Source organism: Chiloscyllium punctatum, chromosome 21, assembly GCF_047496795.1.
Source record: "Chiloscyllium punctatum isolate Juve2018m chromosome 21, sChiPun1.3, whole genome shotgun sequence".
Lineage (NCBI taxonomy): Eukaryota > Metazoa > Chordata > Chondrichthyes > Orectolobiformes > Hemiscylliidae > Chiloscyllium > Chiloscyllium punctatum.
Window position 1 is genome coordinate 74,551,936 of NC_092759.1, and position 72,089 is coordinate 74,624,024.

Genomic DNA, 72,089 nt, shown 5'->3' on the forward strand with positions numbered 1-72,089 from the left:
TGGATAGGCACATGAAGAATAATGCACTTATGTATGTCGATGAGTCTGATCTTAGAGTAAGATAAAAAAAGCAGCACAACATGGTGGACCGAAGGGCCTGTACTGTGCTATACTGTTCTATGTTCTCTGTTCTACGAAAGTATTTAAAGAGGCTTTAGATGGATTTTGACCTGTCAGAGAGTTGAGTGCTCATAAGATTTAGGCATGAAAGAGGACATGAGACCGAGAGAAGATCAGCCATTATCTTACTGAAGGGCAAGTCAATCTTGAAGGGTGGAGGGAGGGAGCGAATGACTTGCTTCTGTTTCTATGTTCTCACATTCTATTATTGGAAAGTTAGTGGGTGTTATTTTCCTGGAAGTTCTGATATTGAATATTATAGTCAGTGAGTCCAGAGGATTTTCTGAGCCATCTCTGGGTGAGGTACCTGAGCTGTATTCACAGTGAAATTGGTCGATAACGTGACCAACAAATGGAACATATTTTGCAGAATGAGGAAGCTCTGGAAAGAGAGATGAGGGGCCTCTTTCATACCCAGCCTGGGTTTTCCGATTACATTTTCCAAATCATTCAAACCGTGTGGGAAAGTATTGAAGGACAGAATGGTCTGCTCTGTTTCTGTGCACGAGGTAATAGCAGTAAGTGGCCTCCAACTGCTCCTGTCTAGCAGGTTTAAGAGGTTGAATGGAACACAGAAACATGGGACTGAGGAGCAGGAATGGGTCATTGGACACTGTGAGCATTATCCACCAGGCACTAAGATTGTGGCTGATCAGTTTGGGGTCTCAGCCCCACAGTCCTGTCCTTATCCCATTATCCATGACTCACTTCACTGTCAAAAATTTAACTCGTTAACATCTTTGAATAAATGTAAACAAAGAAGCACCACAAACATTTGGGGAAGAGAATCTCCACTCTAAAGGCCTTTTGGAACTTTTTCTCATTCCTCTGATCGAATCAGAGTTTGAAACAGCACGGAAACAGACAATTTTGTCCAAATTATCTGCGCCGACCAGACATCCTGATCTGATCTCGTCTCATTTTCCAGCATTTTGCCAATATACCTCTGAAAAATTCTTATTTATGTCCCTATCCAGATATATTTTAAATGCGTGATTATATCCGCTTTCATGGTTGCTGTTATATTCTAAGGTAATCTTCCTCACTGTCCACTGCACCAGATTTTGCTGTTATCAGTAAACGTACTAATCATGCCTCCGATATTCACATCCAAGTCATGTATAGAAATATAATATATATATGATCAAAAGCAGCGATGTCAACACTGATTCTTTCAGCGCACCACTGGCCACAGGCCTCAAGTCTGGAAAATAATCTGTTACCTTCAACACAATTTTTGCATCCAATTGGTTAACTTTTCCTGGATTCCATGGGAGCTAACTGCTTTAAATGTTCATTTATATGTTGGAACTCAATTAGTTTAGCTGAACTAAACATATTTCCATTATCACCTATTTACTTCTGTTTTGTCTCAACTATCTGATGGAACAATATCTCTGCCAATGCCACTTCTGCTTTCTTATTTTTACATTTTTGATCTCTCCTGTTTCAGCTGGTGACATTGTGACCTTGTTGCCCCATAATCAGGAAAGATTCCAGGATGTGGCTCCTGCATTGCTTCAGTTGGCTCTGTCTCCACTGGCTTTTCAACCAGAGCAGGTAGCATTTCTATCGGTGAATCAGTGATATACTTTGCAAAGACAAGTTGTATTCCTGGAGCTGACAATTTGTACAATCCTCCTACCACAACATACCCACACTTTACTGGACATTCCATTCCCGCTTTTCATAATTGTGCGATTTTGTCTCAAATGAATTCAGTTCAGCAGTACCTTTTCTGGAAATAGTCCTTCAGGAGTATATACCTTCTCATCTTTCAGCATCACAGACTGAGCATCCTGTGTCCCTTAATATGGCTTCCTCTTTATCTGCTCCTCCTGAACTTAGTGAATATACTTTCCCTTTGCAGGTATTTTTTATACGCAGATCCGGCACTTCCTCCATAACCAACCTCCAATCAGCTTGTAGACTCTGATGCAGCTTTCTAACCTACACTGTGCTTTCTGTTACCGCTCCAATAAAAATCCCAGGCTTATCCTGTTTTCTGACATCTGTTTTTCTTTTCCATAGCCCGCAAACACAGTGATTTCCTGTGACCTAATTTATTGCAACGAAAACACAGGAGCTTTTTAGCTTCTTTGTCCGCTTCAATGGTTTCCTTTTTACCCTGTGGTAAGTTATCCTTCTGATCTTCGCTGTGATCTGCATATCCTTTCCACGTGAGGATATCTCTTTGCCCCAATTCCTATCCCTCGTGGACAGAAATTGATTCTGGAATCCAAAATGTGTTTTATGGAAAAATTCATAATCATCTGCCTCTTCAGCTGCTAATCTTGCTGTTTTAACTCTCTGCTCTTACACAAGAGTTTGCACTACTTCAGGCAATGAATCTTTCAATTCCTCCAAAATAACTATCTCTCGAAGTGCATCATAGATTTGCTCGATTTTTAAAGTTCTTACCCATTTATCAAAATTACTTTCTTTGACCCTTTCAAACTCAATATAGGTTTGACCAGGGTCACTCCTACGATTCCTGAAATGTTGCCTATAGGGTTCTGGCACAAGCTCATATGCATTTTCTTTACATCCTCATACTCCCCAGATCCCTCCTCTGATATTGTTGCGGATACATCACTAGATCTACCTACAAGTTGCGTTTGGATGAACAAAACCCACATGGCCACTGGCCACTGCAATTGTTTAGCCACTATTCCAAATGAAATTAAAGATTTCCATACCTTACTCATCAAATTTAGGCAAGGCGTGAATATACTTAAAAAGTATCTCACCAGGCTTTTGACTACCATGGGTTTGCTTATCCTCACGCTGTTGCAAACTAAGCTTATCTTCAGCTTTCATCACCATCGTATTCAGCTGACTTTCCATTCTGTGTCCATCTCTGAAGCTCGAACGCTCTCTTCTTTTTGTTTCTCTCCTGCTAAAGCCATTCTTTCTTTCTCTTGCCTGGATAAAACCAATTCATTTTCTTTGTTTCTCTTTTAATTTTAGTCGTAACGCAAATTGCTTCATTTCTGCTTCGAACTCAAGCTGCTTTATTTGTGATTGCAGTTTAGCTATTTCTACAGACCCCAATGGAGTTTCCAGCAATTTGGAAAGCTGAGCTACTGCTGCAATCATCTCATCTTTCCTCACATTAGGAGGTAGCTTCAACTCCAGCTTGTCTACTAATTCCCACAGCTTGGATTTATGTGTATTTTGTAAAACTCCCAAGTTCGAGTCTCCCATCTCCAAAACACCCTTTGTTGACTGCAAGAGCTGCTGTTTTAAACAAATGCTTTATCACAAAAAGTAAATCTGATACAAAAAGCTTACAGGTGATGAGGTCGGAAGAGAAGGAGGGGGAGAGCGTCCAATTTCAACAGTGACCCTAACTCAGCTAACCCACAAACTGAATTGATCTGCCCAGGTAGAGAGCTGGCCACGTCCGCTTGATTATAAAAAGACTTGAAAGTGTTCTGTCTGAGGCATTACCAGTTCGGTATAAACAAAAGGACCCCAAATGAACCTTTCAAAACTCAGACGTATTGGAATCTTGGGTCATTTGGAACCTCACTGAAGAAGAAAATTCAAGGATTATATAACTTTGTAGAAGGACCGGCTTAGTGACAACATATGCCATATTTGGCTTTGGACTGAATACAAACAATGTAAGTCTTTATGCTTTGAAGCCGATAAAGTGTGTTAAGGTGTTTGTGAGTTTATTTTAAGAAAAGGTGCTGAAGCATATTGAGTGCTGAAGATACAAAATTGCCTCATTAGGTCAATGAAAGGAATTGCCAGTCAAATCCACATTTCCTGTGTAAGGGACTGTCAATGTAGCCACTGTAAATATATTGGTTAGTGCATGTTCTAATCGAGGAGCGATCAGCACGTTTACAAAATCTGGATTGTGGTTTTTGAGAGGGGTGGTGGTGGAGGTTCAGGCGGTAACAGTATTGAAAATGAACAACGCCTGTTTGTTCAGTGACAATGATTGATGTCATTCTCCATGGAAAAATAAAGATGTCACTGGACGGTTTCCCTCTCCTATTAGAATTGGGTTTCTTGCAATGCTTTTTGCCATTGTATCAGCAGATACATCACCTCTGCCACTAACAGTGATCATCAGCAGCAGAGACAGGAAGAGGAGAGATATACATCTGACATTAGTCTGGAATGTACCATTAATGGATCAGAATCTGCTAACATTAGACTGGAATGCTGAAACAATGGACAGGAGTTTGTCCTCGGGTCTTTTCTATCTTTCCTGGTATCAGTCGACATTATCAGATCGGATATACGGTGTACTGATGATTATTCAGACAGGTTCCTATCCCATGCTCGCTATTGTTGGTGTTCCTGGTAAGTACCTCCATCTCTATCCATTTACTAAGCCCATAAACCATAGCGAATTTCCTTGCTATTTCTGTTACAATCGACAATGGTATTTGGCAAAGACGGCAAATGTTGTCTTCAGTTTCAAATGCAAATTCCATTCATTATCCACAAATTTCAGAACTGTCCACAATCGCGCCCTCACAAACACCTGAGAGCAAGTTTGTTCACAATCCTGAAGAACATTTTTACCCGGAATTCATTTATGTCTCGGTATTCTGCCCATTATCAAACCTATCCATTATCAGCTCGATAATATCCCCAGTCACCATCTTAGCATCAATTCTGACGCTTAATAAGCCATTATTCATGCCTTTATGATTACAGGTCTCCTCTAAGCATGATTTCAGTTGCAAATATATCGATCACTACCTTGTTCTGGTCTCTAAAGTAAACTCATGATAGGGACGCTGTGTCAGTGTAATACTGTTGCAAGAAATGTAACTCAAGGCAAATGTTATTACAGATAAAGGCACTGTTCACATCTTACAACAAATTATGACAGAACGTAAATACAAATTTCAGGAATTGGAAAGATAATTAATTTTCAATAATTATAACCATAGCATCACCAGCATTTGTCTATAAGTTTATCTATTTCACTGATGTCGTTTGGAAAAGAAATCTCGTATTATTACCTGATCTGGCTTATGACTGACATCAGACCCACAGCAATGTGCTTGGCTCTGTACTACCTTCGGGAATAAGCTCACAGTAAAGTGTCAACAAATACTGCCCCTGTCAGCGATGCAGACATCCCATGTAATAACAACAGTAAAGGTTAAATAAATCAAGGAATGATGCAAGAGATCAGAATCAAAAAGAACGAGGAAGTGCCAGAGACATTGAGCAGATTTGGCAGCCTCAGATCGAGAGAAAAAAAGAATTGGCATTTTGAGTCCAATGACCAGACATCAGAAGTGAACACCGCTGGGAAATAGTGTGATTGATATTGGTGACAGGGACGTCTGTTGTAAAGGCGAGAAGGACTGAGTAGAACAGGTAGAGAAAGGGAACGACAGAGGGAAAGAAGCAAACAAACGGATTTTTGATGATTAGCTGGGATGGAAAACAAACGCGATTAACCTTATTTATTTTTCTCCTGTTACGATATTACTGAAAACTGTGACCATGTAAGGTATATATCAGAGTTACTGTTTAAAGTGAGACATGTCACTTTGTCTCTCTTCCCTGAGTGTAAACATATTCCTTTATTCATTAATGGGATGCTGGGCCAATATTTAATTCCCTTTCACCATTGTCCTTGAGAAGGTGTTTGTGAGCTGCCTTGTTGACCAGTGCAGGCCGTGGGCAATAAGTAGTCAGTGCTTAGTTCTGACCGGTTTCATTTCTTTGAGACTTCATAGTGACTAATATAACTGAATGGCTGGCTTGGCCATTTCAAACTGCAAATGAGAGTTAACCACATTAAGGTGGGTCTGGTGTCACACGTAAGCCTGATCAGGTGAAAATGTTGGATTTCCTTCCCTGAAGGGCATGGAGTTTAAGGTAGGACAATCGACAATGGTTTCATTGTTTTATTTGATTCTTAATTCTTGAATTTTTATTGAATTCAAGTTCCAACATTTGCCGAGGTGGAATTCTAATCCGGTTTCAGTGTCATTACCTGGGTCCCTGAATTAATATTCCAGAGATCATACAGCTAGGCCATTGCCTCCTCAGCATCTCCAAACATCACCAATGTCAATAGTGATGATGCTGTTGGATTGGCTTTGCTTCATAAGGCAAAGACATGATTTGGCAAAACGTACCATCATTTTTAATTTGGTATTTATGAGAAGGCGAGATAATGGGAAGTGCTCCTGTTGAAAATGAGCTGAATGACCTTGGTCATGAGTCACTGACAGTAAGTTCATTGCAAAATGATTAAAGTGTAAGAGTGAAGCCATCTTCTTGCATTTGTAGTGTTCTTTAGATAGTACGTGGGACACTGTGAGCAGATTTTCTCTTCATTATAATGAATGATTTACTTGCTACATAGAGACAGAATAAAGGAGTTTCACCAGACTAATCCCTGTAGTGTGAAGGAAATTAGTGTTTAATCTGTAACGCTACAAAAAGAATAAAAACTGATTGCATTAAAATTTGAGCGTTATGCACTAACACTCATTATTTCCAGAACAAAACATTGATAGCGTGAAATATAGTGTGTTTTCTGCAATACACGACTTCACATTTGGACAAATATATAGATAGGCAACATTGACAACGATATGGGCCAAGTGCAGGGAAATGGACTGAGCATGGATGGACATTTTGGTCAGCATGAACCAGTTTGGGCTAAAGGCCTGTCTCCTTGCTATAGGGCTCTATGACTCCATGATAATGTACTTGGCTCTCTGGACACTTCCCCCCCCCCTCCCCCCCCCCCCACCATGTTGGTTGAGAGAGAGCTCCCGGTTCTGAATGAACTCTCATCATCTCAATGTGCAATTGGTGTGTAAGCCTGCACTGAACGTTATGTTTTTCACAAATCTGTCAGCAGTCGAATTCTGATAGAGTTCGCCATTCCCGCCAACTACTGACCCCCGTACAGAACACTAGCCTATTTTTTTCTGCCATAAAGCTAGTCCTTTTCTGGTTTAAAAGCTGTTCCTTGGCTCAAGGAGACCCTGTCGTTCATGTTTATCCAAAGGACAATAAAACGGGGGGGGGGGGGGGGGGGGTGGGGCTGACTCCGATCACTCTTCTTTGGTACAGAGACGAAAAGGATTTCCAGAGGCCTTTTGCTTATATGTAAACAGATGAGACTTCTGCCCTTCATTTTTAACCTGAAAGCATGTGCTCCATTTATACTGGTCTTTAGATGGAGTTTGCCTATTGTGACTGTTGTATATATTTGGAACAGCATAACTAAGTCTATCTGCATAGGTTAAGTTCAGTAGGGTTTCTTTATTCTGTTCTTTGTATTTCATTGTGTAATTTTTTGTCTTTTTGAATACAGTTTTTATCTGTTTTAAAATCTAGTAGACAACCTCGCTAACATAGTCCGGGTAATTTACATTGTGCACTTACCGAAACAAGTTGCAATGTTATGCTCTGGGAGGCCTACTTAAGAGTGCTTTGAGTGGTCTAGCCCAGTCCTTATCAGACTGGGGGCTCTTTGGGGGAGTTTACACAGCGAGTGTGAGTTGATCGTGTCTTTATTTCGGGTGTTGGGTTTGTTGGGTAGATAAAGCTTTGGATAGCAATGGCTGTTTCAGTCGCCAAACGTTTTCTGGATGTGGATGCAATGACTTTTGAAGGTTTGAAAAAAATGAATAAGACCAAGCTGCAGAAATTAGCAGTGAAGCTGGAATTGGACTTGCCTGTTTCTGTGAGGGAAGGAGAGATACTTACAGCAGTAGCTCGTCAATTATGTTTGCTGGAGAAACCATCAGAATCAACAGAGCTGGCAAGAATTCAATTGCAAATGAGGCAGCTTCAGTTAGCGGCGAGATTTAAGGGAAGGGCAGCAGAAATGAAACAGTTAGAGTTACGTTTAAAAGCAGAAGAGAGGAAAAAAACAGCAGCAGAAGAGATGGAAAAAGAGAGAGCAGCAGAGGAGAAAGAAAGAGAGAGCTTTTGAACGACAAAAACTGACACTTTAAAAAGGAAAGTCAGCGTAAAGGAACTGGAGATAAAGGCTGAGGGTAGGGTTATTAAGGAAATGAGTGAGGATGAGCAAATGCCTGGTAGTCAGAAACCTATTCTCGGTCAAGCATTGCCTAAATTTGATAAGAAGGATACGGAAGGCTTTTTCAACTCATTTGAAAAGGTGGCTAGACAAATGCAATGGCCCGAGTCAATGTAGGTTTTGTAAATCCAAACGGAAATTTTAGGTAGGGCTAGTGAGGCATTCGTATCCCTATCAGAGGACGAATCTGGTTTCTGGAATCTAACGATGGATCCTGGTCAAAACTACATTGAGTTTGAAATGATCAAACAGAGTAATTTTGATAGTTGAATAAGAGCTTGAAAAAAGCGAGCAATCCTATGTTGCACTTCGAGCCGTAAGTAATTTGGAGAAATTCAAATATTCACTGCTTGAAGCAGTGCGACCTCATGTGGATAAAAAGAGAGTTTAACAGCAAAGATATCAGCTAAAGTGGCTGATGATTATCAGTTGGTCCATAAACTCAGTTTGGCTTCCAATATCGATTTCAGTCCATGGGGGATAGAAATTGGAGCAAAGGGATATCCTCACGTGGAAAGGAAAAGGTAGATCTCAGTGAAGACAATAAGGATAATTTACCACAGGTTTATAAACAAACCCTTGAGAGGGATAAAGAAGTGATGGCCTCCATTTCATCATTAAGACATCATTTGTTAAGTAGTAACAGATAGGAATGCATTCACTCTCTTTCTTGCTAAATGCCCTCGGTGTTTTCATTGTAATAAAATGGGCCACACAAAATCACAGTGTTGGTGCACCTAGGAAAACCAGATGTAGGAAAACCAGACAACCCTGGAAGATTTGTTGGTCCAATAACAAGAAGCATAAGGGAAGTTAGACAACTTCCTCAGAGTGTACAAGATGATCAGAAGTTGATCAAGGAATATGTGCCAAATATGCTTAAAATTTACATACAAGGCTAAAGATTATTCACATAGGCCAGGAGTCATAGGTAAGACTGTTACAATATTAAAAGATACATGATCTTCTCAGTCTGCAATACTGAGGGATGAGAAGATATGCACGCCTGAGAGACAAATGCCAGAAAATGTGCTGGTAAGAATAATTCATTGTGAGACAAAAAGTGCTCAGTTATGTAAAGGGAGAACAGTGGATAATGTGTGATAGGAGTACTGGACCCAAAACTCTCACCTCCAGGAATAAAATTTATCCTTGCAAATGATATAGCTGATTCGCTGGTAGGCGTGCTGCCTACTCTAGTTGAAAATCCAGTGGAGATGCAGGCAATGGAAGACGTGGAGAATGTTTATCCAGGAACTTTCCCTGACTGTGTGATCACTGATCACAATGTTCAGGTTGAAGCAGGAGGGATCAAAAGGAAGCTGATGTAGAGTTATCCGGATCTTATTTTGATTAGATAAGTAGAAGGAGCAAGTTGGAGAACATGCAATTACTTTTAGCTCTGCTAATTTGATTGATTTGCAGCAGAAAGATAGATGAGGAATTAAAACAGTTATATCAAAAAGCATTTAGCAAGCAAGGAAGAAAGCATTCCTGTCTGTTATTACTTAACAAATCATGTCTTAATGAAGAAACGGAGACCACCACACTTTCAATCAGATCAGACTTGAGCAGAAATTCATCAAAATGTTTTGCCAGTTGGGTACAGAAAGGAGGTGCCGCGATTGGGACTTGAGCTACCAGTTGGAGGTCATTTTGGGGTGAGGACAACACTAGCTAAAATATAAGGATTTGTTTGCAGGGCTGGACTATACAAAGATGTAGCTGAAGTTTGCCAGAGGTGTCAAACATATCACGTAGACAGTAATAAAACCTGCACCTTTAATATCTATTCCAGCATTTGATGACCCCCTCACAATAGTCTTGATTGATTGCATAGGTCCCCTACCACAAACAAAAGGTGGGAATAAGTACTTATTAACAATAATGGATGTGTAGACTAGATATCCAGAGGCAATCTCATTATGCTGCATCACAGCTGAAAAGGTTGTCGAAAAAAGCTTAATATTTTTTCGAGATACGGACGACCAATAATGATACAGTCAGATCAACGATCAAACTTCGCATCCAAACTATTCAAGGAGGCGATGGATAACTTGGGAATAAATCAATTCAAATCTACTGCTCACTATCCAGAGTCACAGAGAGCATGAGAGAGATGGCATCAAAACCTGAAGACCATGTTCAGCGTTTATCGTCAGGATTATCCAGATGATTGCAATAAGGAAATTTCTTTTGAACTTTTTGCGATCAGAGATGCACCGAATGAATGGACCAAATTCAGTCCATTTGAATTAATTTTGGACAAGAACTAGGAGGACCATTAAAATTGATGAAGGAGAAATTGATAAGTTTGAATTCAGAGACCACCCATTTGGACAATGTGTCAAATTTTAGAGAACGATTAAATAGAGCTGGAGAGTTGGCTAGACAGCATTTAAAAGTACCACAACAAACAATGAAACAGAAAGTGGATAAGAAATCACAAATTTACAATTTTGCAATTGGGAATAAGGCATTGGTGTTCTTTCCAGTAACAGGTGAGCCTTTAAAAACAAGGTTTTGCGTACCTTATCAAATTGATAAGAAATTTAGTGAGATGAACTATTTGCTAATGACTCCAGACAGGAAGATATCTCACAAAGTGTGTCATGTGAATGTGCTCAAAAGATAGTTTGATAGTGAAAGAAAGCAAGGGGAGAAGGTGTTCATGATTACAGCACAGAAGGAAGAACAAAGTTCAGAGGATTCTGAATGGGACATTCCTCAAACCAAATTGAACAATGAGAAAGTTTTGAAAAATTAGCATAAATTATTGAGTTACCTTCCACACAAAAATCGAAATGACCTAAAAGATTGATTATTATCACTTTGGGATATATACGGAAGTAAACTTGGATGTTCTAGCATAATTGTGCATGATGTAGATATAGGAGATGCTGTTCCGATTAAGCAACATCCTTATAGGCATAACCCTCCAAAGTTGGCACAGGTTCAGAAAGAGATAGAACGAATGCTTGAAGATGGCACAATCGAAGTGAGTTGCAGTGACTGGAACTCACCCATAGTCATGATGTCAAAGCTAGATGGTACCCGACAGTCATGTGGGGGCGATGACAAAGTCAAAACTGGAACAAATCTAGCTAAAAGTGAATTTGTGAAAGCCCAAGTCACGTTCCTAGGCCATGATATTGGACATGGACCAATAGCCCCATGAGACACAAAAACGTAAGTAGTGGGAAAATTCCCACATAATCTACAAAAAGTAATATTACGGTTCCTGGGATTGACTAGATTTTACTGAATGTTTGTGCCAAACTTTAGCAGTGTGGCTGCTCCACTCACCAAATTATTAAAAAAGGGCAAGAACTCTCAGTGGATTGCAAACTGTCAAAAGGCATTTGCCAGCCTAAAAACTGTTTTAACCACTGCCCCCAGTATCAGCCCTACTGTATTACACGAAGCCTTTCAAGGTGGCTATCGATGCCCGTGATGTGGGGGTCGGTGTGGTGCTCCTGCAGGAAGAAGACAAGGGAGTCAAAAGAACAATCGGATATTTTTCCAGGAAGTTGAACTTCATCAACAGATATATTCAACAGTGGATAAAGAGAATTTAAGCTTGGTGTTGGCATGACAGCATTTCGGTGCTATATCACCAGCGATGCACCTGAGACAATTTTATACGCTGATCACAACCCATTGATATTTGTGGAAAAAATTAAGGACAAACATTCCAGACTGTTTCGATGGACCTTGTTGTTGTTGCCATTCATTATGACAATTGAGCATGTGGCATGTTGTGAAAACGTGATTGCTGATGCGATACTGAAACTTGAATGAGATATGGAGGCGTTTGGTTGTGGGTGTACCGCGGCCTGAATTTGCATGGGGTTGTGCATGTTTGCATGTTTACAGTTGCTATAGTGTATATGTGCGTTTTTTTTTACTACCAACTGGGTTTGAATGGTTAAAAATGCAGCCATATTTTGGTATTGATGGTTTATTTTTTAAGGGGGGAGGCGTCACAAAGCCAGTCCCTTTTTTGTCAAGAAGCTTATTCTTGGCTCAGGTGGAATCTGTCCTTCATTTTTTTCAGAGGGACAATAAAACGGGGCCTGATTCTGATCACTCTGGTTTGGTAAAGGGACTAAAAGGATTTTCAGTGGCCTTTTGTTTATCAGTAAACTGTTGAGATTTCAGGCTAAAGTAGTCGTGATTTAGAAGTGACCTGTACAATGAAAGGGGAGTAGTGAGCTCATTTAGCTGAATTAGCTGAGCTGAACTGAGCTGAGCAGCTTTCAGTTGAGTCTTGAACTGGGAAGTTCAACAGGGAGCTGTGTGGAAACTCTCTCTCTTTTCTGCCCTTCAACTTCAAACTGTAAGCTTGTGTTCCATTTATACTGGTTTTCAAAGCGAGTTTGCTTATTGGAACTGTTATGTGCATTCGGAACAGCATAATTAAGTCTAGCTGGATTGGGTGAGTTCTGTAGGGGTACTTTATTCTGTTCTTTGTGTTTCATTGTGAACTTTTGAGAATAAAGTTTTTGTCTGTTTTAAAATCCAGTAGTCAACATAGCTAAACTACACCACGTAATTTTCATTGTACACTTAATGAAGCAAATTGCAAAGTTATGCTCTGGGCTGTTTGCTTAAGAATGTTTTGAGTAATCTAAACTCGTCCATAACATCTCAGTGATGGAATAGGCCTCTTCGGAACTTGGTACAAATCATTCACTTTCCCTCCACACAGCCAACAAACCATGTTAACTTTGCACGTGTGTACCATGAGCAATGGAGTCAGGAAGAACAACATGGAGCAGTAGGTCTGTGCAGTCTCTGTTTCATGTTGCAGCATCAAAGACATCCTCCTGTTTCGGTATCACCGTTTGGAGGGGCAGAATGGTCTCTTTGTTTTGATGTGTCAGTGTCTCGAGAAAACTGAGTTCTCCAATTTCAAATAACTTCTCTTCCAATCTGCTGACTCCCTTCCCAATCCCTCCCACTCTCTTCCCATCACCTCCCCCTCACTTCCCAGCCCGTCCATCTCCCTTCCATTCCTCTGATCCACCCTTCTTCCAGCTTCCAACTGTATTAATTCCTCCAATCAACTAACCTGGTGGTAGCCTTTACCAGTGTTGATCCATCCCCACCTCACCACACCACCTCCTCCTCCCCACGCCGCTTCTTTATTGTTTAACCTCCTTACGTCCATTCCCACTCCTGAAGAACTGTTACACCCAAGGAGTTGACTACTCCACCTCCTGATGCTGCTTTGCTGAGTGTGGTCTTCCAGCCGGCTGCTTTTCAATATTTACGTTTTTAAAAAAATCTCTTCAGGTGTAATAGGCAGGAAAGAGTGAATTGGCTTTGAGGCTGCTTGTCCAATTGTTTCAATGGGCTGAATGGCTTTCTCACATCCCTGTGAAACCAGCTTGAGATGCTGAAAGAGCTCCTCTTGTTATCCTGTGAAAATGTTCAGGGTCTAGCAATGCTGTTACATGAACGTTAACAACTACCTTGAATGTTGTTCAGGTTTTGAAGTTCTATGTGATTTCTACAGAACATCTTCACTTCTGATCGAATGATGGAGGCAAAGACATTGATGAAGTGCCTGAAGGTGTTTGTGGCGAAGAAGCTACCCTGATGTTTGCCCACAGAGATATCCAGGGACGAATAGGATAGCTGTCCACCAATCACATTGTTTTCTGAATGACCCAGTGGGGAGTCTACACCTGATCCCATTCAGTTCAACCTTATTCAGACTCCTTGACACCTTGCTCTGTCAGATCCTGCTGGAATGTCAGGGCCATCCACTCTGACACTGAGTTCGTATCTTTTGTTTATGTCAATAGGCCAAGGTATATGTTTGGGGAGTATTTCCTTCTCCCAGAAGGTAGAGACGGTTGGGGACTCTCTGTCCCGGACAGCTGTATTATAGAAATGATTGGGAAGGGGGTGGGGTGGGTGTCAATGGATTTTGACACGTCAGAGATTCAAGGGCTACAAGGAATTGAGCATGAAAGAGAAATTGCAGGCGAGACCAGATCAGCCCTGACGTTATTGAAGGGAAGGGCAGGCTTGAGGAGCTTAATGGCCTCGTGTTATTCCAGTGTACCTGAGTCCAGTCAGTTTGTGGTCACTTCGATTTCCTGTGTTACGGACTTGAAGTAACTGAATAGACTGATCCTGTTGCTGCGTAATACTGATACTGATTAGCCTCCTCCTGTAACTGTATATCAGTGTCCTGGGGCTGAAAACATTCATCCTGTTCTGTTGTAACTGAAATCCATACAGACGAATTCTAAGAGGAGAAAGTGATCGCTGCAGATGCTGGAGATCAGAGCGGAAACAAATGTGGCACTGGAAAAGCACGACAGGTCAGGCAGCATCCGAGAAGCAGGAGTGTCGATGTTTGGACACTCCTGATGAAGGGCTGATACTTGAAATATCGATTCCCCTGTTCCTTGAATGCTGCCTGATCTGCTGTGCATTTCCAGCACCATACGTTTCGACCTCTACACCCTGCCAACTCAACCTTCCTGGTCACATCATCAATTAACTTTAAAAGTATTTTAAGCATAAACCTCCATGCACAGAGCCATGCTTACTATTCCTAATCAGACCCTGCCTTTCCAAATGCATGGACATCTTATTCCATGGTATCTTCTCAAGTACTGTACCTACCAAAGATGTTAAACTTACTGCTCTCTAGTTCCCAGGAGTTTTTCTTACAGTTCCTTTTGAACAAGGGCACAGCATTTGTTCTCCGCCAGTCTTCCAGAATCTCAACTTAGTTTAATGGTGATAAATGTATTTAACCAGTGTCCCCGCAAGTTCTTCTCTAGATCCCTGCAGTGTTCATGGATATACTTGCTAAGGACCCTGAGATTAATCCACCGTCAGACATCCTTGTACGCCCAAAACCTCCTCTACTGTGATATGGACTGCACCTAAGATATCACCACTAACTTCCTCAAGTTCCCAAGTAGTTATGTCTTTCTCCAGGGTAAATATAGAAAAGAAATATTTGACTAGGACCTCGTCCATCTCTTATGGTTCCACACATATTTGTCCACTTTGGTATTTGAAGAGTCCTATTCTCTCACTAGTCATTGTTTTCCTTTCATACTCTGAAAGTAATTCTTTGGATTCATCCTAATCTTCTCAGCCAAGGTTCTTTCATAGCACATTTGTTGCCGTCTTGATTTCCATCAGAGGTAAACTCCTACATTCCCTATATACCGCCAGGGATTCCCTTGATCCCAGGTGCCTGTGCCTGAGCCACGCATCCCCCTTTTTTCAGTCAATGCCTAAATATCTCTTGGCATCCTGTGTTCCCCATTCCTGCCAACCTTGCCCTTCACTGTTACAGGAACATAAAAACCTTGAACTCTAGCTATCTCACATTTAAAGGCCTCCCACTATCCAGCGGTCCATTCACTTGCAAACAAACTGCTCCAGTTGACCCCTACAAGATCCTGTCCAACCCCATCAACATTCACCTTGTCGCAAGTTAGAACTTGCACCTGTGGACCAGTTTTGTACCTCTCCATAGCTGTTTGCAAACTAACAGAACGATGGTCACTGGTCCCAAAGTCCTCCCCTACTGTCACCTCAGTCACCTGTCCTGCTCTGTTTCTCAAGGATTGTTCGAGTTTTGCCCCTTCCCAAGTAGGACCCTCTACATACTGCTTGAGGAAACGTTCCTGAATTCACTTATCGGATTCCATTCCATCAAATCCCTTCACGCTCTGTCAGTCTTAGTCTGTAACAAAAATTAAAATCCACTCTTATGACAACCACATTGCTCCTGAATGTTTCCATTATCCATCCATATTTGATACTCTAATTCACGTTAGCTATTTGGAGGCCGATAGTACGATGCCGGTGACATCATCATCCACTTCCTACTTCTTAGCTCCGCCCACAAAGCCTCACTGGATGATTGGTCAGTTATGTTATCTCTGATGACTGCTGTGATAATCATATTAATCAGAAATTCAACTCATCCTACCCTCCTACCAGCATCCCTGTCCCGCCTAAAGCACCTAATCCTGGTAAGTTCAGCTGCCAGTCCTGTCCCTCGCTTAGCCATGTTTTTATAAAGGCTGTATTATCGCAATCACACGTTACTATCCACGCCCTTAGTTTATTGGTCTGACCTGCCAGCCCTCTTGCATCGAAATAATCCAACAGGCATTCCTTGCTCCCTGTCGTGTTCCAACCTAACCTGTCTCTTCCCTTTACTGTTTCTGATTCCTGTATCTCATTTGGGCCTCGCACTTGACTCCCTGATCATAAAGATAACCGTCCTCGCCAATATCATTTAAACCTTCCCTTGTAGCACGAGCAAAATTCGCCAACAAGATATTGCTCTCCTCCCCATTGCATGTGCCACCTGTCTCTCCTATTCAGGTCAACCCTGTCACAGAAAAGACCCCAATGATCTAAAAATTTGAATCTCTCTTCCCCCCCACCCCCACACCAATACTTTGGTTGCTTATTTATTTGCCATATCCTCCTGCTCTTACTTTAATTAGATCATTACAATGGAAGTAATCAGGAGATTACCACCGTCAAGATCCTAGATTTTAACTTTTCTCCACCTCTCAGTAATCACTCTGTAGGACCTCACTCCTACATATGCCTGTGTAATTTGTGCCAACGTGCACAATGACTTCTGGCTGCTCCCCTCCCCCTTGAGAATTTTCTGCAGCCACTCGGAGACATCCTGGACCCTGGGAGGTAACACACCTTCCTGGATTCCCGTTTGAGGCCACTGAATCTCCGAACTGTCCCTCTAACAATCGACTCTCCTGTCTCTCAGGTCCTGTTTACAGTTACCATTTCCCACTGTGCCCCAGAGTCAATGGTAATGCCACCAACTTGGCTACTGCTGCTTTTCCCTGAACCATCATTCCCCTGAACAGTATTCAAAACGGTGTACTTGTTTTCGACGGGATTGGCCACAGTGGATTCCTGCACTCTCTGCCTACTCCGTTTGCCATTCCAGGTCGTCGCCCACCGCCTCTCTGTCTTGAACACAACAGGAAGCAAGGACTGCCTGTTGGATTAAATTTTCTTTATTTACATGCAACAGGACTGACAAGTTAGCCTGATGAACTCATGGCATGGCTCTTAACGTGGGACTGGGATATTACAGTCATGATTGTTGCGGGTCTTCGGTGTGACCACAACAAGAAAGCTCTTATCTATGAAGTTCTCAGTATCTCCGATGATCCTGAATGCATTCAGCTCCAGCTCCCGAACACGGTCGCCCAGGAGTTGCAGCTGGGTTCACTTTCCACATGTGTAGTCTTCAGGGACAGTGGAAACTTACCTGAGCTCCCACATCCCATCGGAGGAACGAACAACTGTCTTAACTGCTATCCCCACTGCTGCAACACTAAAGCTGAAAGGAATTTATTTGACCTTGCCGGTAGTTTTTGCAGAGCTGCTGCGTTCCAAACCCTCTTAAGGCAAACATTACTACTTACTCTGCTACCAACAGCATGTCTCTCTCTACCCCTTCACATTTAGCTTTGGTTAGGGAAGGAGGGAGACACTGCAGTGATGTAGCACTTGGTCATTAAGCACTCCTTGATACCTGGCCACTGACGACCTGCTCTCCAGCCAAGGTCACTGCCTGGTCTTAGAGGGCGTCTTACTGAGGTCTTCCTTTTGGTAGTGCTGACTGCGCTGATGCTAATCTTCACCCCGACAGCCAATCTGCGTTGTCACAGTCCCTTGGTGCTTTCTGTCTAATAGTAGTGTATTTATTAATTCATTGAATCCGTCGACTGCATTCCAAACTGTGTCTCACTCCGTAGCGAGAGAGGTTGATGTTCCAGTGAATACAAGGCTATTGTAAAAATGATACAATTCGACATGGGGACAACAGTATGTCCATCCGTTCACTGAGTCTGCTTTTCCACTCAATTAGGTGAGATCGATTTTGATAATTCACCATTCTACTTGTCTACATTTTCCCCATAAACCTTGTATGAAAATCAGTCTGCTTCAACCCTGAATATATTTAATGAGCCAGCCTCAATAGCCCACAGAATTTTCTACAATTGTTTCCCTCTCACTGATGTGAGACTTGGAGGTCTTTAGTCCCATTTGGTATTTCTAGCACTCTGTTTGAATATTAGATCAATATATTGTATCAATATTAGATATTATCCTGTCCTATCACACCTTCTTTGTGACCAGAGGCAAAACAACAATGAAAAGTTAAGAGACTGTAATCTCCTCACTTATCTTCCACGTCAGCCTAAGATACAGCTCATCCTGATCTGTGGATTTGCCCACTCTCTTTCCCGCATAAACTTCCAATACTTCGTCAGCTTCTGCATCAATTCACTCAAGGCTCACACGGTCACTCTCCCTGAATCCAGGAACTCCTTCTTCAAACTGAAGGCCGAAAGAAAGTCCGTGTTTTACATATTCTCTGGCTCCGTGCACCCCCTTGGTCCCTAATACTCCCAATTCTCTCCCGCGTTATCCTGTTCCCCTTAATAAACCGAAAGAATGTGTTTGAATTCTTGCTAATCTTACCCACTAATGTTTCAACTCCCCGCCTCCAATTCTGTTCTTCTACTGAGTTTTTAAGTTTAGCCCTACACTTTCTATCTTCTTTTTGGACCTCCATTGAACTGCGCGCTTTGTAACTGCGTTAAGTTTCTCTTTCCTTATTAATTCTGTTCGGAATTTGTGTCGACATCCGAGGTTCTCTGGGCTTGTTTTACTAAAATTCATTTTCGATTAAACATACTGGGCCAACACTGTCATCAATTCCATTTTGATCAAGTGACCCCTAACCCCCGCCCCACGCTGTTCTGCTACAGTTTCACCCAGAAGCAACTGCACTTTGGCCAGATTCTGTCATTTTTTTCCCTAAAATCAGTCTCCCAAATCCAAAAAGCTTTTATTTTTCAAACATTTTTGAGTATGAGTCACGGCCACTGGTCTTTTCATGCTCTCCCAATCCTGCATGCAACATCTGACTGGCTTTGTTTCCCACGGTGAGGCCCAGCACAACCCCGCCCATTGATGTGTCTGCTACACATTAATATAAGAAGCTCTGTGGAACAAATTTCAAGGCATCTGCCCCTCTAAATAAGTTATCATTACCAGAATGAATGTTTGAAATTGAGATGCCTGATTATAATGATCCTATCATTGTATTAACACACCTTAGTAAATTGGTTTTACATCAGCTCCTGTACTTTCTTTTTTCTGGTAGTCTACAATATATCCCCAGCGGTGTGTCTGTCATGGATTTGATCCTGAGCTCTAACCACCAAGCCTCATTAGAAGATCCTTCTTAAGGCAGTAACTGACTCCATAGTTAATAATGCAACCTCACTTACTCTTTTGCCACCTCTCCTGTCGTGCCTATAGATCTTGTACAACAGGATATTGAGTTGTCAGCCCAGATCTCCCCCAAACACATCTCTGTGATGGCAAAAATGTCACACTTTCCCATTTCACCTTGTTCCCTTATCATATCTGTCTGTCGGATAATATTCCCAGCATTAAGGTAGAGAACATCCAGCCTGGAATGTAACACCTGAATACTCTATAACGCGAAGTTCTTCAGTCATTCATTGTTTGTTCTCAAGCTGCCCATTTCATGAACCAAAACTGTAACTCTGGGAATGAATGAATATTTATTGAATGAAATTTCTCTTTTAATAAATGTGTTCATCAAATACAACTTTCCAGAACTAAAGAGTCAGCTCCACATGCAACGAGTTTCTGCTGATTAATTCCCTGTTTCGTGTGCAGAGGGGAGAACTCTAAGTAATGCAGAAAGTGAGAACTGCAGGTACTGTGGCGCTGGTAAATCACAGCCAGTCGGGCAGCAGCTGAGGAACAAGAGAGTCAAAACTTTGAACATCAGCCCTTCATCAGGAAGGCATTGGTGCCTTCCTATGTTTTCCAATCCATGATTGACAGTATATGGGAGCCATACATCTTCCAGAAGGCAGATCAAACACATTGAAGAAGTATGAGCAGTGGATGTGGAGTGCATGGATTTTAACAATTTTGATAATATTCAACAAGTCATGTTCATTCAGAAGGGAAGGAGTGATGGGATACATTGAAACCTGTCTGACTGGATACAGAATTGGTTGGCACATGGAAGACACAAAGTGGTGGTAAATGGGAAGTATTCAGTCTCCAGCCCAGTGATCAGTCGTGTTCCGTAAGGATCAGTTCTGGGACCTCTGCTGTTGTGATTTTTATAACTGACTTGGATGAGGAAGTGGAAGAGTAGGTTAATAAGTCTGTCGATATAACAAAGATTGTTGAAGTTGTGGATTGTGTGGAGGGTTGTTGTAGTTTGCAATTGGACATTGACAGGATGCAGAACGGGGCTGTTAAGTGGCAGATGGAGTTCAACTGGAAATCTGTGAAGCAATTCATTTTGGAAGGTCGAATTTGAATTCAGAAAAATAGGCAGGATTCTTGCATTGTGGAGGAGCAGGGTGATCTCGTGGTCAATGTCATAGCTCCCTCAGAGTTACCATCCAGTTTAATAAGGTTGCTAAAAGGCGTATGATGCTTTCATTAGCAGGGGGATAGAGTTTAAGAGCTGTAAGGTTATGCTGCAGCTCTATGGAACCATCGTGAGATCACGCATAGAATGTTATGATCAGTTCTAGTCGCCTCATGTGGGAAGGATGTGGAAACTTTAATGAGGATGCTGAGGAGCTTTATCAGGTTGCTAACAAAGAAGAGTTCAGGGCTTTTCTCAGAGAAGCAAAGAAGGATGTGGGAGGACTTGGTAGAGGTGGACAAGGTGATGAGAGGCAAAGAAAGAGTGGATAACCCGATACTTTTTCCCATGGTGCAAATATCTATCACGAGGGAGAAAAACTTTCATGTAATTGGGGGAAGGTTGAGTGGAGATGTCAGAGGTCGGCTCCTGACAAAGAGAATGGTGGATGGTTGGAATGTACTGCTCGCAACTGTAGTAGAGTCAGCTGTATTGGGGATAAATTAAGCGACTATTGGATAGGCAAATGAATGATAGAATAGTGAAGGGTATGTCGGTTAGTCTGATCTTAGGGTAGGATAAAAGGTTGGCTGGACGTCAAGAGTCAAAAAGTCTGCACTGTGCTGCACTGTTCTGTGCTTCATGTCTCACCCAGCTTGTGGATTTTTTTCAATTGTTGAATGTGTGAGGGAGTGATGTGTGTGAAATCAGGAAGCTTTGTAAGGGAGTTAGGCCAAGACGTCCACTAATGGTGTGCCTTCTTACAGTCACCTGAGTACCAGTACAATATGTGTGTGACGACCTACACTGGACAGAATCCGTCAAGTTCAGTTATTAACGGCTGTTTTCTTCAGATAGATTCTGTTGGGTGACCCATGTATTATTTTTTGTCCATCAACAGAGATGTACAATTTTACTTTGATACTGATGAATGTGAAGGTGACATTTATTGGACACGGTTTTAGAGGTTTCTTTGCGAGACAAAATGTGCTGCAGAATACTGTCAACTTGTTAATGTCTTCGCCCAATGTCTGGTCCAGGTAGCAGATGCTTGGTGTCTGGCAGGCAGGCCAGATGCCATCACCATAAGTAACTTGTACGATGTGATTCTGACACTCCATGTCCATTCCTCTGCCCCCGGGCAATGCTCAGACCGAAGATGGAGTCAAAATAATTTGTTGTGAAATAGTTTGAATGACTGCTCTGACCTAGGTGTAAGCTCTCTGAATTCATTTAAGAGCATAAAAATGTCTTACCCAGTATCACTGGCAGCTGTGACTGAATTCAAATCTTCCAAAATCTTTTTTCAATGTAGGTTATGATTGCAAGCTGATCTGAAAAAAAATCATATATTTGCTATGTTCGTGAATTGTGATTCACAAAAATGTGAAATATCATTATTCAACCAAACAATAATTGCATCATCTCTGAAAACAATTAGGTTGATGTAATATGATCAGATATTTTTGAAACTGAAATATACTTTCCTGTCAACATTTTATGATACAAAAATAAAGAACGTATATATTTTATTTATTATCGAACAACGAACATGTTATCTGACTATAGTGGCGATCAACAATTACATACATTTGGATACATAAACACCAACTAAGCACAAAAGGACATCATCCTCTCTCACTCGTATTCTCACATACGGATGAGGAAGGACACCACTTCGACTGGGACAACACATCCGTCCTAGGACAAACCAAATAGAGGCACGCACAAGAATTCCTAGAAGCATGATATTCCAACCTGAACACTATCAACAAGCATATCGAGTTTGACCTCAACTTCGACCACTGAGAAAAGAAACAGGATGTGACTTCACCACAGCAAATAATATCACCACAGGAAATTACATCACCAATCCAAAGAAACCCAAACATATAAATAGAAAGCAAGAATTTTCAGCATTGGTTCACCTGAGGCCCACTGAAGATGAAGATGTTGAAACGTCTGGAAATGAACTTCCCAACTCAACGAGCAAACCTCCACCCAAACCTCAACCTGAGCTACAAATCTTCTCAAAATTCTCCACAAGTACATACTCATTGTCACTATTCAAATGAATACATCCTCGCTCCAACGTTTGAAAAGTCGTTGGCTTCTGAATGATTGCATTTTTAGAGTGAGAAAGCGATTGAACCATCATATATAAATAGCGTATTTACACATTTTTATATAATTAATCAGTTTAATTTCTGATTACCAACAATTGAAAAATGACAAAAATTCAACATGAACAGAGAATATTAGTTTACATAAATGAATTGTGTTATTAAATTGAAGTGAACAAAAATTTGAAACCTTGCAATTTTTAGAATGTATGGTATGTAATGTGAAATATGAAAAAGAACGGTGAACATACTTCCTTGTGAGTGAACAGTCAGACATTTTCAAAGAGTTTTGTGGCAAAGGAAAGGAAAGATTTGATTTAGTATTGGGATACAAGATTTAAAATTTTCATATACTGATTACTATTTAGACTTCACCATCAAGCTGACCTTGCAATACTTGCATTATAAATGGTTATGCAGCAGCAAAATGATCAGATATTTCCCAACATTTACAACTGGAAATAATCTGATACTGGCTTTGACTTGCATTTGTATATGTTAGAGAACAGAACTTTAATGTACACAAGGAGACTATTGGGACACTGTGAATACATCAGCTTGTGAAATGTCTCCCAAATCCTCCCATTTGCCCCCTCTGTCACTGTTGCCCTTTAAATTCGGAACTTTCAAATATATATTCAGTTCCCTCCTGAATCTTCATTCACAAATCTCCCAGGCAGGGCATTCCAAATCCTATCAACTCTCTCAGTAAAAAAAAAACTTTTGCCTTATCTCACTCCGAGGTCTTGTGCTGACGATCTTGAAACGGAATGCTGTAATGCTAGCTAAGAGAAACGGAGTATTCTTACTTTACCCTGATTTTTTGCTCATTATTTTGATCACTGCAATAAGTTCACACCTTCGTCTGTTCTGATCAATGAAGAATATTTTCATTATTCTAATTTCTTGCATCCTACCTTTAACTAATTCCTTCATTCCACTTATCATTCTGATCATTTATAAGGTTACTGGTATTCTTCTGCAAAGTAATGCAGGGTGTGTGCATGTCTGTGTGTGTGTGTGTGAGAGAGAGAGAGAGAAACAATTCTCTGTAATGTCTGAATTATACCCAATGCCTCGTGTAAAAGAGGTAAGGTTTAGGAAGGCAGTATTGATTAACATATGGTTAAACAGGTTTCATATTCCTGGATCATTGGACCCTCTTCCAGAAAAGGTGGGAGCTTTAGAATATGGACAGATTGCATCTTAACTGGAGGAGCACCAACATCCTGGTGGGGGGGGGGGGGGGGCGTTTGCTAGTGCAAGTTGGGTGGATTTCAACTAATAAACCAGGAGGCTGGGAAACAGGCCAGCAGGTCAGGAACTGAGCAGAAGGTACAGGTGAGTAGGGCATCAGGCACAGCCAGTCTCATGACTATGCTGCGAGAGGGATTCAAAACAGTCCAAAATATGTGAGTTGGAGCATGGAATAAATAATAGAGGTGTTTATCAGAGATTAACAAATGAGGATGGAATGTACGGGGGGGCGTGAAGGAGTGAGGTGTGTGAGATCAGGAAGTTCGTACTCAAGAAAATATTAAAGGGGAAAAACAAATCAAAATAACTTATTTAAAAACCTTAGGCCTAAAAGCACATAACATTTTGAAAACAAATGATGAGCTGGCAGTAGATACAGAGATAAATGGGTATGGCCTTGTAAGGATGCTTGAACCATGGTTACAGGAAGATCAGCACTGGACAGTGAACCGTCCATGAGTACTCGGTATTCCAAAAGGATAGGTAAAGGAGGTGGAGTTGATGTATTGGTTAAGGATGATACCAGGGCTTTATTAAGAAGTTATATTGGCACGAGGGAGGAAAATGAAGATCAGTCCAGGTACAAATTAAAAGCAAGGGAAGAAACCTCTTTGGAAGAGTAATTTTCAGCCATCGTCAGCGAGGGTGTGAACAGTCAAAAGCAGGACAGATGAAAAAACTTGGCAAATACTTAAGGAGATGCTAAATACCTCTCAATTAAAGTACATTCGTGAGAGAAGAGGAATTGCATGACAGAGAAAAAATATCCATGTCTAGATAAGAAGATCAATGACAGTATGAGTGCAAAAACTAGGGCAAATCATACTACACAAGTTAGCCATGCGCCGGGGGATTGGGTAAGGTGGTGGCCTATTGCATTACAGCTGAACTGCTCATCGAGAGATCCAGAAAATGTTCTGGGGAGCTGGGTTCGAATCCTGCCATGGCAGAGGGTGGAATTTGAATTCAAATTTGGGATTACCACGCTGATGGTGAACATGAATAGATTGTGAGTAGAAGCTCACCTGTTTCACTAATGTCCGATGGGGAAGGAAGCTGCCATCCTTACCTGGTCTGGCCGATATGTGACTCCAGACCCACATGAATGTAGATAACTCCTAACTGTCCTCTGGGAAATCAAGCATGGGCAGTACATGCTGGCCAATGCAGCAATGCCCTCTTGCTGGGAATTAATGAAAACAAACACAAAACTTCATCAAATGCTTAACAGACAACATTAAAAGAAGCAATGCTTTCTGTTTTCACAGACTACACTACAAACTGTCGTTCCTACAGAGGAACTTGTTGGGATTACTGCAGTTTGTCATTTTTGTAAATGACCTAGATGAGGGCACAGAATGATGTGTAAGTATATTTAATGATGATACTAATGTTGGTGAAGTGTGCATAGTGTGAAGGATATTCCAGGTTACAGAGGGACATAGGGATGTTGCAGGTTACAGAGTTGGGCTGAGTGGTGGCAACTTGAGTTTAATGTGCAAGAGTGTGAGGTGATTCACTTTGGAAGGAGCAAAAGGAATAAAGAGCACTAGGCTAATGGTAAGATTCTTTGCAGTGTCGATGAGTAGAGAGAATTTGGTGTCAATGTATGTGTCAAGGAGGGATATATAACAGAGAGACAATTGGACAGAGGGGACAGTCAACTTATATCTGAAAACAAATTATGACAGGGCAGTGTCAGAAAGAAATATTGGGGTCTCACAAAAATCTCCATACTCTGCCTAAAAAGCCGCATCCATCAATAAAGGCACACAACACGCTGAGCAAATATCCTTGAAACCAGAAAACAACTAAGAAGGCATTTCAGACAGAGAAAGACGAGGGAATAAGATACAGAAATTTCAACAGAGTCCATTCTGTATGAACGTTAAGAAACTAAGCTTAATTTTGTTCTTACTAATAATGGATTTATGAGTGGAATACGCATTAGTGAAACCGCATGTCAGGAAAAACTTGTTTTATTCCAGAATAAGGAATGAGTTACAGAGTGATTGTTTAGTTTGTTAGTGGTTTGTTCACTGTTAATGTTAGCATCATAGAATACCCAGTTTAGGGAAACAGGCCCTTGAGACGAACAAGGACCACACTGACCCTCCAAAGAGTAAACCACTCAGATGCATTCCTCTACCCTATTAATTATATTTAACCCTGACTAACGCACCTAATTCGCACATCCGTGAACATTGTAGGCAATTATCATGCCCAATTCAATGAACCCGCACATCTTTGGACTGTGAGAGAAAACAGGAGCACGTGTTTGAAGCCCACACAGACACGTGTAGAATGTGATAACTCCACATAGACAGTTGCCCGAGGTTGGAATTGAACCCGGAGTCTCAGGCGCTGTGAAGCAGCACTGTTAACCTCTGAGCCATCGTGCCGCCCCTAGACAGGTAAATAGTTAATTGTTAATTACAGAGTGTGAAAGGATTCCTTTTCATTGAACCACTCCTTTATAACAAACTGGGTATCAAAAAGGAGGTCGGTTACATCACTTGTCACACTCCTTATCATATTAAAAGGCGAGGAGATCTTCGCTGGGTGCATTGCTTTTAATTATCAGATGGATGTTGACCTCAACTTCATAACATTATAGAGAGTTCGAAGTGGGTCAAGTGAATGATATATTGATATATGGCGCATAGCAAGAAAAATGCATCTGTGTTTGAATAGATTGGTGGTGTGATTGGAAAAACAGTGTATTATTCCAAAGGAGAGATTGCAAAGGTGAGGCACAGAGGAATCAGGCACCTGGATCACTAAAAGAACACGTTGCGTGCACATCATAGGGAGGCAATATATATATTCAAACCTTTCGAAAGAGAATACATTCAGGAGTAGGGAAGATTTTCTACAGTTTTGCAGGGTACGGTGAGATCACATTAGGGGAGCTGAGGGTAAAATGACATGAAAAGCAGTCCAGAGAAGGTTCACTCAACTGATTCCTGTGAGTAGCATTCATCTCTGGAGGAAACTTTGTCAGACTGGACTTGGATCAGTTGGAGGTTAGGCAAATTATGCATGATCCCGTTTAAACCCATATAATTCTGAATAGTCTATTCAAGTTGAATGCTGAAACAAAATTTCAATTTGTGCGAGACATTTCCAGAAATGGATGGACTGCTGGAAACTGGAAGGAGTTGGTGATTGTTTTAACCATCTCAAAGGGTTCTGCGTCTGTGGGAACACCCCTCCCAGAGAGTAAGACATTGAGTATTCTTAGACACAGGTAGACAGTTTATCGCCTAAAAATGATGCATTAACTTTATAAGGCATAGCAGGAATGTGTGTTTCAGGCCACAATCAGATCATCCACGATCGTATCACAGAGCAGACTTGGTTCAAGTTGTCCAATCACTTATTCCTGATCTTAGTTTCCACATTTCTATTGCCTTTAGATACTGACAAATAATGAAAGCATTCCCAAGCGCACAAGGGTCTCCATTTCAGAATGATGAGCACAACTTGCAAATGTGTTTTTTAATCAGCACTGCGAACGCTCTCGTGAAAGTTTCATGGAGTTACAGAAAGATCAGATGCTTAGGTCAAAGTAAAAGCCTCATTAAAACAGTGTCATAAATCAGATCGGTTAGAATGTGTGCCTTTAATAGAGCATATTCTATTCAGTTGTTCGAGATTCTATTCAGTTGTTCTTATAAGATGAATTCCGTTGCCAAGACCAGTACTTATTGCCTGTTCTAATTTCCATTCAGAATATGGTGGTGAACCCCAGTGATCCTCGTGTTGCAGGGAGACTAACAGATATGTTTCAAAGAGAGCCACAGTATTCTGAACAAGTGACAGTGAAGGGACAATGATATTGATTCAATTCAGAATACGGTGTATTCCTAACTACATGATGCTCACAGCGATGGAAATAGTGGGACTACATCTTCTGTTCTCAAGAATTCAATTCATAAAGCCATATGGCCAAAAGACAGGCCCTACAGCCCAACAGTTATATGCCAGCCAAAAGCCAACAAAATGCATTAATCTCACTTGTATCGAGATTATAGCTTACTCTGCCCTGACATTAGTAGTGACGAATCAGCTGCTACTTAAATGCTGTGTTATCTTGTATTACCTGTGCCTGAGTTGTCAGTTAGTCTTTTATTTTATGCGTGAAATGGTTTATATAACTTCAGAGATAGCAACAGGCTCATCAGATCAATAAAATAAAATCTGCATTGTTCAACAATTATTGGCAAATTGAGTTTATTTTTTTAATTCGTGTGGGATTTTAACGGAGGTGGACCAGCAATAATTGCCCCCGAGAAGCCCCAGTGCAGTTGGTGTTGGAAATCCATAGTGCTATTGGGACAGTCTATACAGTGCATCTTGTGTGTCAGTGTTGCAACGACTCAGTATTACTTACTACTAATGGAGGCAGTGTTTAACTAGCCATCTGCTTTTCCCTCGACAATAGTTCTTGCATGGTAATCATCCAGGCACTAGCGGGTCTTCCTTTACACTCTTTGGCTGGTGCCATGTAAGTAATGGAAAGATTTTGCGGAGCTTTAGGAAGTGAGTTACTCAAATCATCTGAAATGCTGTTTTTTTCCATTGCCAGTCCAGTTGAATTTCTGATCAATCTTTATACACTGGATATTTGTCTTTGGATATTGATTATGTCACTGATATCAATGGAAGGTTTCTGGATTCTTTCCTATTTGAGATAATTACTGCCTGGTCAAATTAAAGAATTATTCTTGTTTGCCACTCATCAGCTAAACCTAAATAGTGTTCCCATATTTCGGAAGAGGGACACAGCCGGCTCGAGTACCTTAGGATTATAAAATGGTGCTGAAGAATGGGTTTGAGTTCAATTGGGACACTCGTGTTTTCCTATCCACTCAAAGTAGCCTGTCTCAAATACTAACATCCTGTTCGGAATCGCACGTTCAAGACACCCAAACATGGAACTGAATCAACAAAACAGTTAGCAAAATCTTCGAACCATGCATGTTGAGTTGGGGTGGGGTGGTGAATGCTGTGGTGAATAACTGGCAGGAAATGTTTGGAAAATTGCTGTTTGTCAAAGCGAATACCTGTAAAGGAACTTGTTATGCTTCAGAGAAATAAGACCATTATAGCTGGAAATCTGTATTATAGTGAAGGAAAAGCTGTATCCATCATACTGCTGCAGTAATAATGGTGGCAGTCAGCTGAAATATTGTCAGTAGTCTTCCTTTGTTCTTTAAACTTCCACTGAATGGAACAGCTATTCATCTTGTCCCTACCCCTTATGGCCTTGTACACCTCTTCAACATTCCCCGTTGCAAAGAAATACCGAGCATCACATATGAATATCACACGCAAACCTTGATTATTTTCCTATTATCCAGATGGTATTCACAGATGAAGAATTAAGAATTCCAGTCTCTTCTTATTTTGGTTAATTTACAGAGCGATGTAGTTAAGGTCTTTTTTGAGGGAGCCAGAAATAGCATTTTGAACACAGAGTTGAACCCTCCTTTTACGTACGTTCTGCCACCTCTGCATGTATTATTTATCAACTTGGAAACAAGTTAGGATGGATTAGGATTTGGTACCTTGCACTGGAACATAGAACATAGAACATAGAACATAGAACAATACAGCACAGAACAGGCCCTTCGGCCCACGATGTTGTGCCGCACTTCTATCCTAGATTAAGCACCCATCCATGTACCTATCCAAATGCCACTTAAAGGTCGCCAATGAATCTGACTCTACCACTCCCTCGGGCAGCGCATTCCATGCCCCCACCACTCTCTGAGTAAAGAACCCACCCCTGACATCTCCCCTATACCTTCCACCCTTCACCTTAAATTTATGTCCCCTTGTAACACTCTGTTGTACCCGGGGAAAAAGTTTCTGACTGTCTACTCTATCTATTCCTCTGATCATCTTAAAAACCTCTATCAAGTCACCCCTCATCCTTCGCCGTTCCAACGAGAAAAGGCCGAGAACTCTCAACCTATCCTCGTACGACCTACTCTCCATTCCAGGCAACATCCTGGTAAATCTTCTCTGCACCCTCTCCAAAGCTTCCACATCTTTCCTAAAGTGAGGCGACCAGAACTGCACACAGTACTCCAAATGTGGCCTAACCAAAGTCCTGTACAGCTGCAACATCACCTCACGACTCTTGAATTCAATCCCTCTGCTAATGAACGATAATACTCCACAGGCCTTCTTACAAACTCTATCCACCTGAGTGGCAACCTTCAAAGATCTATGTACATAGACACCAAGATCCCTCTGTTCCTCCACCTGACCAAGAACCCTACCATTAACCCTGTATTCCGCATTCTTATTTGTTCTTCCAAAATGGACAACCTCACACTTGGCAGGGTTGAACTCCATCTGCCACTCCTCAGCCCAGCTCTGCATCATATCTAAGTCCCTCTGCAGCCGACAACAGCCCTCCTCACTGTCCACAACTCCACCTATCTTTGTATCATCGGCAAATTTACTGACCCACCCTTCGACTCCCTCCTCTAAGTCATTAATAAAAATTACAAACAGCAGAGGACCAGAACTGATCCCTGCGGAACTCCACTTGTAACTGGACTCCATGCTGAATATTTACCATCTACCACCACTCTCTGACTTCGACCGGTTAGCCAGTTTTCTATCCAATTGGCCAAATTTCCCTCTATCCCATGCCTCCTGACTTTCCGCATAAGCCTACCATGGGGAACCTTATCAAATGCCTTACTAAAATCCATGTACACTACATCCACTGCTCTACCCTCATCCACATGCTTGGTCACCTCCGTGGATTTTCCGTGATACTGAAGTATGTCCTTTGTAACATCCCCAGCAATAAAGTGCTGAAATAAAAATCTACAAGATTTAGGGACTAATTCATTGTTTGTTTGAAAGAGTGAGTGTGATGAGGATAAAGATTCGATTAAATTGCACCTAATGGACACACTGACGGAGTCCAAATCATATTCTCACGTTTTCCTTGAATTGGAAGAAAATTATTAGAACAAACGCTCACTGTTGCGCATACTGTAAAATAAAATTAAGAAATGTTGAGGCGCCACACTAGGCGAGAAAAAAACATGTCGTCTGCACTTGATGAAGATACAGAAATTCAGAATAGCTGTGCAAGCTGAATAAGAATCAAGTGATAGAAAAAAAACATAGAACAAGCCTTTTCTTAGACCATGACCCCACTCTGGCACATCAGGCTACACAGATTCCCCAACATCTGACCCTACTTAATTTCTTACTATTGATTTAGTTTTATTTCTTACTTGTAAGACACCCCCACCTCCTCTGCCCACCTGCCTATCTTTTCAATAAGATGTATATCCTTGAATATTCAGCTCCCAATCCTGATTCCTTTGTAGCCATGTCTCCGTGATGCTAGCCACGTCATACCTGCCAATGTCGATCTGTGCCATAAGCTTGTTTACCCTATTCCTTATACAGCATATTCAGTCCTGTATTAACCTTTCCTCTTCACATTGTCATTCGTTTACTCAGTGTGCTTGAAGTTTGATTGCAAACACTCTCCATATGCTGTGTCATATTTGTGTCTGTCCTGGAGATTGTAATAAATTCTCCTGAGTTCTGCACTCTTACCTCCTCCTTTAACTCGGGTTTTCTAATTTCGCCAATATCTGACCTTCCTTACACTCGCCCTAATAAGTATAAAGCCTTGTCTACTGCGCTGGATGTGCTATCCCCAAGTACTCTGGTCTTAGCACGGTTCAGATAAAGACCATCTCATTGGTACCAGTCTTTGCTTCTCCGGTACAGGTGCAAATGCCCTATGACTTCCAATTCATTTCTCCCACACCAATCGTTGAGCCACGAATCTACCAGCTTAATCTTGTTGACCTTGTGCCAATTAGCACGTAGTTTTCAAAATGTTTGTTCCTAGCTCTTAATAGCCCTGAGCAGAAGGTCTGCCATAGTTTTATCTATGTGGTTGGTCCATACGTGGGCCACGAGCACTGAACCTTTACACTCCCACTACAACTTCCTCTGCAGCCCAGGTAAGATACTCCAAAATTAAAGTGATGCTGGAAATGCACAGCGGGTTATGCAGCATCCGAGGATCAGCAAAACAGGTGTTTCTGGCAAAAGCCCTTCATCAGCAATGAATTTCAGAGCCTTGACCGTAGCGAGATAAATGCGTGTGGGCTGGGTTTGCGGAGAATGTAGCAGAGAATATAGTAGGTGGATGGAGGTGGGGATCCCAAACACGAGCACCCACCATCGCTATTGTATTTAGCTAGTGCTAAAATTTTTTAAAATTAATTTTAACTGTTTTTATATCTCTGCTTATGCAACTTGTAACCAATAGATAAACAAAATTCAATTTAAGGCAGACTCATATTTCGGAGAGTCCCAATTAGCCAATCAAATCACGTACTTTCTTTGTCAAACTTGCACATTATCTTATAAAAGAATTCTGACAGACGTGTTAGCGGTACCTCTCCTTGACAAAGTCATGCCCACTCAGCCCTACTTCACTATGCACCTCCAAGTACTTCATTACAAGGGCTCCATTCTTCAGCGAAATATCCCAGGCCAAGCCATCTCCAGCTGCTTCATCAATATCCTTCCCTCCATTATAAGCTCAAATGCAGGAAAGTTCAATGTCAAATGTACAATTAATACCACCCACAATTCCGCCATTTAAATTTAACATAACACTATCAATTAGAGATCGGGCTACTTCAGATTTTGTACTATGCAATGAGAAAGTCGAATTAATAACGTTAAATTAATGCACGCTGTGAGATCTGACTGTAACACAGTTCATTCTGAAACTAGAGATTGAAATTTGAACAAAGGAAACTACGAGGTATTGAGTGGCAAGTTGGCTGAGTTGGCAGGTTGGTGGCTTGGGCAAATCACAAAACGCTTTGCCAGTAGACAGGCAATAGCTAGTATTTGAAAAGATACGTCATTTATAACAGTAGCAGAAAGCATAAGGGACTGTCAGAGTATATGGAAGAAAATAGATAGAATGGAGAGTTGAGCGGAAAAGTGGCAGATGGCTTTCAATCCAGACAAATGTGAGGTGATGCATTTTGGCAAGTCTAATTCTAGAGCTAATTGTACAACGAATGGTAGAGCCCTGGGCAAAGTTGATGGGCAGAGAGATCTGAGAGTGCAGGTCCACTGATGATTGCTGCACAGGTGGATAGAGTGGTCAAGAAGGCATATAGTATGCATGCCTTCATTGGATGGGGTATTGAATATCAGAGCTGGCACGTCATGTTAAAATTGTACAAGACTGCATTGTTCGACTGCTTTTAGAATACTGTGTACAGTCCTGGGCGCAATGTCACAAAAAAGATGTGGTCGCTTTGAAGAGGGGCCAGAGAAGGTTGATGAGGATGTTGCCTGGTCTAGAAGGTGCTAGCTATGAAGAGAGGTTGAGTAGGTTAGGTACATTTTCACTAGAAAAAAGGAGATTGAGCGGGGACCTGACTGAGGTTCACAAAATCATGAAGGGTATAGACAGCGTGGATAGAGACAAACTTTTTCCCAGGGTGCAGGATTCAATAACGAGAGGTCCTGCTTTCAAGATGATAGGTGGAAAGTTTAAGGAGGATACACGCTGCAAGTACTTCACACAGAGGGTGGTGGGCGTTTGGAAGTTGTTGCCAGCGGACGTGGTAGAGGCAGGCACAGTAGATTCATTTAAGATGCGTCTGGACAGATGCACGAGTAGGTAGGGAGCAAAGGGATACCTATGCTTCGGAATTGACTGAAAGGTTTAGACATTACATTTGAATGGACTCAGGTGTGGAGGGCCGAAGGGCCTGTTCCTGGGCTGTAAATTTTCAATGTTCGATATGGAACTTCTACTTGCAGGTGGACAAGGATAAACAGAAGTTTGTCCAAAAGACCAGAAAGAGACAGAGCAGATGGATGCCATTTAGCCCGTCTACTCTGATTTGATTTTCAATTGGATATTAGTTTTTCTGTTCCTTTTAATGGCAGGGTCTTTGCCCAGGATCCCTCGTGGGTCAGAAAGTGCCCAGTGTCTTTACGTACACAGACCTGCATAGGGAGCATCCAGTGCTAGGCGATGAGTCCTAGGGAGTCTCAGGAGTGACTCGAGGAAAGGCTGCATGCAGTGATGGATGGAAAGGGAACTGATAGGAATAGAGTGGGAGCCAGTGACACTGCACTCACACAAGTGGCCACGCAAGTCTCCTAAACACTCAGTACAGCCCGAGCACCAGGATCGCTTTTATGAAAACCGGTGGCATTTGCTGCATTTCTTCATCGACCTAAAGCTGATGGCATAAACACAGAGACAGACAGTGGAAAGACGAAAGGAGTTAATGGTGCAAATGCAAACATGGGGAGACTGTACAAACACCACACAGATCGGCTCCAGAGATTGGAATTGAACCCGAGTCCCTGGCACTGTGAAGCAGCAGAGTTATGTCACCGTGCTAACCAATGATAGGCAACAGGATTAGTGTAGTTACATGTTGCTTTCAGCCGTCACTTTCGTGGAATACTCTCCGTTAGTCTTTTATTTTAGATTGGGAAGCCTTTCTCTCGCAGCAGAGGATAATTAAAAAAAACAATAAGTTGGAGAATATGGAACGTATAAGCTTGCTCCTCATATAAAAGAAGACTCCTGGAGTTTAGTTGAGATCTATGAAAGGAAGAGATGCTAGAGTGAACCTTGGATAACTAGAAAACGAGGCTGGCTACAGAGAAACGAAGAAAGAATTGGATGATGAACTGAATAGGTGCTTTGCATCAGTCCTCACAATGGTTGACAACCAGCAGCATTCCAGAACTTCAAGACAGTCTAGGGCAAGAGATGAGTGTCGTGGTCGGTGCTGATGAGAATTTGCTGTGGAAGCTGCAATGTTTGAAGATGGATAACTCACACAGACTGGAAGGATAACAAGCCAATTTTCTGAAGGATATAGAGGAGAAGATTGTGGAGGACTGCTGGTGGATTTTCAGAAATAATTATCGTCAGGGAGAGTCCCAGACAACTGGAAAATCGGAATGTAAAATTTCTGTGCAAGGAAGGAAGGGAGGCAACAGACAAGAAATCCTAAGGCAGTTGGCCTGACATCGGTCATTAATCGGGTTTTCGAGCCTAGTGTTAACAATGAGGCTGGAGAGTAGAGTCATAGAGATGTACAGCACGGAAACAGATCCTTCGGTGCAACTAGTCCATGCCGAACCAGATATCCCAATTTAATCTAGTCGCATTTGCCAGCAACCGGCCCATATCCCTCTAAACCCTTTTTATTCATATACCCATCCAGGTGCCTTTTAAATGTTACAATTGTACCAGCCTCATTAGCCATGGCTGATTTATCTTTTCAATTAGATTTTTATGTATTTGAAGAATGTATATCTGTTCTAAATGATGTATCTTTTCAAATACTAGCTGTTGCCTGTCTACCGGCAAAGCATTTTGTGATTTGCCGAAGGCACCAAACTGCCACCTCAGCCAACTTGCCACTCATACCCTCTTAGTTTCCATTGCTCAAATTTCAATCTCTAGTTTCAGAATGAACTGTGCTACAGTCAGATCTCACGGAGTCCAACATTATAACGCTATTAATTAGACTTTCTCATTGCCTAGTAGAAAATCTAAAGTAACGCAATTTCTAATTGATAGTGTTATGTTAAATTTCAACTGAGGAGTGATGGGTGGTATTAATTGCACATTTGTCATTGAACATTCCTACTTTTGAGCTTATAATGGAGGGAAGAATATTGATGAAGCAGCTGGATATGGCTCGGTCTGGGATATTTCGTTGAAGAACTGGGCCCTTGTAATGCAGTACTAAGAGGTGCGTCGTATAATAAGACTGATTCAGCATGACTTTGTCAAAGAGAGGTCCGCTGACAAGTCTGCCAGAATTCTTTCAGAAGGTAATGTGCAAGTTTGACAAAGAAAGGATGTGATTTGATTGGCTAATTGGGACTCTGCGAAATAGGAATCTGCCTTAAATTGAATTTTGTTCATCTCTTGGCGACAAGTTATATAAGCAGAGATATAAAAACAGTTAAAAATAAAAAAAAAACAATTAACAAATTCAGCACTAGCTAAATACAATAACGATGGCGAGTCGGTTGATGTGTTGTTTCTGCATCTTGTGGTAGCTGGAGTCATTCACTGTCTCCCTGAGCAATCCTAACCTGTGATGTGACCAGTTCACTAAACGTGCTGTCTACTAACTCCTCAGCATCACGGATGCTCCAAAGTGAGTCCATCAGCAGCTCCAACACCGTCATGCAGTCTAACAACACTTGTAGCTAGACCCACTTCTTGCAAGTTTAGGAGTCGGCAACGTCAGACAAGTGCCTTAGCTCCCACATCAAGTAAGTCACATACCACGGCTCTGAGGTCCCCTGCCATTGTAAGGTTAGCTTTATATGAACTAACTAAAAGCAAACAATGCACTTAAATAAATAAAAAAGAAGCTTAAGAAATAAAAGCCTTACCTTACAGGATCTTTTCCTTCCGGTTAGAGGAGGGTTAGGAAGATACACGTGTAGTATCTCGACTATAGCCACTGCCCAAGTATAAATTAATCCCTAATCTTCCAGGCATCCCTCGCTCCCTCCTCCTTCTCTCCTCGCTGCTCGGGCAAAATGGAGTTAGTTGTGAAGCAGGTTTGGTGGAGGTGGTAGTATGAGATCCTGTCATCACTGGACTGAATCAGAGACTCCTCTTTCCCAGTTAATGAACTCATACTTAAGTATTTATTACTGGAAAAGCGCAGCAGGTCAGGCAGCATCAAAGGAGCAGGAGAATCGACGTTTCTGGCATAAAACCTTCTTCAGGAATAAGGAGGGTGTGCCAAGCAGGCTAAGATAAAAGGAAGGGAGGAGGTAATTGGGGGATGGGCGTTGGGAATGCAATAGGTAGAAGGATATTAAGGTGAGGGTGATAGGCCGGAGAGGGGGTGGGGGCGGAGAGGTCGGGAAGAAGATTGCAAGTCAAGAAGGCGGTGCTGAGTCCAAGGGTAGGTACTGAGATAAGATGAGGAGAGGAGAAATGAGAAAGCTGGAGAAATCTGCATTCGTCCCTTGTGGTTGGAGGGTTCCTAGGTGGAAGAAGAGGCGCTCTTCCTGCAGGCGTCGTGTTGAAATGGTCTGGCGATGGAGGAGGCCAAGGAGGAGGAGATATATCTGGAGGTTGGGTGGTGTGGTAGGTGAGGAATAGTGAGGGTCTGTCTGGAGGTTGGTGGCGTGGTAGCTGAGGACTAGCGGGGTTCTGTCTGGAGTTTGGTGGGGTCACTAGTCCTCACCTACGTCCCCACCAACCTCCAGATACGTCGGATCATCCTTCGTAATTTCCGCCACCTCCAAACAGACCCCACCACCATGGATATATTTCCCTCCCCACCCCTATCAGCGTTCTGGAAAGACCACTCCCTCCGTGACTCCCTTGTCAGATCCACATCTCCCACCAACCCAACCTTCACTTCAGCAACTTCCCCTGCAAAAACAAGAAATGCAAAACTTGCGCCCACACCTGACCGCTCACCTCCCTACAAGGATCCTTCAATATCCATCAGAAATTCACCTGCACCTCCACACACATCATTTACTGCATCCGCTGCACCCGATGTGGCCTCCTAAACATTGGGGAGACAGGCCGCCTACTTGCAGAACGTTTCAGAGAACACCTCTGGGACACCCGCACCAACCAACACAACCGACCTGTGGCTGAACACTTTAACTCCCCCTCCCACTCCGCCAAGGACATGCAGCTCCTTGGCCTCCTCCATCGCCAGACCATGGCAACATGATGCCTGGAGGAAGAGCGCCTCATCTTCCGCCTAGGAACCCTCCAACCACACGGGATGAATGCAGATTTCTCCAGCTTCCTCATATCCCCTCGCCCCACCTTTTCTCAGTCCTATCCCTGAGACTCAGCACCGCCTTCTTGACCTGCAATCTTCTTCCCGACGTCTCCACCCCCACCCCCTCTCTGGCCTATCACCCTCACTTTAACCTCCCTCCACCTATCGCATTCCCAACGCCCCTCCCCCAAGTCCCTCCTCCCTACCTTTTATGTTAGCCTGCTTGGCAGACCCTCTTCATTCCTGAAGAAGGACTTCTGCCCGGATCGTCGATTCTCCTGCTCCTTTGATGCTGCCTGACCTCCTGCGCTTTTCCAGCAACACATTTTTAAGGTCTTATCCCAAGCATCTGCACTCCTCATTTTCTCCTTCTTAAGTATTTATTGTCAAGTCTGTCCATTTAAAGAAATAAAGTCTTTCCAGAGTTACGCTGAAATTATATGTAAATTTTGGTGTGACAAGTCTATTCCATGTGCCAATGAGGTTAGGAATAGGAGGGCAGTACAGTTAAATAGATGGGCAAAGGAGGCAGCACTTCCAATATGTGGATCATTGGGATTCCCAAGTATATAAGATATGCACAAGAAGGACAGGATAGACCTGAACTGGCAGCAATCTCCTAGCAGGCAGGTTTGCTGTTTTCACTCAGGAGGGTTTAAACTAGTGTGGCCTTTGGGGGGAGGGGGCACAGAGGGAACCAGAGCAGTATGTCCACATGTACACGACTGAGGCGGGGCTGGTGACTAATCCCAGTACAGCTAAGACCAACAACAAACAGAAGAGGTTACTAAACACACTGGGCCTGGCAGTCTGAAGTGTGCTGATTATAATATGAGGAGTATGACAGGCAAGACGGATGAACTTGGAGCTTGGGTGAGGATATATAACTGCTATGTTAATATTATAGAAATTTATTTCAGAGTGGGACAAGGGAGATGTCAATCCATTGGTCCAGAGAGAGTTGTAGAATAAACAGTGAGTGGCTGGAGACAGTTGTTTAATGTAAAATAATTATCCAGCTCATTACTGGAATTGGACAGAGTGTGTGATTCAATGTAAGTATTGAAGGGACAAGGGAGGAAACTGGAATTGTCTGTTTAAATATCGTCTGTTTTCCTTATTAGCGAAGACTAGAAGAGAAGAATTTACATCAGGGAAACTCAAACCAACTATCAGGTCAGGATCTAATGGCATTGGGCAAAAGTGTGTTTATGTCAACGCAATGATTATTATGGGTAAGGCAAATGAGCTTACAGCCTGAATCTAGACATGGGACCATGATGTTGCAGCCATTACAGACACTTAGTTTGGAGAGGGTCAGGATTGGGCGTTCAATGTTCCAGGATTTTGTTTTGTTAGGCGAGATAGAGAGGAAGTTAAAATAAGCGGAGGAGTTGTATTAATAATCAGTGATAATGCTGCATTTGCACTCAGAGAGGACGTACTGGGGGGATCATCCGCTGAGGCAATATGAGCACAGCACAAAAATAAGATTGATGCAATTATTGTCTTCGGATTATGCTATATTCGTTTCAACAGCCACCTAGACTTTGACAACAATTGTGTGCCCAGTTATGGAAAGGTGTAATAAAAACAGAGTTGTCATAGTGAGTGATTCAACATCATCAATATTGACTGGGACTCCGTAGAGTAAGTGGCTTAGATGGGACACAATTTGTTTGGTGCATCCAAGCGGGTTACTTGAAACGGTATGTGGATAGTTCTCTACAGGAAGGGCAATACTCGACCTCGTATTGGCTAATGAGCCTGGACAGGCGACAGACATTTCAGGGGACAGCATTTTGGAAACATTTTGGAAATACCTTCCGTTTTAAGTTAGCTAAGATCATGGATAAGTCAGGACCTTTTGAGAAGCTATGGAACTGGGGGAAGGCAAGTTACATCAGTATCAGGAAGGAGCTAGGGAGTGATAATTGGGAGCAGCAGCTGTCAGGAAAATTCACATTTTGCGTGTGGCAACTGTTTATTAAATCCTGATTGCAATATCATCTAGCAAACGTCTTTCCGACTGCTCGAATTTCAATCTATTTTGTTTTAACAGATATTTCGAGGTCGCTGTATATAAGAGAACAGCAAGAGATAATGGATGATTGTGCTCTGTGTTCTTCACTGAATCAGCTTGTCTCTCCAGGCACCTAACGTTTTTTTTATTGTGGGTCAGAGAACCTCAGAATTAATAAAGCACAGACGGAAGCCATTCATTTCTTCGTGCACCAACGAGCTCTCCAACTACACTATCTGAAAGCAGAGAGAGTTATTGGAGATCCAGAGAGAGAGAGAGAGAGAATGAAGCAGAAAGAAATAATGTGATGGGATATAAACAGAGAGGAGAGAAAACGGAGTGACTGAGTGAGAAATGAAGGGGTGTGAAACGGCGATGAAATTAGATAGATCAGGAGGCAACATGAGGAGAAATAGACAAAAGATGGAAGTTTTATTATAAAATTCCCCTGAACCGCAAGCTCTTTGTCTGAGAGCCATACCCTGTGAGCACCATGCTGATATTGGTTGTGATCCTAGATCATTTATCTCCTATAATATCACAGTGTTGATTGGCTGACAGCTAAACAGAATCTAAGAGACCAATTTACCGGCTCCAGAGAGAAGGTGGATTAATTGAAATAGACTGTACCAATAGTAGCAGAAATCGATAGCCTCCTGATACACTATGCGAGAGACTGGGCCAGAGAATATCAGTGAGGTGGATCACTGTCAGAGGGGAAATCAGCATGTTAGCTGTGGGTCATGTAATGACTGAAAAGGTTTGCACCCCACTTCCATGGTTTAGTAATCCACATTTCAATTCATATAGCTCAATATCATGAGTGTATTTTAACAATCCTATCTCTTTGTACATTTCGTATTTTGGTGTGTCCAGAAAATCATTTTTTCCCTGTATTTTCTGTTGAATAAACACATTTCATTACTTGGGAAGAAAGGACCTGTTCCAATGGGACAGCAGATCCATGCTGGGACAAGAATCTGATTGAATTGCATAACTAGGGCGGTAGACAGGGATGTAAATGGAATAGGAATGGTGGTGGGGATAGCGGAACGGGAATCAGTTATAGGGGTAATTAGAAACCTGAATTAAAATAGGAGGGAAGAGTGCAGAATTCAGGATAGATTATTAAAATCTCCAACTCACACATAAGTAGGATAGAGTATGGTTAACAAACAAACTTCAAGTACACTGGAAAACGAATGACAATGAGAAGAGGGATGGTTAATACAGGACTGACAATGTTATGTCTGAATGCATGTAGTATAAGGAATAAGGTAATTAATTCGTGACCCAGATCGAAATTGGCAGGTATGACGTGATGCGGATCACGGAGACATGGCTGCAAGGGGATCAGGATTGGGAGCTAACTGTTCAAGGATATGCACCCTATCCAAAAAATATGCAGGTGGGCAGACGATGTGGTGTTGCCTTATTAGTACGAAATTAAATTACATCAATAGCAAGAAATAACATAGAATCAGATGGTGTAGACTCTGCATTGGTAAAACTGAGGAAGCACAATGTTAAAGCAACCACATTTGGAGTCTTACACAGGCCTCCAAACAGTGCCTAGGAACTGGGCAATCAGATACATTAAGAGATAGAAGAGATGTGTAGAAAAGGCAAGGTTACATTGATCATGGGGGATTTCAAGATGCAGGAGGACTGGGAAAATCAGTTTGCCAGTGGATTGTAAGAAAAGCAATTCATTAAATGTCTACAAGATTTTTTTTTATGTTGTGCAATCCACGGGGGGAACAGGCATACTGGTTTTTGTGTTGTGCAAAGAGGCAGACTAGATAAGTGAGTTTAAGTTGTAGGTAGCCGTCGGAAGCAGCGATCATAGCATGGTTGAAGTTATTCTGCAATTTGAGAGACAGAAGATAAAATCAGAGGCAACAGTATTTCAACTGAATAAAGGCAACTGCAGAGGCATAAGGGAGAAGCTGGGTAGAATTGACTGGGAGAGTAACCTAGCAGGAAAAAGTAGAACAGCAATGGCAGGAGCAATTTAGGAAACACAGCAGAGATTCATTGCAAGGAGAAAGAGGCATGGTACGAGCGGATGAGGCAAACATGGCTGACGAGGGAAGTCATGGATAGGATCAAAGCAAAAGAGAGAAGTATAGAATGTGGTGAAGAACAGTGTGAAACCAAAGGATTGGGAAGCTTACAAAGACCAACAGAGGGCAACAAAAATGTATAAGGAGGGAGAAAATTAAAGAAGGGGGTAAACTAGCCACTTAGATATATAAAGTGCAAAAGAGAGGCAAAATTAGATATAGGAAATGATGCCAGAGAGGTGGTGGGGAACAAAGGAATGGCTGAGGAAGTTTGCATCAGTCTTCACGGTGGAAGAGTCCGATTAATTTCCCAAAAATTCAACAGAGTGAGGGGAAGAATGGAGTATGGTGGTCATCACCAAAGAGAACGGGTTAGAAAACAGAATGGCCAGAATCTAGATAAATCATCTGGACCAGATGGACTACACCCCAGTCTTGTAAGGAAGATAGCTGAAGATGTCGTGCAAGTGTTAGTTGTGATCTTGCAGGAATGACGAATCAGGAACGGGCAAAGTGGACTGGAAAATCGCTAACGTGACACCCCGTTTTACAAGGGATTAAGGCAGAAGACAGAAAATTACAGACTGATTAACCTAACCTCAGACGTAAAGGGTGCCATTTCTGAATATTTGGATGTAGATGGTAAAATAGGGCAAAGTTAGCATGGTTTCATCAAGGGGCGGTCATGCCTGACAAACCCGCGAGAATGTTTTGTGGAGGTACTGCGCAGACTAGGAGAACCAATGGCTGCTTGTGGGCGGCACGGTGGCACAGTGTTTAGCCTCGCAGAGTTTTACCTCAGTTCCGGTTCAGTACCCGCCTCAGGCGTCTGACTGTGTGGAGTTTGCACATTCTCCCCGTGTCTGCATGGATTTCCTTCCATTTCCTTCCACAAATTGCTACACTGGAGATGATTGAGAAAGGGGATCCATGGTGTCAGAGGCAAAGTGCTAACATCGATAGAAGCTAGCAGAGGGTAAGGATAAAATGTGCCTTCGCACGATGGTAGTCAGTGACAAACATTGTTCCACAAGATTCGGTGTTGGGATCACCAAATTTCACGTTATACAGTTAACGATTTAGATGAAGGAACTGAGGGCACTTAGGCTAACTTTTAGTTTTATAATCACTCGAGTGTGGGAACAGGCATTTTGGCAAAATAAGTCCACACCAACCCTACACAGAGTAACCCAACCAGACCCATTCGCCGCTGACTAATAACCTAATGTATGGGCAATGTAGCATACCCATTTTACCTAATCTACACCTGTTTGGGCTGCAGGAGGAAACCAGAACACCCACAGGGAACCCATGCAGATATGGGGAGAATGGGTAGACGCCAGACTGTTGTAGTACTGTGAAGCAGCCGTACTAACCACTAAGCCACCATAACACCCAGAGCCTGCACTTCAGACAGTATAAAGATACGAAGAGGGTCGGATAGCATTGAAGAGGTGGACAGCTTGCAGAAAGGTGCTCCACTAAATCTCCCCAACTTTCCACACCTCTGTACTTGAACCCCACCCTTCCTACCAGAGCAAGGATAGACCCCACATTGTCCTCAACAATGCGTGGCTACACCTACCCCCTCACCTCCATCCAAAGTCCCAAAGGATCTTTCCACACCCCGTAGACCTTGCACTGTGTATATTGTTCCCTGTCTCCTGTACATCGAGGAGACAGGATGCCAACCTTTGGAACGTTTCAGGGAACAACTCTGACACACTCAGACACACACCCACACACATACACATACACACAATGACCCCAGCACCCTATGGCCAAACACTTCAACTTTACCTCCCAATCCGCCAAGGACATGCCAGTCCTGGGGCTGCTCCACTGCCAAACTCAAGTCACCCAACACCTGGAGGAACAACATCTCATCCTCCACCTTAGGACCGTCCACCCACACGGTATCAATGTCAATTTCACCAGGTTGCTCATTGCACCTTCCCGCAAATTTATCTCAGATCTAACACTCTAACTTCGCACTGCCCCTTTGAACTGTCCAATGTGTCCACCTTCTCTGACCTTAATGATCACAATCCACCTTTGTGTAACTATCGCCTTCCACGCTACCAGCCTCACCTTCTCCTATTTATCTTTCAGCCCCCTTCCGCCCATCCCCCTCGCTCCTGTCAAAGAGCTTAGGCCTGCAATATCGCACCTCTTGCTCCTCTGATGCTGCCTGACCGGCTGTGATATTCCAGAACCACACTTTTGGACTGTAATCTCTAGCATCTGCAGTCCTCTCCTTCGCCTGCAGAAAGATGTGGGCAGGTTGGCAGATTGGATAAAGAACTGCCCGATAGAGTACAGTGCGCGAAAGTGTGTGGCCGTGCTCTTTGCCAGAAAGACAAGAGGCAGGGTCTATTTTCAATATTAATAGTAAAATCAGAAGTCTGAAGTGCAAAGAGACTTGGGAGTTCTAGTCCAGGAGTTTCCCAGGGTAGACTTGCACTTTGTCTGTAGTTAGGAAGGCAAATGCAATTATGCCATTCATTTCAAAAGGGTTTGAATATAAAAGCAGGGATATACTTCTGAGGCTGTATAAGGGTCCGGTCAGACTACATTTACAGTATTGTGTGCAGTTATGGGCCTCAGTTATTATCTCAGGAAGAAGGCACTGGCACCGGAGGATGTTCAGAGAAGATTCATAAGAATTGTTCCAGGAATAAAAAGCTTAACATATGTGGAACATTTGAGGACTCTGGGTAAATATTTGATGGAGTTTAGAAGAATATGTGGGGATCTAATTGAAACTTACGAAATACTTAATGACATAGACGGAGAGGATGTTGGAAAAATGTTTCTATTGATAGGAGAGACTCGGACCGAAGGGCCCAGCATAAAGCGAAGACCTTTTGGAACAGAGATAAGGAGAAACTTCTTCAGCCAGGGAGTGGGGAATCTGTGGAATTGAAGGCCACAGAAGCTGTAGATAAATGGTCATGAAGTATATTTAAGTCTGAGATCGATAGGTTCTTGATTGTCAAGGGGATCAAGGGTTATGTGGAGAAAGCGGGAGAATGGTATTGAGAAGCTTAAAGCTATGATCAAATGGCGGAGCAGATTCAATGGGCTGAAAGGCCAAATTTCTGCTCCTATGCCTTCTTGTCTTATGGTAAATGTTGGCTGTCCACATCCCTCACTGTAGACGCGTCCTAAATCTGACCTTATAATTTATAAAGAGACACGTTCCAATACAGATGACTGTCAATATCATTATCGCTCCCTTCAGTCTCATCAGCAATTTCCTCCAAATCTCTCTGATTTCTGCTCCCTCCACAATGTCATAATCACATAGTAATTGAATTCCAATAAATGATACTTCATCATAGTTCATTGACATCAATAACATCAACAACATCAGCCTCACTTGCCCCGTCTGATCTTCGAATAACAATCTGAATTATATTTATCATGTACAATTCTCTGTGAACATATCCATGCAGTTTGCCTGTTATAATACATGTTGTCTTGAGCACCTTTTCCCACCAGATTATGGACTATAAAAGTTCACTCAACATTATAATCACTGATAAATAATTTCAGGCTGTACGTTTCCATTTATACATGGAGAAACTAGTTTATGTTCCAACAGTCCTCTGTCAGTACTCCCATATCAAAGGCAGATTAAATTCTTACACACAAGAAATATGTGATCTCCAAAATCCTTTCCCTCAGTCACTCCCACATTTCCCATGCTGAATGTGTGAATTTTAAACGTTATTTAGAATCTTAATAAAACGAACATTGAATTGAAATGTGTTAACTGGAGCTATTTGTTCACTGACTCTGATCATTGTCAATCTCTGTGGATTCTAATTATCCCAGTGGAGGTTTCCATCGATAAATGATAAATGGGCTCTGACAATGTGTTATGCCATAGTGTGAGAGGGAGCAGCACCGACAGCACTAACAAGGATCAGCACCTCCAGAGAGAAGGCGTGGAGAGATCAGAAACTGGGAACATTAGACTCGAATGTTCCAACAATGGATCCGAATCTGAGAACACTAGACTCGAATGTTCCAACAATGGATCAGAATCTGAGAACATTACACTGGAATATTCTAACAATGGATCAGATTCTGAGAACATTAGACTGGAGTGTTCCAACAATGGATCAGAATCTGAGATCATTAGACTGGAATGTTCCAACAATGGATCAGAATCTGAGATCATTAGACTGTAATGTTCCAACAATGGATCAGAATCTGAGGACGTTAGACTGGAATGTTCCAAAAATGGACCAGAATCTGAGAACATTAGATTGGAATGTTCCAACAATGGATCAGAATCTGAGAACATTAGACTGGAATGTTTCAACAATGAACAGGAGTTTATCCTTGGGACTTTACTTCCTTTCTCAACCTTGGATATCATTAGCATGGCGGATCCAGGATATCCTTTGCATTTTTTGAGGTGGTTATAATCCCATCCTCGCTATAGTTGGGGTTCCTACTAAGTCATTCTCTTTGACTGTGAAACTGGGTTAACCTTAATTTTTGGTCAGGATATGTTAAGTTTAGAAAATGGAAATCAATGTCTTCACTTCCAATCAAAAAATTATTTCCTTGTAAATTATATAAAGCAAATTAGTAATTACAAATTACTCACTGATATGCGAGAAGGAACCAGACTGTTCTCAAACTCAATAATCCTTTCTGTCCTGCACAGATTTACATTTCCACATCCTCCCCACCCGCCAATCCTGTCCAATACCACCATACCATTATGATATCCCAGTCTCCTAATTAGCCTCAGTGCAATTCCTGAATGAACTGTCGTTTGTGCTTTTGTTAAATCTGATACAGCTGTTTATTCAAGTCTCTTCAAATTCGTTGCTGTTACAAAATAATTGCACTGGAGATGTTTAACTTGTTCTCTGCACAGAATCTGTCATATATAAGAAAGTGTATCGTGCTCAATTCATTGACTCATAATCTACTGCCATCGAATAATAATGCATTGACATCTAATGAAGGAATTTAATATAATTATAATGAACCCATTGTCATTCGTGAGAAAAAGCCCATCTGCTTGCCTCATGTCCTTTTGAGAAGGCAATGGGTCATCCTTGCCTGGACAGGTCTCCGTGTGACTGCAATCCCACAGCAATGTCGTTTACTCTTTACTGTCCTGTGGAACAGCTGAACCAGCCACCCAGTTTCAGATCGGTATAACATGCTGGTCTGACCAGGGCTGCACACATCCCGTGAGGGAACAACAAAGGAAAGATAGCTCCTCCCTCTGCCTGTTTCCCATATTCCCACAGCTCATTTCCATTGGGGTCGGTGACCATTCCTTGGTTTAGGTGTATTCTTCATCTTTAAAGTTCTCCACAAGAGTGATGTTCATCTCCATCTCTGGTGTTGGCTTTATTGGTGTTGATGTACAGACGTAAGGAACTTGTAAATGTCACGTCAGTCTCGGCAGAGGGAATGAATGGCTTTTTCACACCACAGGAAAGAAACAGAGACGGCAAAGTGAGGGAAGGGAATTATTATGATCATCCCTGAGAGTGTTGATGAGGCAGTATTTAGGGTATTGTGGACAGATTTTCTCTCCTTTATAAGGAATTATCTCCTTGTCACAGAGAGAGTGTGAAATAGTATCAACAGACTAATCACTGGGGTCATGGTACCATGAGGAGTGAGTGAAGATTAATCTCTAGCGCTTTGATAGAATAAAAGGTGATTGCATTGAAACTTGAGAGGAATGGACAATCACTCATTATGTTCTAAACGGACAGTAAGAACGTGATAAATTCCATTGTTCGGTTTTTTACTCGGGTATTAATTCTCGATAGTTTAAGTGCCTCTGAGAACGTTTCCCTTACTTCAGCCCCACTCTCCGTGTCGATTGACAGAGTCAGGTTCAGGGTTTGCATGCAGTCTCACGACATTAATATAATGCATTCGGTATGTGTGATTCTGCACTGAACGTCATGTTATCCACAATCCCGATCGCAGCCACAATACCTTCACACTAAATCAGTTAACTATTCCCAAGAGCTTCCCTCCTCGATGGAGAACATGGGTCTGTGTTCTCGGAGGTGGAAGATGTCACCTTGAGACTTGGCACAAAATAATTGGCTTCTCTCCTCACTACCAGGAAACCATGTTAAAATAGCACACGGTCCACATGCAATGGGGCCACGAGGAACATCATGGAGTCGTCTCTGAGTGTAGTCTCTGCTCCATTGGTTTGTCACGTTGGAGCATCAATGACATCCTCCTGTTCCTGCATAAGCCCTTGAGGGGCTGAATGTTCTCGTCCTGGTTGCAAATACGTTGGAATACGTACAAGGGTCTGATTGGACTTTGCACGTTCCTGTTTAACAGTTAGATGCACTGAACAGACTGCATCTTTTCCTGTGAAACAAGCAGAAGGTTTAAGGGTTTGTCCCTCTTCTTGTTCATTCATTTCGATGGCCTGAAATACTTCCTCATATCCATGTGCAACCAGCATGAGATTATGAATGTGCTCCTCTTTTAACAGTGGAAATGTACAGTGTCTAGCGTTACCGGCATTTTAATAGCACAACCTTGAATGTTGTCTGGGTCTTGCTGCTCATGGATACAGACTGGTTCAGGAGCTGACAGGAGACAAAATGTTCTGAAAATTGTCTGATCTTCAGTGACCATCACAACTTCTGATCTTGTGGTGGTGGAAAGACATTGATGCAGCAGCTGGAGATGTTTGTGTTAAGGAAGGTATCGTAAAGAACTCCTGAAGGGATGTCCTGGGAGTGAAAGGCTTGATGTCCACAAACTACGAACATTTTTCTTTGTGCTATGGACGGCCCAAACCAGAGCCGATATTGTGGTTGATTCCCATTAAACGTAATTGAGTCAGCGTTCCTTGATACCATCCTGAGACACCTCCAGCCTTGTTACCAGGGTGTGTCACTCATAGCTGGGCTCCTGTATTCACTTCTTTTGAACATATCAATAGGTTATTGTGCCTGTGTGATGAGTGTCTTCTTCTCACAGAGGGTAGTGAATGTCAGGAACTATCTGGACGAGAGAGTTCGGGGATTTAGATCACTGAACGTATTTACAGAGGAAGTAGATTGGTTTTTGCCCACTATCATTGACTAGAAGGGTGTGAAGAATTGGGAATTGAATGGAGTTGATGCGGACAGTGGATCAGCCATGATGGTATACAATGGCACAGCAAGATTGACTGGTCGAATTCCCTCATCCTGTTCCTTATGTTCTCATAGCCCGTAACTGGAAAGTTAACGGTTGTAATTTTCCTGAATGTTTCGGTCTGAGAGAGCAAAGTATTTTGTGTCTCATCTCTGAGTTATGTCGGTGAGCTGTATTCACAGTGAATCTGGGTCCAATACATGACCAACAAGCGAACCACAAGTTGCAGAGCAGAAACACTCTGTAAAGAGACAGAGGTGTCTTTCGAACCAGGCTTGTATTTCCCAATAACATTTTCCAACCCACACCAAACTGTGTGTGTCAGTCTGGAGGGATTGAATGAAATCCTATGTTACGTGGACCAGGTATTTGGAGCAAGTGGCCACCATCTGCTCCTGTGCGAGGCAGAATAGAACATTGGAACATTTGAGTGTGGAGAAGGAGTGGGTTATTAGCCATTTTGCCACTGCTGTACCAGGCACTAAGTTCGTGGCTGATCTAGTTGTAGTCTTAAGCGCACTTGTCTGTATGCATCATTTTCCTTCAATCAATTCTCTGTTCAATGCAAACACCTAGACATGACAAACTCCTGTGAAAGGGAATTCCCACTTGCACAGCTCTTTCAGAATTTCTCATTCGTGTTCCAACCAGTGTTCCTGGGTCACTGATTCCTTTTGCAGTCACACTCCTCCACTGGTTACAACAAATATCAAAGTTTAGTGATAAGGTCAATAATATTAGTGTCAGCCTGGCTCATCTTCTAGAAAAAATGCCACAAACACACAAACGTGCCGCTGCATGCACACATGAAAACACACATTTTAAGACAAAACAGAAAAAAATGAAAACTTTCCAGAGTTTCATAATGTCTGAACTCGTAAAAAATGGAAAGATGACAGAATGTCCCAAATGTTATTCTGTTCTCTGAAGTTCTTCCGCTCACACAAGCTGCTGGTATTAGGCTATCTCCCCGGAACAGTTGGATTTGGTTCAATTCACTTTGCGTCAGATAGTGGAAAGATGCCAAAGAAACTTTCATCAGAAAATCCCCACGATTGGTAAAGATGCCGCGGGATTTGTTTCTCTTGTCAGGCGGAACAAAATGAGAGTGGGGGTGGGGGCACCAGGCTGCTGATTCTGAGGCACGTAACATTTTTCTCCCTCCCTGTGCTAAAATATGCAATAATGCCAAATGAACACCAAAAAGGACCATGTGTGATTTCCTTGAACATTCTCTGGAATAGATGATAAGGTGCTATATGCAAATGCATCATTACTGCTGTTGTACATTGTGCCTTTCCTTAGCAACAACAAAAAACAAAATCCCAGCTGTATAATTTGATGTGTGTCTGTGTGTGAGAGAAAGTGTGTGTGTCAGTGTGTGTGTGAGAGAGGGTGGGTGTCCGTGTGTGTGTGAGAGAGAGTGTGTCTATGCATATTTGAGGGAGCGTGTGTCTGCGTGTGTATGTGTGAGAGAGAGAGTGTGTAACTGTGTGTTTACGTGTGTGTGAGAGAGAGCGTCTGTGTGAGAGTGTGTGCCAGTGTGTGTGTGTGTGAGAGAATGTGTGTCCATGTGTATGTGTGAGACAGAGAGTGTGTCTATGTGTGTTTGAGGGAGCGTGTGTCTGCGTGTGTATGTGTGTGTGAGAGAGAGTAACTGTGCGTTTATGTGTGTGTGTGAGTGTGTCTGTGTGTGTTTGAGGGTGCGTGTGTCTGCGTGTGTATGTGTGTGAGAGAGAGTGTGTATCTGTGTGTGTTTGAGGGATCCTATGTCTGTGTGTCTGTCTGTGTGTATGTGTGTGAGAGAGAGTGTTTGTGTGCGTGAGAGTGAGTGGGTGTGTGAGAGAATGAGAGTGTGTGTGTGAGAGTGTGTGTAAATGAGAGAGAGTTTGTGTATGTGTGTGTGACACAGAGTGTGTCTGTGTGAGAGAGAGTGTGTGTCTGTGTGTGCGTGAGAGAGAGTGTCTGTGTGTGTATTTGAGGGAGCGTATGTCTGTGTGTGTATGTATGTGAGAGATATAGTGTGTGCTTGTGTGTGTATCTGTGTGTGAGAGTGTGTCTGTGTTTGTGTTTGAGGGAGCGTGTGCCTGTGTGTGTGAGAGAGCCTATGTGTGGCGGGGTCCTTTGTGTATGTGTGCGTGAGAGTGTGTCTGTGTGTGTTTGAGAGAGTGTGTGTGTGCATGTAAACTAGCCAATCTTATTGGGTGCTCACGAATATAAATCCAGCTGCTGTTTCAGGTGAAATGGTCCTTGTGTCTCCAAAGACACAAAGGCTGCAAGAGTGAATTAACTGGGGGAAAGAGAGTGCTGTTCATTCCAGTGGGGATTCATCCAGTAAACCTTCCCCACATACTAACATCTCTCTGGTAATGCAGTGACTAGTCCTGCACACAGTGCTCCAGGTACAAACCAATGTAATGTCACCACAATCTTACCAGAGCATGGGACAGCTCCTCATTACAGAGTGGTGTCTGGTGGTGTTTTAATCAGAGGGTCACTATGCCCAGCTGAGGGGAGAGGTTGGGAAGAAGAGTCCTTCAGGGTAACCCCAGCTGGTGTGGGAATTGAACACACGCTATTGGTTTTACTCTGCATTATAAACCAACTGTCCAGCCAACTGAGCTAACTGACTTCACTCCAGGGGCATGTCCTGTATAACCCAATCATAACCAGTCTGCACCTCAATAAGAGCCAGGAGCAAGGCTATTCGGCCCCCACTCTAACCCAGAAGGGAGAGCACGGGAAGCTAATGAAGGAAACAAGCCCCTCCCATGTGACCTTCTGAAATGGAGCTGGAGGACAGGGCAGACCTGGCCTGCTGTTTGCTTCTCCGTGACTGGCCTGCTCCACCTTACAGTGAGAGACTGAGGGGAACCTCGAGGAGATTTCACTTCTCACTGAGAGGCTGCAACTCCAATCCAAATCAGGCTGGTTCCCTCCGAGACTCACGGAAGAGTGCAGCTCTACTATTCAATAGGATCGTGAATGATTTAGCATTTGATTTGGGAGCTGAAACCCAGACAGTACAAAGACAGAGAATCAAATTATTCTGCTATAAGGAATCATCAGACAGGAGCTGGAACCAGAGAGAGTGAACACACACACACACGTCAATACACAGGCGCACACGCACACACAGACACGCACATGCACACACACACACGAATTCAGGCTCTTTCTGGGAAATTTACCACAAGGGGCTAGCTCTATACTAAGGAGAGACAAAGGCGCAAAATGCTAATGCAGCTGCACAGTCTGATCCCTCCTATCTCACTGCTTCCCACTCCCATGAGACCTCTCATGTCTATTTCTGTGTTCACAGTTCTCTCTCCCACATCTTTCCTTCAATTCCTATCTCTCAACATTCTTCAGATCTCTGCCCTGTTGACATTTCCCTGTAGATTCCCTTCCTTCAACACTCTGCCACTTTGTCACCGCACCATGTTTTTCAGGAATGCTGAATCATTTAATCTTTTACAAAACCAACACCTTGATCATCTCTCTCTGCAACTTTCTCTCAGCTCTGTGGGATCTTGCTATTCTTTTCTGTACATCATTCTCGCTACATCGCAGCAGACTCCCCACCACCGCCAAACTCTCTCAGCTCTATCACTCTGCTGCTGCAACTCCTCTCTCTCACTCTGTCCTATATCTCTCCCTGGTTTTTTTCTCTTGCTGTCTATCTGGCCTTCTCTCCATGTCTTCGCCTTCCGTTTTTCTGTCTGACATATCTGTCTGACATTGTATTTCTCTTCCTGGGGTTTACTCTCTCTCTCTCTCTCTCTCCCCTTTCTCTCTCTGCCTCTCTCCTGCTCTCTTTCAGTTCTTCTCACTTTCTCTCCCTCCCTCTGTCTGCCTGTCTTTCTCTTGTTCTCTCCCTCCCTTTCACTGTCTGTCTGTTCATCTCCCTTTATCTCTTGTACTTTCTCTTCCTCTTTCTCCCTGGACCCCTCTTCTCTGTCCCAGTGACTGGGGAAGGTACATTAAGAAGAGTTTGTCTCTTTGTTGCTGGATACAGTACAGTTAATGCAGGGGGATCAACCTTTTCCTAGTCTCTTCCGGGTTTTACCCCCACTGTGGGGAGGGGGTGAGTGTAAGGGACATAAATTACTTTCCTCATTGAGTCTGAAATCAAGCAAAAGAGAAGGGGAGGGTTACAAAAAGAGAGAAAGAGACATGAAGAGATTGGGGATGGAGAAAGTGAGGAGAGAGAGGTGGGCAATGAGAGACGAGGAGACGGAGAGAGTGAGAGAAGGACAGAGTGAGGGAGACAGGGAGAAGGAGAAGGACACATATGGAAGGAAAAGGACAGTGTGTGTGGCTAGAGAATGGTTGCAGATTGCGATCTTGCTGTGTTAGTCTCTGCACCATGTCCTCCAGCCCAGGAGCTGTGGGTCTACATGGGAAGGGGGAGAGTGGGAGACAGGGAGGGAGTGGGACAGCCAGAGACAGGAGGAGTGTTTGATGGGGTTTTGGGGTTGGTGGAGAAAGGAGGGTCTGTTGTCAGAGAGAGAGAGAGAAATTGAGGGAGGGATAGCATGTATGCAAAGTCTGAGACAGGACAGAGAAGAGGTCTCCACAGAAAGGATAGCCAGTGAGGCCATTCAGGGGCCAATCCTGAGTATCCTGAACAGGACCAGGATCATTTAATGGGGGAGGGGGGAGAATGGGCAGAAAATACTCCATCTGTGATGCAAACCTGTAATTCTGGCACTGGGAAATTGCTGTGCATTAAAACAGCCACAGGCCAGTCAGTCAATCCAGACTCATTTACCTGTGTGAGAAAGTGAGGACTGCAGATGCTGGAGAGTCAGAGTTACAAAGTGTGGAGCTGGGGAAGCACAGCAGGTCAGCCAGGAGAGTCAATGGTTCAGGCCTGACCTGCTGGGCTTTTCCAGCTCCACACTTTTTCAATCATTTCCCTCTGCCCCACGGAGTGGGGCACACAGCAATGTTGGGGGCAGTGAAGTATTTGTTGCGGCAATTATTTGGGAGGGAAGATATTTGGGGAAGGGGATATTTGGGAGGAGAGAGAAAATAGGGGCATTGTATTTTTGAGGAGGTTCAAAATTGCGTGAGATCGTTCAGGTCTGAAATAGTGAATAACAGAAAAGGAGGGTGAGAAAAAGAGAGAGACAGATCGAGAGAGTGGGGATGGAGAAGGGGGATAGGAGAAAGATGGGCAGAGAGAGACTGGGAAAGGGAGAGAGTGAGAGAAAGACAGACATAGAGAGAGACAGAAGGGCAGAGGGAAAGAGGACAGAGAGAGGGAGAGAAGGGGAAGTCAGACTGAGACAAACAGGAGTTAAAACATGGACAGACTGAAGGGGTGACACTCGTTATTCCAGTTGGTTTCAACTCTCTCTCGATGGTTTTTCACATTCCCTCTCTCCCATGCTCCTGGGTTTTGCTTCAGCCTGTCTCTCTCTCTCTCTCTCTCTCTCTCTCTCTCTCTCTCTCTCTCTCTCTCTCTCTCTCTCTCTCTCTGGTTCTGCTTCTGGGTCTGCCAAACTCTTTTCTCTCTTCCTCTCTCTCTCTGGATAGTCAGATGGTCTCTGTGTCTTGCCATGCTTGTCTCCTCAGATGGACTCCAGAGATTCAGGCAATCAGTCTGCAGATAAACCCTGTTTTTGTTCATTTCTGGATGGTTTTCAGGAACTTTCTATCGTTGTGGCCAATTAGGAGAATCCGTTAATAGTTTGATGCATTGCCATTCATTTGGATGGTTTGTTGCTGTTAGTTTCTTTGTGTAGCAGGACCCGGTGCCTTCCTGTCTGGGCCCTCATTTGTTTGGTAGATACGTCTGTCCAGAATAACTGTTGCCTTTTACATTTGCTGTGTTTGCGCTGTGCCTGGTGTGTGGGTTTTGTGATTTTGGAGATTTCCTTGGCCAATAAACCTTGGCTGTCTATCTGTGTTTTAGCCAGGAGTTTGTGACACTTCCCCCAAATCATCCACTTGAATGGAAAGAAAAGAAGATTATGCAATAAATTACAAACCTAATTTTAACAGCTGGTTATGCTTGTTGTCAGAGTAGCCAGCTGTCTGTGCAAAAGCCATTGTGTACATTGGTCAAACCGATGGTCTTATAGCTGATATGTGATATCATAAAATCTTGACAGAACAGAATCAGGCCGTTCAGCCCACTGAGTCCACAATGACCCTCTGAAGAGAATCCAAGTCAGACCCACTCCCTCGATTATATCCCTGAAATCCCGCATTTCCTATGGCTATTCCAGCTAGCCCGAATATCCCTTGACACAATGAGCAATTTAACATGGCCAATCTGTCGTGATGGCAACTATGGGCAGGCAATCAATACTGGCCCAGCCAGGAACACTCAAACACTGCAAATGAATGAAACTAAGGTGATCACCCGGGGAGTTCCATCTACCTTCCAGCCCCTGGGGGTGTGTCCAGGCATTATTCACCATGATCGTACCCATCTGTTGCAGCCTGCTATCCTAACCACCAGTATCCCGAGATATATCAAGGTGAGTGCGGTTAGGGCTACAGCCGATGTTAGAGGAGCCGAATTCTTGGATAACAGGCTATGGGAATGTCATGGTCTGAACTGTTTTATTCCCATTTAGGTACGTATGGTCCCCGGCAATGTTCCCTCTATCTCCACAGTAAGTGGGAGGTAATCATGGTAGCCCATCCAAATACCTTTTTTATACAACTCCGATAATTTGGATTTCATCCTAACTTTGGTCACTTGGGTTCAGTGGAATCCCTCATACCAAGCCCAGGTGTCCCACCGAGAGTGTCCTTACAGCTGTTATTAACCCAGCCCTTGGTGAGCTGCTGTCACTGACAGTGAGAGACGTTGGTGTGGATGTTCTCCTGGAACAAATATTTATACGGTTTGTCACTAACCCGGGATGGGACTTTCCCTTGGCTGGCCTGCCTGAGCTCCTCCCTCAGCTGTTCCATCATCCCGTTACTGCACAGGGTGTGGTTTTACTGCTCACCATAATCTCTGATTGGGCCGTGAATGATCTGATTAATCGTATTGGCGTGACCCTCCAGTTCGGTCACTAAGTGATGGTTAGCCGGATTCTCCACGAGTTGTCCCATGGTCTCCTCTGGGTTTTCTGTATTCAGTCTTTCTCAGGCTCATTAGAGAATTGTTGGGTCAGGATCCTGAGTTTATTCTCCAAATTAGCCAAGTCAGCGTACTGACCGGTAACACTCCTGCCCTGGGGGTGGACTCGTATACTGTGGCTAAATCATTAAGGAGTTCCCTTTTCTTTTGTCTGTTAATTATTTTTCTGGGTTCTGTGTTTTCCCTCAAATATCCCTGTCCTTTGTCCCATTATCCTGTGGGTCAGTTGGGAACATGATTATTTAAATGGGGAAGGACACCACTCTGATTACTGTATCCCTGATACATTCATTATGATTAATGTCAGTTTGTGATAAATGTTCGTGAACAAGGAATTCCCTATGAGTTTAATGACTGGTCCATTGTGAGAGCCTGGTATGTGTGGGACAAGCTGGGGGAGGAGCCTTCCCTCCTGGTCACAGCCCGTTTTTAATTTTGTTTCTGAGGAATTCTCCCTGGTGGGCTTCCTGGGATATCGCAGTCTGAAAATGACCCCTAGTCCAGGCAGGGTGCTTGGTATCCTACTACCATTCTCGGGGAAACTCTACCAATCGCTTCTGATCCCTGAGCTCCTGGAACACAATGTGGAAATCCCTAAAGTCTATTTCGTATTCAGCAATTAATTAGCAGAGAGCCCAAGCCTCATTACGGGCACGATTGAGGGGTTGAATCCCAGGTATCCCTTCTCCTTTCTGAGACATGGGAGACAAAGGGTCGGGCCCAGTTTCTCATCGCTAAGAGAGGTGCAGGTCATATCCCCAAATATCCAGACAAATTGGACCCAGAGTCTCCGGGTGAAGCTGCCGGGGGAGGGGAGGGGCATTCCCCTGGTTGTTGTTCTGCAGTTATGCAGCGTGTCTGCAGGATATGCCTTATCCTGCCCTCGAGCAGTGAGGATCGCTGCCTTCATCTAATCATGGATGCCCCTCCCTATTTGTTGGCCCTCAGGGAGGGCTGAATGGCCTGCTGGACTAAGGCACATGGCGATTCATTGGGTTTGCTCCTCAGCGTCCACTCTGCATATGACAGACTGTCAGTCAATCTCATCCAAATATGTATCTGTGATAGAGACGGGATCTTTTTGGTGCTGCCCACCAGCTGGGTGCCTGGAATGGCTGCTGTGTGCGGAGTGAGACCATAAGCTGCTTTACACTGGGTATCCACATGATTCATGGAATCTGAGTTCGGCTGTGGCTCAGGGCTGGGGACAAAAGGTGCAGTTACCTGGGAGACAGGCAGTGGGAGTCCCCATCTGTGAGCGGGTGTGGATGTGTCAGTGTGGAGCCTGTCATTATCTCCCTGGGGAGGTAGAACCCCAAAGGCACACATTATCCCATTCTGGGAGGAGCCCTAGTTCCCTAGGGATTGTATTTGCTCCTGGCACCTCCTACTATGGCCTGATGTGTGTTGCTCCATGTTGAAGGTGTACAGGACCCATGCAGCTGCTTGGAGCTCATACACTGTCCTTCCAGATTGTCAATGTAACCTGAGGCTGCCTCCCCATCCCCAGAGACCCTCCTTTCACTGGATTGGGCTCTTCCCAATTGTAACTGGAATAGTCCCATGTGGGTGAGATTTTCCTGCAACCTTCTGTCCTGCTCATTGTGCAGGAGACCTAGCTCGATCACAGCCTGGAGTTTTCCCTGGGGTGACCGGATTCCAGCTGCCTGATCCCAGCCGTGGGTCCTCCAGGCTATCGGCAGTGGAGTGAGCTTTCCAGCTTCCTTCCCCAGTTCTCTATGGGCATCTCACCACAGCTCCTGTGCCAGGAATCCTGCACTGCAAGGCCAGGCTGGCTTCCTGTGAAATTCTGCAGGACTGTTTCACATTTTTACCGGCTCGTGTTCCTATTGCTTTGGCCGCTTCTGTATTATGGGACACCTGGGTATGTTCATAGAGTCATAGAGTTCTACAGCATGGAGACAGGCTCTTTGGCCCAAACTGGTCCATCCACACTAACCCCGTTTCCCTGCACTTGACCCATATCCTTCCAATACGTTCCTCTCCATATATTTGTCCAAGTGCATTTTAAATGTTCTTAAATGTATCCTCCTCGACCACTTGCACTGGTCGTTCATTCCGTATGTGTAACACCCTCTGGGTAAAAGCATTGTCCCTCAGGTTCCCATTTAATCTTCCCCTTTCACCTTAAACTGATGCCCTTTCATCCTTGATTCCCCAAGCCTTGGATAAAGACTGAGTGCATTCACCCTATCCTTGCCTCCCATGATCTTATACACCTCTATAAGGACACCCCCTCAGTCTCCTACAATGAAAGAAAATGTCCTTGCTTGTCCAACCTCTCTCTATAACTCTAGTTGAGTTCTGGCAACATCCTTGTAAGTTTCTTCTGCTCTTTTTCCAGTTTAATAACATCCTTCCGATAGCAAGGTGGGTAAAACTGAACACAATACTCCAAGTGTGGCCTCACCAACATCCTGCACAACTACAACAGAACGTCCCAACGTCGATATTGCATGCCCTGACTGATGAAGGGCCCAGTGTGCCAAAAGCCTTCTTCACTGCCCTGACTCCCTGAGTTCGGAGAACCGTGCTCCTGGAATCCAAGGTCCCTCTGTTCCACTGCACTCCTTCAGGCCCTACCATTCACCATGAAACCCCAGTTTTGATGTGACTTTCCAAAATGCTAGATCTCGCCCTTGTCTGTATTAAATTCCATTTGCCATTTCTCAGCCCAGTTCCCCAGCTGAGCAAGGCCACGTTGCAATTGCTGAGAACCTTCCTCACTTATTTTAGTGTAATCTGAAAACTTTCTAATCATGCCTTAAACATCCTCATCCAAATCATTGATAAAGATAACAAACAGCAATGGGCCTAGCACTGACCATCTCAGTGGCACAATGGCTCAGTGGTTAGAACTGCTGCCTCATAGCACCGTGGATTTGGGTTCAATTGCAACTTAGCAGGTTGGTCTGTGTGGGTTAGATCCTGTTCGGGTTAGATTTCCTACAGTATGGAAACAGGCCATTTGGCCTAACAAACCACATCGACCTGCTGAACAGTAACCCACCCAGAGCCATTCTCCCTACCCAACATTTACCCTTAACGAATGCACCTAGCAATATGGGCGATTTAGCCTGGCCAATTCATCTGACCTGTACATTTTTGGAATGGGGAGGAAACCGGAACACCCAAAGGAAACCCATGCAGACACAGGGAGAATGTGCAAACTCCACACAGTCACCCGAGGCTGGGGTCGAACCCAGGAGCCTGGCGCTGTGAGGCAGCAGTGCCAACCACTGAGCCACCATGCCAGACCAACTGAGTTTGTACGTTCTCCCCATGTCTGCGTGGGTTTCGTCTGGGTGCACCGGTTTCCTCCCACAATCCAAAGATCTGCAGGTCAAGTAAATTGGCAATGCTCAATTGCCGAATATGTTCATGGATGTGTAAGTAAGTTGCGTTAGTCAGGGGTAAATGTAGAGTAATGAAGTAGGGGAATGGGTTTGAGTGAAATAATCTTCAGAGGGCCAGTGGTCTTGTTGGGCCGAAGGGCCTGTTTCCACAAAGGAGGGATTCTATGATTCTATGACCTCTGAGGCACACCACGAGTCACAGGCCTCCAGTCTGACTGATACCCTCTGCTTCCTAACATCAAGCCAATTGTGTACTCAGCTTGCCAACGCCCCCTGGACTCCATGCGATCTAACTTTACAGAGCAAGGTACCATGTGGAACCTTATCAAAGGCCTTCCTGAAATCTGTAGAGTCCACATGTACTGGCCTGCCCTCGTCAAACTTCCTGATCACTTCAATAAAGAACGCTAACAAATTTGTGAGGCATGGTCTCCCATGCACAAGGCTTTGCTGACTACTCCCAATCAAATGTTGTATTTCCAAATGCATGTCGATCTAATCTCTCAGCATCTTCTCAAGTAACTTACTTACCACGGATGTTAGGTTTACTGATCTATAGTTCCCAGGTTTATCTTTGCAGCCATTCTTGAATAAGGGCGCCACATATACTGTCCTCCAGTCTTCCAGGACCAAACCCGTGGCTAACGGTGAGGCAAAAAGATCAGCAGGGACCCCACAAGTACTTCCCTCACCTCTTGAGGTGCAGTTGGATATGTTTGGTCAGGTCCAGGAGATTTATCCACCTTCATACATTCTAATGCATTCAACACATCCTCTCCTGTGATATGGACTGACACCAAGAGATCATCACTAACTATCCCAAGTTCCCAAGCCTTCATGTCCTTCTCCAAGGTCAACACAGAGGGGAAATAACTCCTGTGTTTCTGCACACACATGTCCACTCTGGTCCTTGAAAGGTCCCATTTTCTCTCTAGTTATTCTTTTTTCCTTCGGAGGGGGAGATTGCAGTGTTGGGTAGGGATCAGTAAGGGAGGGGAGATTGCAGTGCTGGGTAAGGATCAGTCAGGGGGGATATTGCAGTGTTGGGTAGCGATCAGTCAAGGAGGGGAGATTGCAGTGCTGGGTAAGGATCAGTCAGGGGGGATATTGCAGTGTTGGGTAGGGATCAGTAAGGGAGGGGAGATTGGAGTGCTCGGTAAGGTTCAGTCGGGGGGATATTGCAGCGTTGGGTAGCGATCAGTCAGGGAGGGGGAGATTGCAGTGTTGGGTAGGTATCAGTCAGGGAGGGGGTGAGTGCAGTGTTGGGTAGGGATCAGTCAGGGAGGGAGAGATTACAGTGTTGGGTAGGAATCAGTCAGGGAGGGAGAGATTGCAGTGTTGGGGTAGGTATCAGTCAGGGAGGGGGTCAGTGCAGTGTTCGGTCGGGATCCCAGAAATGTTCTCGTTCTCACAGTCTCTGGTTAGAGAATTCAAGTTTTGGCAGATTGCCCTCCTGGTCTCTGTACGTTGAGGTGTTTGTCATGTACAGATGTGTAGATTTAGAGTGTAAATATCACCACAGTGCAAACACTCCCTTGTTGTCACTAAGGGAGCACTGAATGCTCTGATATACTGCACTTAGTCATAGAGATGTACAGCATGGAAACAAGCCCTTTGTTCCACCTCATTCATGCCAACCAGATATCCTAACCTAATCTAGTCTCTTTTGCCAACACCTGGCCTGTATCCGTCTAAACCTTACTATTCATAAACCCGTCCAGAGGTCTTATAAATGCTGTAATTGTACCAATCTCCACTACTTCCTCTCGTAGCTCATTCCATACACACACCATCGTCTACGTGAAAAAGTTGTCTCCTTAGGTCCATTTTATATCTTTCCCTCTTACTCTCAGCCTATGCCCTCCAGTTTGGGACTCTCTCACCCCAGGGAAAAGACTTTGTCCGATCCATGCCCCTCGTGATTTTATGAAACTTGAGAAGCCTCCGATGCTCCAGGGAAAACAGCCTCAGCCTATTTCAGCCTCTCACTATAGCTCAAATCCTCCACCCTGGCAATATATTTGTAAATCTTTTCTGAACGCTTTCAAGATTCACCACATTCTTCATTTGGAAGGAGACCAGAATTGCACATGGCCTAACCAATGTCCTGTTCAGCCACAATATGACCTCCTAATTCCAATACTCAATGATCTGACCAATAAAGGAAAGCATGCCAAATGCCTTCTTCACTATCCTATCTGCCTGCAACTCTACTTACAAACAACTATGAACTTGCACTCCAAGGTCTCTTTGTTCAGCAACACACCCTTACCATTAAGTGGATATGACGTGCTCTGATTTGCTTTTCCAAAATGCAGCACCTCGTATTTATCTAAATTAAACTCCAACTGCCACTGCTCGGCCCATTGGCCCGTCTGATCAAGATCCCATTGTACTCTGAGGTAACCTTCTTCACTGTCCACTGCAACTCCAATTTTGTTGCCCCCTGCAAACCTACTAACTATACCTCCTACGTTTGCATCCAAATCATTTATATAAATGATGAAAAGCAGTGGATTCAACACCGATCCTTGTAGCACATCAGTGGGCATAGGAGTCCAGACTGAAAAGCAACCTTACACCACCACCTCTTGTCTTCGAGCCAATTGAAATGGCTATTTCTCCCTGTATTCCATATGATCTAAGCTTGCTAACCAGTATCCCATGGGAAACCTTGTTAAACACTTACGGAAGTCCATACAGATCCCGTTCACCGCTCTGCCCTCATCAATCCTCTTTGTTACTTCTTCAAAACAATCAGTCAAGTTCGTGTGACATGATTTCCCACACACAAAACCATTACTACTTTAAAATTAATCAAACTTTGGTCACTGGCCCCAAAGTGTTCCCCCACTGACACCTCAGTCACCTGTCCTCAGTCTGTTATCATTGTGATAGGCTGCTTCATTGCTGTGAATTTGAATTAAAATGAGAAAAACCTGGACTGACTGGACGCTGCTCCTCCATCAGGTAGCGAGTGGGGCAGGATCACACGACACCGAATTTATAGTAAATTCTGTGTTCCATGATCTTGCCCCACGAACTACCCAATGAAGCTCTCGAAAGCTAATATACTTCCAAATAAACCAGTTGGACTATAACCAGGCGTTGTGTGATTTTTAACTTTGGCCAGTCCAACACTGCCACATCTATGTCCTCATAGAATCCCTACAGTGTGGAAACAGGCCGTTCGGCCCAATAAGTACACACCAAATGAATTTGATTGATTCACTCATTGATTAGAGTGAAGGGATATTTCAGCACCTTCTTCAGTTGCTGCCTGAACTTTGCCAGGGTAAAGGCAAAAATACCATGCAGCAACTGAGAAACAGTATCATGAATCCCAATTCCAGCACAATTCATGTTGATACGTAGACCAATAGCCTATCACAAACATTTGGCTCCATATTGAATACATTGTTAACACGAACAGTAACAAAATGGATTTACTTCAGCTTTGCATTTCGGTGTTTCTGTGAGACTCTCCATTGGTCTCCTGTGGGCTCTGCTGGTTATTAACATGTGTCTGATGATGAAAACTTTGAGCAGCAGAATCCGGGGAAATTGGAAAGTCCGGTTAGAATGTGGTGGAAGAACTCAATTATGACCCAGACTCAAGAGTAATACACACTGATTGTTACATCACAAAGCCAGGGGGTGTTGTCCAGCCAATACTGAGCTGGGAGAATAAAATACCAGAAGATGTTCTTTAAACAGCTGAGCACAGTCGCTGTTCCCAGAACAGTTTTCTAACTGGAATATTTAAATTCAGCTTCTGGCAACAAATGGCCACGAATCAATCGAAGGTGAAAGTGATGGCCAACAAGACAGGACCATCCGCCCCGATATAAAGCATTACAGCATAGATACTACACATGGGGACGACCTATAGATAACTGTGGTGTTCTCAACAAACAATCAGAATATGTCTCAGGATCAGGTTGAGGATAACGACTAGTCGACCTGCCACTACCATGGCCACCAAGTAATGGGTATCACATCGAGACAATCCACATTCTTTATCAAGCAGCATGAAGATCATCACATTAACTGTGAGGAAGGCAAGCAAACAAGTTATACATTAATTTGGAGGTAAGGTTTCAGTACCATATTGGTTAGTACAGCTGCCTCACAGCGCCAGGGACCTGGGCTTGATTCCAGTCTGGGTTAACAGTCTGAGTGGAGTTTGCACATTCTCCCTGTGTCTGCGTGGGTTTCTACTCAGTACTCCAGTTCGAAAATGTGCATGTTAGATGATTGGCCATGGTGTATTTGTCCTCGAGTGACCAGGATTGTGCAGGTTCATTGGATTAGCTCTGGGAAATGCAGGGATAGGATGGGATGCTGGGCTTGAGGTCAGTGCAGACTTGAGGGGCAACTTGGCATCTTGTGCACTGTAAGGATTCTCTTCTGTAACTCTATGCCTCACAAAACATTGAGAAAAGCAGAAAAATCTCTTCATCTCTTTAGCCAATCAAAGTTGCCTAACTTCAGAGAAAACAACAAGTGCCCTCCAGCTCTTGTTACAATTTTAGTGTTTCTTGCAAGGAGTCACCCATGAAGGAAGCGTTGCTGTAGCTGTTCCCAGTTTTACTGAGATCGCAGCTGGAAGACTGTATGAGACTGTTTTTATCTCCTTGCCTCAGAAAGAATTTCATTACATGAGATCGTGTATGGACACAGCTCACTCGGTTGATTCCTGGGATGACGAGTTCATCTCATGCGCATTTTGGAATGTATACCCTTTGAAGTTCAGCAGAAACAAAAATGATCATATTGAGACATAACTGACCCTGAGAGGACTTCACAGGCTGGATGCTGAGAGGATGGATCCCCACGTGCGGGTATGTTGAACTCGGGGAACTGGAGAATGTTTGAAAATGTAGCCTCTTCCATTTCAGACTGAGATAAGGATGTATCTGATAATGTGTTGCCCAGAGAGTATTGAAGGCTGAACTTGATACATATTTGATCAACCAAAGAGCCAGTGCTTATGTGGGCCAAGTTTGAGAGGGTTGAATGGTCTACGTCTGTTCTGATATGTTGCGCATCATGTCACAAATAGGAGGTGATTTGGTGCAAGGACAATCACTTTAAATGTAAGGGTGCTTCCATTTTAGATTGAGATGCGGATGCTCCTTTGTCCTGAGGGATGTGATAACTGTGGCATTCTCATCTGCAGGGAGCAGTGAAGATATTCTAGGCTGAGCTCAGTAGCTCCTTGATGGTCAAGCAAGCTCATTTTTATTGGAACAGAGATGGACAGGGAGTTCACCCACAGTCAGATCAGCTCTGATCTGTCTGAATAGTGTAGCAGAGACCGAATGGCCAACTAGTGCTCCTACCTCCCGTGTAATGTCACACAACAGAATTCCTCAAGGCTATTACTGAGACACAGGAATAAACCATTCAGCCCCTCTCAAGAGTTGCATAGTAACTTGTATTCAGCACATAGAACGTACTGCACAGTGTACCAAGGAGGTGATTTAACTCTTTTAAACAACTCCTCCTCATCTGAACAGATTCTGTGTATGTGTAGGGCTTGTCCATAGGGGCTGGCTGTTTTAATATGTTTTGGGTGGAAGCTGGAGTAGTGCAGCATTGTGAGGTTATCTGTGGGTTTGCGGTCGAGTGAGCTGCCCATCCTTGATGGAGATACATGTGTCCAAGAATGAGACAGTAGAGAGTAGTCCATTGTGAGTTTGATGGTGGGATAAAACTTGTTGATATCACTGTGTAGTTTTATGAGCGACTCCTCGCCATGGGTCCAGAGGAAGAAAATGTCGTTGATGTACCTGGTGTATAGTGTTGGTTGGAGGTCCTGCGTAGAGAAGAAATCTTGTTCAGACATGTGCCTAAAGATGTTGGCATGTTGGGATGCAAATTTGGTTCCCGTGGTTGAACCATGCGTCTGGCTGTAGAACCTGTCATCAAAGGTGAAGACATTGTAATTGAGGATAAAGCGGATGAGTTGACGGACGGTGCTCGGAAATTGGCAGTTGTTGCTCGTCTTTAAAAAACCACCAAACCTCAAACAGCTGAAGGGGTAAATGTAGGGGAATGGGTGGGTGTGGACTTGTTGGGTCGAAGGGCCTGTTTCCACACTGCAAGTAATCTAATCTAATCTAAACTATAGAGGAAACAGAGAATAATGAATAAAGAACAGTACAGCACAGGAACAGGCCCTTCGGCCCACTAAGACTGTGCTCACACTTGATGCCTTTCTAAATGAAAACCCATTTATCTTTTCATGGTCCATATCCCTCGATTCCCAACCTATTCAAGAAATTGCTATTGTATCCACCTCCACCATTACCTTTCGGAAGAATATTTCAGGTACTAACGACCATCAGCGTAAAAAAATCTGTCTCACATCTCCTTTAAACTTTCCCTTCTTACCTTATAACTATGTCCCCTTGGAATTGAGATTAATATCGTGGGGAAAAGGCTCTGACTAACCACAGTAATAGCCTGGGGCTCTGATTGCAAGTGTAGTGATATTATCACAATCCCACTGACTGTCCTGAAGTCAGCACCTTTCAGGGAGAACACTCAATACTTCTACTCAAATTATTTGTGGCAGGAAGAGAATAGGAACAGTTGAATCTGGATATAACAAAGGTGCAGACGATGGTTTATTCAGCAGCTAGACTGAGACAAAATGGTAGACCTGAGATATTGCGGAGTTGATGGTGAGCAGGAATGGTGCTGGAGAGAATATGGAAATAAATATCAGCTTAGAGCCGAAGTACATGTTGGAGTTATACGCAGTTTGATTCCACTTCAGATATTGGCATTAAAATTGCTTGGTTAGGGATGGAGTTTGTGGACAGAAGTCATGGCAACAGCTTCCTTTTTTTCAGTATTTAAATTATGAGGACAGTAAGTTAGTTCAACAAAGATTGATGAATTCATAGTCAGATAGAAAGACTTACCAGGAATAATAGTGAGGAGATGATAGAAATCAGCTTGAATCAGCCAACGCACTTTTAAGTTCCACCCAATCTTGAAGAAGATTGTGAAGACCCAAATGTAAACCCCTGGTCAGTATTGGAACATTCCCGTCTATTGTTTCCATATTCTGGTCCATTGTTGGAACACTCCATTGCATTGTTCTCAGACTCTGATCTCTGCTCTCCCTTACTCATGAACTGTTGATCCTGGTTAGTGCTGAAGGTGAAGTTCCTACTGATACTATGTGATAACATTGTAAGACCCCCTTATTAATAGGAAGTAAACCTTTTAGTGAAAAAATTTTACGCATGGAAACTGATATTAACTACAATCACTGAACGAGCAGGTTCACTTAACCCAATTCAAACCAATTTGTTTTATAACATGGTAAATTAATACATTTGCTCAGTCTGGATGGGATGTCTGAGTGTTTCTGAGGAATGGACACAACAGAAAAGTGATTGGTTTTAACTATTTAATGCTCCATAGATATGGAAGTGTGGTCAGAGGACTGAAATTACCTTCTCTTTACATAAAAGAAGAGACAAACCCTGGAATAAAGAATAGCCAATGTAATATAATTAAAATATTGAGGATACTTCCAGAGTCTACCATTTGGGGAGAATAATCTGTTCCTCAGAAACATTGGATTTACAAGAAGCAACTAGAATAGCGACGCAAATGGAAAACACATGTATCGACAAGAAAGGTCAGTTTATTAAGCTAGTATCAGAGCAGATCAATGAAGATGGTCCTGTAGATTTTCTCAAATAAAATACAATCAAGGGTCATTGTCGTGGAAATTAAATCTACTCAACTATTAGCAGGAGCAAAGAAAGGATCTTTATTTTGAATCCTGCAGAATTGACTCAATGCGCTACGCCAGATGCCTTAATGCAAAGAGCACTGAAACATTGTGCAGATGCTTGCCATATAGTGTTCCTTATCACATTCTCACGGGCAATTCTTTGGTCTTCCAGACATAATGATTCTTCAGCCTTCGCTGAGTTCGACGATTGCAAGGTCAAGTAGAATGTATACAGAATTCACACAGAGTTAAGCTGGCGGCAACCCTTTATCAAAGCATCATTTACTAAGCTCAGCACAGCATTGAATTAAAGAAAAGCATTCTCTTTAAATTCCACAGTAAACGGATAATTAATTTCACAGTAAATGGATAATTTCCCGTTTCATTTTCCCCCTTTTTGTCATTTTATGACATCAAGCCCAATTACAGCAACAACTACAAAGAAATACAGAGCCGTTATAGTTATACATCAAAAAAAGTTTAGGAAACACCAGGCCTTTCCTCAGATACCGCCGACCCGAAACACAGCTTTGTGGTGGTATCTTCACTTGCTCTGGTGTGCCCTGTACACAGCCCATTTGTGAGCTGCGGCAGCCCCATAATCGTATGAGGCTTCTAATCACTACGTGCACTTAATTGGTTCCGGTGCTGTCCGATATCTCCTCGGGCTCAGCTACACGCTTGTAATGGCTGGTGTGTATCCACTTGGCTCTTTCTGCGATCTTAACTGCTGTCTGTGTTGTGAGGGGCACTTGAAATGTTCCAAGCCACCTCTTCGCCTTCCAGTTGTTCCTCCTGAAGTCTTTCATCACTATCCAGTCTCCAGGTTCTAGATCATGCAGCTTCCCTCCTGCTGGTTGGGGTAGTTCTGCTTTCACTCGATTCTGTATTTGAGACAAAAGTGCAGAGAGTTTTATACAGTAACACAACATCTCATCCTCACAGCGGCCTGTTATCTGTCTTACCTTAGGTCTTGGGCCCATTCCTGTGTTGGGCGATCTACCAAACAAAATCTCAAACGGGCGAGGATTAACTCTTCCTCTCCTCCTCGATCTCATATACACTCGCACAATCGGAAGTGCCTTTGTCCATGTCACCCCTAGTTCCTCACAACATTTTGTCCATTTATTTTTTTCGGGTAGAATTTTCTCTTTCCACTGCCCACTACTCACTGGGTGGTAGGCACAGGGTTGTCGCATATATTTTACCAAATAATCACTGATCTGCTGGAAGCCATTATTGAGAAATGGTGTCCCATTGTCACTACTGATCCTTTCAGGGATGCCCCATCTCGGAATTATCTCAGTAAGCAAAGCCTTGGCTACTGCACTGGCATCCTGTTTACACGTGGGGAATGCTTCCACCCATTTGGAAAACGTATCAACTATTACCAGACAATAACTTTTCCCTTCGCTGGGCGTTAACTCAATGAAATCCATCTGTAAATGTACTAAAGGTTTTTGGGGTTGGGGGTGTGCTGCATGACTTATCTGTATTCCCCTTCCCATATTATTAGTGACACAGATAAAACAATATTTCTGGGATTAATGAGTAAATCCCTCAGTGTACCAGTGTGCCAAAATACTGTATATGCCCACCCTTTGGCATAGAATGGAAATAATGATGGCGGTAGACACGGTTTCCCATTGGGATCACCCCATACTCCTTCCCTCACATTGCATCCTGCTTTCGTCCACTCTCGATTTTCTTCTGGTGTGGCCTATGACTGTAACTCCTGTACATCTGCTGTTGGGGTACAAATTTTTATCAGACACATGTCAATCTGCTCAGCTGGTGGCTGCTGGGCTGCCGTTCTCGCTGCTGAGTCTGCCCTTGCATTGCCTTGGGAAATAAGATCATTATTTTTTGTGTGAGCTTCACACTTACACACAGCGATTGATTTAGGCAACTGGACCGCTTCCAGGAGGTCACGAATCAGGTTGCGATGTGTGATGGGCTTTCCGGTGGAGGTCAAGAAGCCCCTGTGTTTCCACAGGGTTCCAAAATCATGTACAACTCCGAATGCATATCTGCTATCGGTGTAAATATTCAGTGTCCTTCCCTCAGCCAACTTACAGGCCTCAGTCAAGGCAATCAGCTCCGCTGCTGGCACTGACAGATGAGAAGGGAGTGATCCCACTTTGACTACTTCGTAGATAGTCACTGCATCGTAACCAACACAATTCTGGCCTGTCTCCTTGCTCCTGAATGTTGACCCATCCACAAAAAAATCTCCATGTCTGGATTCTGACATGGTGAATCCTGCAAATCTGATCTGGGGCAGCAAATTTGATTAGTTACAGCAATACAGTCGTGTGTGTCTCTGTATCCTTCTGTGGGGAGAAATCTAGCAGGGTTAAGGGCGTTACATCACTTTATTATAATGTTAGGCGTCTCCAATAACACAGTATTGTATCGGAGCCAACGTGCTGCTGAGATGTGTGCGGTCGTTTGCTCGGACAGCAGTCAGGATACTGCATGTGGGACCAGAAGGGTTAATTCACCACAGCCGACTATATCCCTGGATGCTCCAACAGCCTTTTCAGCTGCAGCCACAGCTCACAGGCATTGAGGCAATCCTGCCACTACGGGGTCAAGTTTAGCTGAAAAATATGCTCCCGGCCTCAATCTTCCCCAATGATCCTGGAACAGCACAGATGTCATGCAGCCACGCTCATCATCTACAGTTTGTACAAAAGGCTGGTTTGGGTTCAGAATCCCCAGTGTAGGTGTAGTTTGGAGCACCCCTTTTTAATTCAACAAAGGCACTCTCGGCCTCTGTGGTCCACTGTAATAGACTCAGGTTCTGTAACCCTTTTCCATGGGCTATGACACTTCGGGGACCCTCAAGGGTTGCGTAATGTGTGATAAACATCCTACAGTAGGAGCACATACCCAAAGAGGAGAGCAATTGTCTCTTCGTGTGAGGCTTTGGAATTTGCTGGATTTCTTGAACTCTGTCTTGACCAATAGCCTTCCCTTATTCAGATATTAGGCGACATAAGAACCTCACCTGTTGTTGCACAAATTGTAGCTTTGCGAGACTGGCTTTGTGCCCTTCCCGCACTAGATGGCAGAGCAACGGAAGGGTCTCCTTCCACATTGTTCCTTTGTTGGTGCCGCAGTCAAGCAATCATCTACATACTGCAGCAGCACTGACCCCGGGGTTTGAACAAGAGTCTCCATATTCCTGCATAGAGCCACATTATATATGGTGGGGGACTCACAGTAACCTCGCGTGAAGGTATATGATTTCCCTTTGAATGAAAAAGCGAACCAGAATTGACTATTTGGGTGTACCAATACACTAAAGCAGGCATTTGCTAAATCCGCAACAGAGAACCATTTGCTGTCCGGTGGAATTTGAGCCAATATAGTGTCGGGATTGGGAATATTTGGGGCACGTGGAACAACAGCGTCATTGACAGCCTGCAGGTCTTGAACAGATCTCCTTTCCTCCGGTTCACCGGGAATGTTTGTCTTTTTGACTGGATAAATGGGGTTCTCAATGGTGAGTTTTCACAGGGGATTATCGCTCCAGCTTTTAGGAGGGATTCAAAGACTGCAGTAATTCCTTCTTTGGCTTCGGGTTTTAACAGGTATTGTGCTCTGCAAGGGTGATACTCAGACTTCGGGGTTATCCTTATGGGCTCACAGCCCCATATGAGCCCCATATCATGTTTGCCCTTTGTCCACAACACAGTAAGGACCATTTTTAATCTTGCGTTTGAGACTTCTATCTTGGGGAAACGCCAGGCTATCCCCCTAGGCTTCTCAGGGCTAGCGGGTGTTACCTGGACTGTCCTATCCGCCTGAGTTAGCCAAGTTAGTTCCTTCTTATATGTCCGCATATCTGTATTGAACCAGATGCCCACATTGTCCTGTAAGACCCAACCTTTCGTTCTTTGTGCCTTTAGCTCCCATGGTCCCAAATCCTGCCACCTTTCACTGGACACCTTCGCCAGTGACACATGAGAGCAGAGCCTTCCACATCAAAAAGATAGGGTCTACTTGCTGTTACAGATACCTTAGATAGGTTCACACTGACTGCACATCTGAGATCACTCCAATAAAATTCACACAATAACAACTGATCTGGTTTCACCAATCTCCTGAACCAATCCTTCTCAGTTGGTTTGTCAGGACCATCACGGTGTATGTGTTCTGTGCAATGCAACATGTCTCCAGCAAGAAAATCGGTGTTAGTAGGATTAACATGGTTTCTTGCTTCCAGGGTGAGTGAATCGCTCTCTGAACTTATCACTCTCTGGCTTAATCGCCACTCATAGACATACATCAGCGGTCGTGGGTCATATTTTATAGCCTGCACTGGTAAATCATTTCTTTGAATTATCTGCAAGCTCGTCGGAGTACTGACCAAATCCAATCCCAGTCTCCGTATGAGATCCCGACCCATCAAATTTAAAGGACCAAATTCCGATAACAAGAAAGAGAATTGGAATGGTTCCCCGCTACTACATTTGCTTAGTAGAAGTGCAGAAAATCTCTCCCGATCCATGACTCCTGATGCCCCCATTGTGTTCAGGAACCTGTCACTCATCTTTATTTGTGTCGATTGTCTGAACTGGCTTAATGTAAGGACTGAGTATGTTGCCCCTGTATCTATCAATAAGGTAACTGATGTACTTTCACATATAACATAGAGGTGGTCTTTGACTTGTACACTTCATTGTGATATTGGACATACCGTCCACACTTTGCAATCTCCGTG